This window comes from Engystomops pustulosus, chromosome 2 (genome assembly GCF_040894005.1).
Source record: "Engystomops pustulosus chromosome 2, aEngPut4.maternal, whole genome shotgun sequence".
Lineage (NCBI taxonomy): Eukaryota > Metazoa > Chordata > Amphibia > Anura > Leptodactylidae > Engystomops > Engystomops pustulosus.
In genome coordinates, this window is record NC_092412.1 from 16760265 (window position 1) to 16832353 (window position 72089).

Genomic DNA, 72089 nt, shown 5'->3' on the forward strand with positions numbered 1-72089 from the left:
TCTGCTGTCTCTGCCTTACATAATAAGTAATGGGATGGTAGTCACTGCCAGGGCTGTGGTCATTAGTCTGTCACCCCATCTGACACACTGCCCCCGACAGTAGCTTAGTCACATTAATGTCCTAGTAGCCAAGTCACAGTGCCCCCCAATAAATATGATTATTATTACTTAAAGGGGCTCTCTATTATAGGGGCATGTAGTCACAATTCCTCCACTGTATGAAATATAGTAAAAGGTCTACAGCAGTAGATAATATAGTCACAGTGCCCCCACAGTAGCCTATATGGTCACAGTGCTATACTTTAGCTAAAATAGATATACTGCCTGTCCCACAGTAGATAATTTAGTCACAGTACCCCACAGTAGCCAATAAAATTACTGTTCATGCCCCCACAATATGTGCACAGTAGCCATGTCACAATGCCCCCACAGTAGCTAAGTTATAGGGGCACATTTACTTACAAAGTCAGGTAGTTCACTAAAAGTGCAATGTCCGTGTATAATGCTGCGTGCGGCGATTCACTAACATCTTCAGAATGATGATAACACTCACAGCAGCACCCAGGTGTGTGACACCCAGCACCCAGTGACCTCCTCAGCAGGGGCTTCTCCTGGAGGGGATCCCCCAGTGCTGGTCTCCTGCTGCTCCCCTGTAATTCTGCACAGTATCCCCCTCAGACACACTGGTGATACTGTGCAGAATTACATGGGGGACACTGTAGTATCTGCAACGTTCTGCAAACTTCTCTCCTCTCTTGCTGTGAGCTGAGGATTCTGCAGAATGTTTTGTAAATAGAAGGTGATGAACTGTAAATAGAGTCTGCAGCTCCTGTCTGCAGAGTATCTAATGTCTGTATTATCTGTACTAGTGTCTGTAATGTATCTAATGTCTGTATTATATGTACTAGTGTCTGCAGAGTATCTAATGTCTGTATTATCTGTACTAGTAATGTCTGTATTATCTGTACTAGTGTCTGCAGTGTATGTAATGTCTGTATTATCTGTACTAGTGTCTGCAGTGTATGTAATGTCTGTATTATCTGTACTAGTGTCTGCAGTGTATGTAATGTCTGTATTATCTGTACTAGTGTCTGCAGTGTATCTCATGTCTGTATTATCTGTACTAGTGTCTGCAGTGTATGTAATGTCTGTATTATCTGTACTAGTGTCTGCAGTGTATCTCATGTCTGTATTATCTGTACTAGTGTCTGTAGTGTATGTAATGTCTGTATTATCTGTACTAGTGTCTGCAGTGTATGTAATGTCTGTATTATATGTTCTAGTGTCTGCAGTGTCTGTAATGTCTGTATTATCTGTACTAGTGTCTGCAGTGTATGTAATGTCTGTATTATATGTACTAGTGTCTGCAGTGTATGTAATGTCTGTATTATCTGTACTAGTGTCTGCAGTGTATGTAATGTCTGTATTATATGTACTAGTGTCTGCAGTGTATGTAATGTCTGTATTATCTGTACTAGTGTCTGCAGTGTATGTAATGTCTGTATTATCTGTACTAGTGTCTGTAGTGTATGTAATGTCTGTATTATATGTACTAGTGTCTGCAGTGTATGTAATGTCTGTATTATCTGTACTAGTGTCTGCAGTGTATGTAATGTCTGTATTATCTGTACTAGTGTCTGCAGTGTATCTACTGTCTGTATTATATGTACTAGTGTCTGCAGTGTATGTAATGTCTGTATTATCTGTACTAGTGTCTGCAGTGTATCTAATGTCTGTATTATATGTTCTAGTGTCTGGCTGAGCTCTGCTGCTAGAAATGAGGTGTTCTGCAAAGGGGCTCAGTGCTACTTTTCAGTTAATGCCACCTTCGGGCTGGAGTGTTTTTGCGCCTAAATGAAAACGTTGCAAGTGTTGAATATCATTAGGTGCTGCAAAACATCCGGATTGGTAAGATAGATGAGGGAAAGCTGGTTATTTTTGGTGCGAAAAACGGTGCGCCTGAATGAAAAGGCGCAAAAACAACAGAAAAAAAGAGTGAGACATGTGGCCCATTGTGTGTGATCTACATTATCTTATACAGCACCCATCCAGTAGCCAAGTCACAGTGCCCTTACAGTAGTCCCAGAGCTTTACCCCAAAGTATTCAATATTGTCCCAGTGCATGCTCCATCAGTAGCCAATAGTCACAGTGCCCCCACAGTAGCTGACAGCCAGATTCCCCCAACAAAACCATGTCATAAACCTTCAACAGTAGCCAAATCACTGCCCAACCATGAACCACAACTTCGAGTCCCAGTGACCCACAGTAGCACATATAGTAATGACCCCACAATAATCAATAGTCACAGTGACCCGCAGAAACAAAGCAACAGTGCCACCACAGTAGCGTATATGGTAACAACGCCCTGACAATAGCCAATAGTCTCAGTTCACTACAGAAGAAAAGTCACAATGCCCCCACAGTAGCCATGCCCAAGTACCCCACATTTGTCAAAGGGTTTACACAACAGATCGGACACTATGTATCTGTACTAACAATTATATTGTTCCATGTTATGCAATATTTGTTCATATCTTTGTGCACCATACGTGAGCTCAGTTTGCTGACAAGGGGTATTTAAATGTTTAACCAGATATAGGAAGCTAGGCCAAAATGGCCAAAATGTTCAAATGTCTGAAACGCGTAGGTAATTTTCCGATTTTATGAGCAACCTTGCATGATTCCCTTTTTTTGTATTTTTCTCATTGAAGAATATTGATTTTTATTAATAACGCAAGTGCTGGATTTGTGATACACCCCTTGTGGACAGAGGATTCCTGCTTTGGTCAGTCCATGAATATTCACCAATGTGTGGCTCTGATCATCAAACCTGCTTGTTTTAATGCTATGACACTACAACTACACAAATATTTAAGTTGCAAAAACCTCCTATTTTATTTTAAAAATATTTAATTTTAATTCCATGTTTTTTTTTATATTACGTTGCAGACCTGTGTATTATTTTAACATTAGATCTTGTAATTGTTGTGTTCATCGTCTTTATCTTTCCACCGGGGATTCTCTTCGTTGACGATCTCTAAGGATCAATTGCCCTTTTCTGCTGAAGTAGAGATCACAGATTTCCAAAGTGACATCCATTAATGAGTCCGTCATGTATAGACATCTCCGGAGAGTCTATTAGAAAGTTTACATGTGCTATGTATATACTGTATAACATTCTACCCCCGAAGGAGAGCTGCAGGTGGCTCAGTCTACCGGGGAGCGTAGAGGGATGATAGTCACTAACTAATGATGACAATAATTACTACTCATTAAAAACTCAACTTTACAAATTATGTAACTGGCAAAAAAAGAAAAGAAAATGTGTCTTTGTACAAACTATAGTAGATTAAAACTTTTTGTTTCATTAAAATTTTTTAACTAAAACATTTTTTTAAAAAATCAACAAATGTCTTTATCATGGAGGCTTCAGCATAGTCTACATTTTAATTCTAACCGTGGTGGATGCCTTGGTGTTAGGCTTAAACTTAAATATAAATTTGATTTTAAAAAATATATTCAAAGACTTTAAATTAAAAAACAGTTCAGAAGACTCTCTGGAAAGTTGCAGAATTTTTTAAATGTATGTTATATTTTTTATTTTTAATCTACAATTAGTTTCTTCTCCAGATGTCTTCATTTTAGGGGCTTCATCAAATTCTACATTTTATTTCGGGTAATGACGCATGACTAAAATATAAACGTAAATAGGATTTAAAAAATTTAATTTAAATACATGAAATAAAAAATAAACAAGGCAAGACTGGTAAAGTTGTTATTTTTTTATATAAGTGCTAATACTGTAAATAAAGTTTCTACATATAATTATAAAATAACAGAAAAAAATCATAAAAATTATTTTAAAAAACACCACAAGTTGGTAGCATTGCACCCTCTGTGTAAATGAAAGTTAAAATTCTAATAAAGGTGACAAAAAAGAAACCGTGAAAAATATCCATGGAAAAAATTTCAGGAGAGCAATTTCTGGGGGAAGGAAACTGGACAATTCCACAAAACCTGACTTAGGAAATCCTGAGCATTTTTACATTCATTTTTTAATTCCTGGAAAATGATGGATTGAAGTGTCTACTACGAACTATGAACACTGGCCCATGACATTTCCTGACTCATTATAGGACCGAGGTGGCAGAAAAAGCTGTAACCCATCTTGCTCTAGTTGATGCTGCCTGAGGCAAGTGGCTCAACCCGCCTCCTGGATGGTAAAACCCTGGTGCTGTGATGCAGTTTGATGACCGAGGCAGGCATGCCCATCTGTCCATTGCCAGGAGGGCAGAAATGATTTAATATTGAATAAAAAACTGGATTGTCTTCAAGAAATGGGAATTTACTGCATATGAGCTATGGACAGGTGGATGTACCTGCCTCGGAAAACAATATGTCTGATTGTTTCTCTGTTTGGATCTAAATAAAATTGATATTGTATTGTGATAGATCAGCTTTATTAGTGCATCTTGTCTTCTTGTTGGTTTGCGGAAAGCATCACGGCAACAGGGGTGCACTATCCAGGAGGCGTGTTGAGCCTCTTGCCTCAGGCGGCAGCAGGATGAGCGGCAGCATCAGGGGCACAGTAACCTTTCATAAAACAGGACCTAAACACCTAAAAATAGGGAGATACTGCAATACAAATAATCTGATGATACATATTATATGAGCTATATGGTGGTATAATATGAGCGCTATACGGTAGAAATAAATTGCCAATATGTGTTAGTATTATGTTTAGAAACTGTATAATTTCTAAGGAATCTAATGCAGCTTCATTTGGGGAAATTCATTAATTAATATTGAATAAAATATATATATATAAATTTAATATATAATTTTTAAAGTAATTTTTGTATAAATTAATAATTTTGTTTAATGATTTATTATGTTTTTAGATTCATATTTCTGGCCTGTGATCTATTCTCATTGCTGTGTAATGTATTACAGCATATTATATTAGTTGTATAAGTTCTATATTTACTATCTCTGAGCAGGACTCCCCGCGGAGCGTCTCTATGGGGAGCATGGGGGCATTTTCAGCTCATTTATTGCTCATATTTCGGCACAGCTCTATAATTGCTGAGTCATCGTCACTAACAAGGGCCTTCGTGTATTTGCATCTTCTGAGAGTCAATTAGATGGCACACAGTCACATTGCAGGATGACACTGTATGAGCCTGGCCCCTGGGGGCCCCGCAGGTGTCTCCATGTGTGATGGTGCACTGAGGTTTCTGTTTGTTTCATTCTTACAACTTACAGAGTTAATGACTTTAAACATCAATTAGTGGATAATTAGAGCATCAGACGTTGTCTATGATTAGAAATTGTGAAGAAATAATATTCTGATTTTGCTTGAGTCTTTTAATGGCTATTTCTTGATTTAATTTTGCACATTAAATAAATAGAGGATAAATTTCCAAATCTTTAATGATAGATGAAAATAAAAAGTATAATTATTAGAGATGAGCGAGCACTAAAATGCTCGGGTGCTCGTTACTCGAGCCGAACATTTCCAGATGCTCGAGTGCTCGTTTCGAGTAACGAGCCCCATTGAAGTCAATGGGAGACCCGAGCATTTTTCAAAGGGACCATGGTTCGGGAATAAAATGTGTTATTTAATTGAAAAATAATGTCTTCTGATAATTTGCAAACATCTGCGATCTATTCTTCACTGTTCCGCGCGTATATTATCTCCCGACAAGTTAGCAGATGTAAAGAACAGTGAAGAATAGAATAAAAACAGTGAACACAGTGAACACAGTGAACACAGGATCATTTAAGATAAAAACACAGTGCAGAACACAGTGCAGAATAGATTACAGATGTTCGGCACATCTGCTTACTTGTCGGGAGATACGCGCGGAACGGCGCGAACAAAATAGCATGTGAAGAACAATATATATGTGTGTGAAGAACACATTGCAGATGTTTAAATACATCTGCAATGTGTTCTTCACACATATATATTGTTCTTCACATGCTATTTTGTTCGCGCCGTTCCGCGCGTATCTCCCGACAAGTAAGCAGATGTGCCGAACATCTGTAATCTATTCTGCACTGTGTTCTGCACTGTGTTTTTATCTTAAATGATCCTGTGTTCACTGTTTTTATTCTATTCTTCATTGTTCTTCACTGTGTTTTTTTAATTAAATGCTCGATCTCGAGCAGGGGAAATACTCGTCCGAGCAACGAGCCGTCTCGAGTACCCTAATGCTCGACCGAGCATCAAGCTCGGACGAGCATGTTCGCTCATCTCTAATAATTATGTTCTAAACAGTCAATTACTTAGTAAAACTGGAGCTGAAGAAGACTTTGGGGGATTGGTGGATGGTAAAGGTAACTTTAGTGACCAGAGCCAGGCGGCTGCTGCTAAAGCAGAAAAAATTATGGGATGTATCAAGAGAGGAATAGATTCTCGTGATAAAGACATAGGGGGATATTTATCATACGCTGGCATTCATGCTGGGGCACATGTGGGGACCACTATATACTGCTGGGGGCAAATGTAGGGGCAACTATATACTGCTGGGGCACATGTGGGGGACACTATTTACTGCTGGGCACATGTGGGGTCTACCTGTATACTGCTGCGTCACATGTAGGGGCTACTATATAGTGCTGGGGCCCATGTAGAGGCTACTATATAGTGCTGGGGCCCATGTGGAGGCTACTGTATATGGCTGGGGAACATGTGGGGCCACTATATACTGCTGGGGCATGTTTAGGGGCTGCTATATACTGCTAGGCATGTATAGGACTACTATATACTTATTGGGCCCATGTGGGGGCTACCAGTATACTGCAGGACATGTGTGCAGGCTACTATTTAATGTTGGGCACATGTGGGGGCTACCGGTATACTACTGGGTACATGTGGGAACTACTATTTACTGCTGGGCATGTGTGGGGGCTACCTACATACTGAAGGGCATGTGCTGAGAGCCTGGGGCTACATATACTGTATATAGTGGGAGGGCATGTGCTGAGGCTACTTGCATACTGGGGGTGCTATGCTAAATTAATTAGGATATGCTGGCATTAAATATGAATCAATGAGGGGAAAGTATGCAATAGTATTGTTTTATTATATTATTATATATATTTTATAATATATTGTCAATTATCTGTATAAGAAGGGTGGACATTATTTTGACTGTGATTATTTTATGGAAGGAGTGTGGAGATATTCTCCAGAGGCCACAATCACCAGGGTGGCAAGTATGCTAGCACAGCTGAAAACAGTTTGGGTGATTAGAGAAGTTATAAAAGTGACCTTGCTGGTTGAGAATCAGGAGAATCACATTTGTTTGTTCTATGAAACTCTCACAATGGCCAGAAAAAGAGAACATTTAAGTGAAACTTGATCTATTCTTGCCAAGAAACTGAAGATTTCCTGTGTATTACTCCCTTCAGAAGAGAGCAAACAGGCTATAACTAGAGATGAGCGAGCACTAAAATGCTCGGGTACTCGTTATTCGAGACAAACTTTTCCCGATGCTCGAGTGCTCGTCTCGAATAACGAACCCCATTGAAGTCAATGGGAGACTCAAGCTTTTTTCAAGGGGACCAAGGCTCTGCACAGGGAAGCTTGGCCAAACACCTGGGAACCTCAGAAAAGGATGGAAACATCACGGAAATGGACAGGAAACAGCAGGGGCAGCATGCATGGATGCCTCTGAGGCTGCTTAATCGCACCATTATGCCAAAATTATGGGCAACAGCATGGCCATGACAGAGTGACAGAATGAAGCTAGATAGCATGTAAAACATCCAATAATTGACCCTGACACTATAGGGGACGGCATGCAGAGGCAGCGGCAGCAGTGGCAGGCTAGAGAGTCTCATGGCGACATACCCTAAATGGACTCAGGTTTCACCAAAGGAGGTGATATGATTTCCTATGTGAACAAAAGGTTGACGGTATATTTAGTCGATAACACAGCATGGTGGCGACATAGTGACCAAGTTCCATAACGTATCTGGTGAAACACCCGAAAAATGAGCCTGACACAGCTCTTTTGATAAGGGGACGACATGTGGAGGCAGCCATGGAGACGACTTCCATGATTAAGAGCGACAGTATGGGGAATTCATATTGCACTTCTATGATTGCAACTGCAGGTCTCCAGCATGGCGGCGACAGACGCGCCGAGTTCCACTATGTATCTGGTGAAACACCTGAAAATTCTGCCTGACACAGCTCGTTTGATAAGGGGACCATGTATGGAGGCAGTGAACTAGTAGTAGATTAAAGGTGCTGCAGTTAAAACTATGTTAGTTGGATCTTGGGATGGAGCTGGCGCTCCGCTGCCAAGCGAGCTTTCGCCAATCCAAGCCCCTGTCTCTAGGCTACTCCCCAAACAGCACTTCTAAGAACCTTTTGTATAAGATCAAGTGTAGTAGCGTTCTTATAAGTTTGGGATATGGCGGGTGAGGGGAATGTAAACAGATGCGCAAGAAGCGCTGAAATAATATCGGTAAATGATAAAAGTTTGCCAGTATATTTTGTGGATTACACAGCAGGGTGGCGACAAAGTTAACAAGTTTGATGTGGAATGCCCTGTAATAGCTCTTGGGCGGTGTGCCTTTTATCGCCTAGGCTCAGCAGTTTGAGCACCGCCTGCTGTCGCTTAGCGACGGCAGTGCTGCTGTGCCTAGAGCTACTGACTGATGGCGCCATGCCCACGGATGGTAATTCGGAGGAGGAGGAGGTGGAGGAGGGGTGGGAGGAGGAGGAGGTATAGTAGGCCTTTGAGACCTGGACCGAGGTAGGCCCCGCAATCCTCGGCGTCGGCAGTATATGACCAGCCCCAGGGTCAGACTCGGTCCCAGCCTCCACCAAGTTAAGTGTAGTAGCGTTCTTATAAGTTTGGGATATGGCGGGTGAGGGGAATGTAAACAGATGCGCAAGAAGCGCTGAAATAATATCGGTAAATGGTAAAAGTTTGGCAGTATATTTTGTGGATTACACAGCAGTGTAATCAACAGATGCGCAAGAAGCGCTGAAATAATATCGGTTAATCATAAAAGTTTGCCAGTATATTTTATGGATAACACAGCAGGGTGGCGACAAAGTTAACAACCCAAATTTCTGCCTGACACACCTCGTTTGATAAGGGGACGATGTATGGAGGCAGCTATATGGATGAATTTTGGAGGTAGCAATGGAGACAACGTGTGGAGGCTGCTATGGAGACAATTTAATTTGTATAGTGCCTGTATGTGGCAGTCCAAAAAAGTTTTCAAACCAGAGGAGCAGGTAGGTGGCCCTCCAGAAAAATGAAATAGATTGAGTGCCTGTATGTGGCAGTCCAAAAAAGTTTTCAAACCAGAGGAGCAGGTAGGTGGCCCACCAGAAAAATTGAATAGATTGAGTGCCTGTATGTGGCAGTCCCAAAAATTGTTTAAAACAGAGGACCGGGCAGGTGGCCCTCCAGAAAAATTAAATGCATAAAGTACTATAACTAGAGCCAGTGGGCCCTGTCAAAAAATAGCCAGTTTCCTCTGCTTTAGTGTACAAAGAGGAGGAGAAGGAGGAAAATGAGGAGGAGGAGTGCATAAATTATTCAGGTTGAGCTTCCTTCACCTGGTGGAGATTGGAAATTATGAGAAATCCAGGCTTTATTCATCTTAATAAGCGTCAGCCTGTCAGCGCTGTCAGTCGACAGGCGTGTACGCTTATCGGTGATGATGCCACCAGCTGCACTGAAAACCCGCTCGGACAAGACGCTAGCGGCAGGGCAGGCAAGAACCTCCAAGGCGTACAGCGCCAGTTCGTGCCACATGTCCAGCTTTGAAACCCAGTAGTTGTAGGGAGCTTTGTGATCATTTAGGACGATGGTATGGTCAGCTACGTACTCCCTCACCATCTTTCTGTAAAGATCAGCCCTACTCTGCCGAGACTGGGGACAGGTGACAGTGTCTTGCTGGGGTGACATAAAGCTGGCAAAAGCTTTGTAAAGCATACCCTTGCCAGTGCTCGACAAGCTGCCTGCTCGCCTATTCTCCCTCGCTACTTGTCCCGCAGAACTACGTACTCTGCCGCTAGCGCTGTCAGAAGGGAAATACTGTTTCAGCTTGTGCACCAGGGCCTGCTGGTATTCATGCATTCTCACACTCCTTTCCTCTCCAGGGATGAGAGTGGAAAGATTTTGCTTGTACCGTGGGTCCAGGAGAGTGAATACCCAGTAATCGGTGCTGGAATAAATTCTTTGAACGCGAGGGTCACGGGATAGGCAGCCTAGCATGAAATCTGCCATATGCGCCAGAGTACCAACGCGCAAGAATTCACTCCCCTCACTGGCCTGACTGTCCATTTCCTCCTCCTCCAACTCCTCCAACTCCTCTTCTTCTGCCCATACACGCTGAACAGTGAAGGACTGAACAATGGTCCCCTCTTGTGTCTCGCCAACATTCTCCTCCTCTTCCTCCTCATCCTCCTCCACCTCCTCCGATATGCGCTGAGAAACAGACCTGAGGGTGCTTTGGCTATCAACAAGGGAATCTTCTTCCCCCGTCTCTTGTGACGAGCGCAAAGCTTCCGACTTCATGCTGATCAGAGAGTTTTTCAACAGGCCAAGCAGCGGGATGGTGAGGCTGATGATGGCGGCATCGCCACTGACCATCTGTGTTGACTCCTCAAAGTTACTCAGCACCTGACAGATATCAGACATCCACGTCCACTCCTCATTGTAGACTTGAGGAAGCTGACTGACCTGACTACCAGTTCTGGTGGAAGTTGACATCTGGCAGTCTACAATCGCTCTGTGCTGCTGGTAAACTCTGGATAACATGGTTAATGTTGAATTCCACCTCGTGGGCACGTCGCACAACAGTCGGTGAGCGGGCAGTTGGAGGCGGCGCTGCGCTGCCCTGAGAGTGGCAGCATCTGTGCTGGACTTCCTGAAATGCGCACAGATGCGGCGCACCTTCGTGAGCAAATCAGACAGATTGGGGTATGTCTTGAGGAAACGCTGAACTATCAGATTTAACACATGGGCCAGGCATGGCACATGTGTCAGTCTGCCGAGTTGCAGAGCCGCCACCAGGTTACGGCCGTTGTCACACACAACCATGCCTGGCTTCAGGTTCAGCGGTGCCACCCACAGATCAGTCTGCGCCGTGATGCCCTGTAATAGTTCTTGGGTGGTGTGCCTTTTATCGCCTAGGCTCAGCAGTTTGAGCACCGCCTGCTGTCGCTTAGCGACGGCACTGCTGCTGTGCCTAGAGCTAGCGACTGATGGCGCCATGCCCACGGATGGTAGTTCGGAGGAGGAGGTGGAGGAGGGGTGGGAGGAGGAGGAGGCATAGTAGGCCTGAAAGACCTGAACCGAGGTAGGCCCCGCAATCCTCGGCGTCGGCAGTATATGACCAGCCGCAGGGTCAGACTCGGTCCCAGCCTCCACCAAGTTAACCCAATGTGCCGTCAGCGATATATAGTGGCCCTGCCCGGCAGCACTCGTCCACGTGTCCGTGGTCAGGGGGACCTTGTCAGAAACGGCGTTGGTCAGGGCATGGATGATGTTGTCTGACACGTGCTGGTGCAGGGCTGGGACGGCACATCGGGAAAAGTAGTGGCGGCTGGGGACCGAATACCGAGGGGCGGCCGCCGCCATGAGGTTGCGAAAGGCCTCGGTCTCTACCAGCCTATAGGGCAGCATCTCCAGGCTAAGCAATCTGGAGATGTGGACATTGAGGGCTTGGGCGTGCGGGTGGGTTGCACTATATTTCCTTTTCCGCTCCAGCGTCTGGGGTATGGAGAGCTGAACGCTGGTGGATGCTGTGGAGGATCGTGGAGGCGACGATGGGGTTTTTGGGCCAGGGTCCTGGGCAGGGGGCTGACTATCAGCTGACACAGGGGAAGGAGCAGTGGTGTGCACGGGGGTGAACGGGCTTGGTGCCACTGAGTGGGGTGTTTAGCATTCATATGCCTGCGCATACTGGTGGTAGTTAAGCTAGTAGTGGTGGAACCCCTGCTGATCCTGGTTTGGCAAAGGTTGCACACCACAGTCCGTCGGTCATCCGGTGTTTCCTTAAAGAACCTCCAGACTTCTGAAAATCTAGCCCTCGCCGCGGGAGCCCTCGCCACGGGAGCTTCACTACGTGACACATTTGGCGCTGATGCACCAGCTCTGGCCCTGCCTCTCAGTCTGGCCCCACCACTGCCTCTTCCAACCTGTTCTGGTCGAGGACTCTCCTCCGTCTCAGAAGCACTGTGTTCACCCGGCCTCTCAACCCAGCTTGGGTCTGTCACCTCATCATCCTCCGATCCCTCAGTCTGCTCCCCCCTCGGACTTCCTGCCCTGACAACAACTTCACCACTGTCTGACAACCGTGTCTCCTCATCGTCGGACACCTCTTTACACACTTCTTCCACTACGTCAAGAAGGTCATCATCACCCACAGACTGCAACTGGTGGAAAACCTGGGCATCGGAAAATTGCTCAGAAGCAACCGGACAAGTGGTTTGTGACTGTGGGAAGGGTCCAGAAAACAGTTCCTCAGAGTATGCCGGTTCAAATGCCAAATTTTCCTGGGAGGGGGCAGACTGGGGGGGAGGAGGCTGAGGTGCAGGAGCTGGAGGAGTGCCGATTTCGGTGACATGGGTGGACTGCGTGGAAGACTGACTGGTGGACAAATTGCTCGAAGCATTGTCGGCAATCCATGACATCACCTGTTTGCACTGTTCTGGCCTCAACAGTGCTCTACCACGAGTCCCAGTAACTTCAGACATGAACCTAGGGAGTGTAGCTCTGCGGCGTTCCCCTGCTCCCTCATCAGCAGGTGGTGTCTCACCCCGCCCAGGACCACGGCCTCTGACCCCTGCAGTAGTTGGACGCCCACGTCCCCGCCCTCGTCCTCTACCCCTAGCCCTCGGGTTAAACATTTTGAAAATGAAAGTTATAACTTTAATTTTTTTTTTACTTTTTTTTTGTGTTTTTTTTTTTGTGTTTTTTAGTTTTTAAAACCAAACAATGCTATCCTATTGCTATGGCTATTTTCTAGCCAAGTATGAAAGCACACTGCTATGCCAGATGAGATGACGCTGAGTTATGAAAAAATAAACGTAAAATAAAAAGTAAATGGCAGACTGTGCCTAATTTCAATCAAACCCCTAATAAATTGTCCCACTTTGGTGTTTGAGATGGATATGTGTGTCACTAAGTGCTAAACACAACGGTCCCAAGTCTCACTGCATATTCCTCACAATATGGTAGTAGATGCACTACAGCAAGGCCAGCCACCAGCAGATCAACCAAAAATCAACTATATAACGCTATTGTAGGCCTAAGTAAGCCGTTTGGATTCTCCTATGGCTATTTTCTAGCCAAGTATGAAAGCACACTGCTATGCCAGATGAGATGACGCTGAGTTATCAAAAAATAAACGTAAAATAAAAAGTAAATGGCAGACTGTGCCTAATTGAAATCAAACCCCTACTGAATTTTCCCACTTCGGTCTTTGCTATGGATATGTGTGCCACTAAGAGCTAAACACAACGGTAGCAAGTCCCCCTGCAAATTCCTCACAATATGGTACTAGCTGCAAATAAAAAAATAAATGTAAAACGTTATTGTAGCCCTAAGAAGGGCTGTTGGGTTCTTGTAGAATCACTCCTGCCTAACAGTAAGCTAATAGAACACCCTAACGCTTTCCCTGACCAGCAGCAGCTCTCTCCCTAGCGGCATCCAGACAGAGAATGATCCGAGCAGCGTGGGCAGGGGCTAGTCTATTTCAGGGTCACCTGATCTGGCCAGCCAACCACTGCTATCGACGTGTAAGGGTACCACGTCATGCTGGGTGGAGTGCAGAGTCTCCTGGCTTGTGATTGGCTCTGTTTCTTGCCGCCAAAAAGCAAAACGGCGGGAGATGCCATTTTCTCGAGCGGGCGAAGTATTCGTCCGAGCAACGAGCAGTTTCGAGTACGCTAATGTTCGCTCATCTCTAGCTAAAACCTATAGCAGAGTATCATAGTTTATCATAGTATCATAGTTTATCATAGTATCATAGTTTATACGTTGAAAAAAAAAAGAAAAAACTTTTTGGACCTACTGTCACGGCAGGGATATAGAAGTATACTTTAACTACCAATGCCACCTGCGGTAGCGCAAAAAAATGCCCATATCCGGACAGGAAAATATAAAACGTCACTTTTAATGATAGTTGAAATAAAAAGTGGTAGTGTAATAACTGTTAACTACTCCACTTGAGAAACTTCACGTTAAAAATACAGGTACCTATGGCTCTTAGGTGATCTGTAGAAGGCTATAGCGAACAAATGTAGGAAGGGAGATAAGCCTGTAGTCAGGAGAACATATACTCTCCACAATGTGTATCAGAGTACTGAGGGTAGCTGAAGTGGCTAAGGAGACTAATATAGTACGTTCCTCATGTAAAGGGTTATTGTATTTTAACCCAGTACAGCAGGTTCAGTAGTGGGGGGATCAGTTATGATCCCTTTACATACCGAACATAGCTACGTCCCTCTAGTATAATATCTCTGTGCTCACTCACTACAATGTGCCATGCACCTCTTAAAGTAGCTAATCCTGATGGAAGTCCAGGCATAGACTCTAGCTGGACCCTGTTAGTATGACCTATCCTATAAAGTCACTGATTAGAGCAAAAGTATACTGAAAAGAGCCTAGGTAATCCTGCTAATTAAAATAACAAAGAATTAGCCCCCCGACATGTTTCACCGGAGCACCGGCTTCATCAGGGGTCGGGCTAATAGTGTGTGTCGGCTCGGTAAAGCCGAGTTTATAAAGAGAGAGACCCTCCCACATTTGGGTTATGATCCAATCAACTGTGCGAACTGATGACCAGCCTCCGAGTGTTAATTGGTCCATACCGTATGCTGTGTGTCAGCCAGGTCCAATCAGCTGCTCGAGACTGTCAGGGGGAGTTGCCGAGTCCATTCATCCCAAGCGCGCATGTCAGATGACTCAGTATGTATGCGCATGTCAAAAGACTTAGTGTGTGCGCTGAAATTATCCATGTGTGCGCATGTCGTGGGACTTAGTGCGCACACCAGGTAAGTAGTATCGGCGCATGCCTGGCCACTTGGTAAAGAAACACACTGAGTCAAGAGCATGATGAGAGTCCCGCACGGTGATATAAGTATTTGCGCATGACAGGGAACTTAGTGTGCGCATAAAGATGTCAGTGTATGCGCATGTTTGTAGACTTAGTGCGCTTGCAAAGTTAGTGATATCTACGCATTCCCAGCTACTTAGTAAAAAGATATATATATTTATAAGGTCCAGGTTAGAGTACAGATAGGAGTCTTGCATCCTTGAGGAGTCCCATCATATGTAATCTGCAGTACATGGTCCAATAACTAAGGTGAGTATAACAGTTGTCATATCGATGACAGGTATTGGTGTATATGTCTTTACTGTGGCTGTCACCAGCCATACATAGTATAGTAACTAGAGTGAGTATTAAAATTAGCCTATCACAGACAGAGGTATTGGTATCTTTATTATGGCTGTCACCATGTTATATTTGACTTCAATAGAGACTAAAGAGCAAAGTAGGATGCGACTCGGATGAGCTGGGAGAGGGAGGCTGATTAATTGGACCTGTAAAAGTGGCAAGTGTCCCATGTCAGCCTTGATAAAATGTGTGACAAGGTAGAGGAACTAAAGTCTATGAAAGTAGACAGTGTTACTGTATATGAGGCTGATCATATAACACAGTAGACAGATATCACCAGGGAAGGGGTGTTTCTCAAAGTGAGAACATCTGGAAGTATATATGGCCTGTCGGCCAATGTCTATATGTAAGAAATGATTAATGATGCGCTAGTATGTATGCTTTTTAAAGATAGGCTGTAAAGGTAAAACCCTCGTTAAGGCCAGTGGGACTCAAAGACTTTAGGCGGTGTATCCACCTAGCTTCCAATTGTAAAAGTCTTCGATCAATGTTCCCCTGTCGGGGTCCAACTTGTATTTGGTCAATGGCCCAGAAACGGAGGGTTCTGACGTGTCTCGAGATGGGGGTATCCTTTCCTGTTGTAATTGCACTAATGTGGCTGGATATTCTCCTACGGAGTTGCTGGATAGTTTTTCCTACATAGAGTCGCGGACAGGAACACTGAGCCACATAGACCACAGCTGTGCTCTTACAGTTCATAAAACGTCTGGCTGTAAATTCTTTATTATCCACAGGGTTGACAAATGTTTTAGTTTTGGGCATAAATATACAGAATGAGCAAGTGCCACAGGGATAAGAGCCTGGAATCCGGTCTCTCAGTTTAATGATGGAGTCTGGGTGCCCAGTGAAATGACTATGTACTAAAAAGTTACGTAAATTAGGACCTCTGCGGTAGGTGATGTTCGGTCTATCCGTCAGTTTTTCTTTCAAATCAGGATCCGCAGTAAGGATTGGCCAGTATCGTGACATGATCCTCTTTATAGTATCAGCATAGGCATCAAATGTCCCAATGCACCTAATAATCTGTTTGGATGGTTCACAGTTTCTACTGGAGAACAGTGTTTCCCTGTCAGTTTTTTTAGCCCTTGCATATGCTCTATATAGGCATTTTTTTGGATAGCCTCGACTCCTAAATCTCTGGTATAAGTTGTCACATTCTTTCTTAAAGGAGATGTCATCAGAGCAGTTTCTACGTGCCCTCAGATATTGCCCAGTCGGTATACCTGATTTAAGGGGTTGTGGGTGCCAACTTTGCCATTGTAGGAAGTTGTTGGTAGATGTGGGCTTACGGTAGATGTCAGTTTTGAGACCTTTGGATGGATCCAGAGAAATTGTAAGATCCAGAAAGTTGATCTGGCTATTATTAATTTCGGATGTGAATCGCATTCCAATGCGATTGTCATTCAATTGGTCCACGAATTCCAAAAATAAATTGCGGCCACCCTCCCATAGTATCAGGACGTCGTCTATATATCTTCCCCAGTAAGATATATGTTGTGTATATTTGGTCATGCCTTCAGAGAAGACTATGGTGTCCTCCCACCATCCAAGAAAGAGGTTGGCATATGAGGGCGCACAAGTCGCCCCCATTGCCGTCCCTCTAACCTGGTGGTAGAAGGACCTGGCTGACACACAGCATACGGTATGGACCAATTAACACTCGGAGGCTGGTCATCAGTTCGCACAGTTAATTGGATCATAACCCAAATGTGGGAGGGTCTCTCTCTTTATAAACTCGGCTTTACCGAGCCGACACACACTATTAGCCCGACCCCTGATGAAGCCGGTGCTCCGGTGAAACATGTCGGGGGGCTAATTCTTTGTTATTTTAATTAGCAGGATTATCTAGGCTCTTTTCAGTATACTTTTGCTCTAATCAGTGACTATATAGGATAGGTCATACTAACAGGGTCCAGCTAGAGTCTATGCCTGGACTTCCGTCAGGATTAGCTACTTTAAGAGGTCCATGGCACATTGTAGTGAGTGAGCACAGAGATATTATACTAGAGGGACGTAGCTATGTTCGGTATGTAAAGGGATCATAACTGATCCCCCCACTACTGAACCTGCTGTACTGGGTTAAAATACAATAACCCTTTACACGAGGAACGTACTATATTAGTCTCCTTAGCCACTTCAGCTACCCTCAGTACTCTGATACACATTGTGGAGAGTATATGTTCTCCTGACTACAGGCTTATCTCCCTTCCTACATTTGTTCGCTATAGCCTTCTACAGATCACCTAAGAGCCATAGGTACCTGTATTTTTAACGTGAAGTTTCTCAAGTGGAGTAGTTAACAGTTATTACACTACCACTTTTTATTTCAACTATCATTAAAAGTGACGTTTTATATTTTCCTGTCCGGAAATGGGCATTGTTTTGCGCTACCGCAGGTGGCGTTGGTAGTTAAAGTATACATTGAAAAAAGATGCATGCCCATCAAGTTCAACCAAGGAAGGAAAGGGATTGGATGAGGAAGGGATTTAGGCGAAACAATTCTATAGAACATAACCATCAATGTTATTTAGGTGTAAAAAGTCATCTAGACCCTTCTTGAAGCTCTCTGCTGTCCCTGCTGTGACCAGCGCCTGAGGCAGGCTATTTCACAGATTGATAGTTCTCATAGTAAAGAAGCCCTGTCACCTCCGGTGATTAAACCTTGTTTTCTCCAGAAGGAGACAGTGCCCCCTCGTCTTTTGATTTGATTTAACCTGGAAAAACTTTCCACCATATTTTTTGTATGGACCAGCCATATATTTATATAAATTAATCATGTCCCCTCCTAGTCATCTCTTTTCCGGACTAAATAAATTTAGTTGTTTTAATCTTTCCTCATAACTGACACCCTCCATACCCCTTTTTTGTGGCTCTAAGTTTAACCCTCTCCAGCTCCAGGACCTCCTTTTTATGGACCAGAGACCAGAACTGGACAGCATATTCCAGGTGAGGCCGAACCAATGCCTTGTACAGTGGTAATATTAAATCCCTATCCCGAGAGTCCATACCACTTTTGATACATGACAAGATCTTGCTGCTTTTAGAGGCAGCTGATTGACATTGCATGCTGTTCATTTATGATTTACTAGTCACCCAGGTCCTTCAGTCTCTCCCAGATTTACTTTGTAGTAGAAAAAGAAGTGGGAGGTCCCGCTGCACAACTAAGCAACAAGACAAGTACATTAGAGTCTTTAGTTTGAGAAACCGAAGCCTCACGAGTCCTCAACTGACAGCTTCATTAAATAGTACCTGCCAGACGCCAGTGCCAAATTCTACAGTGAAATGGTGACTCCAAGATGTGGCCTTCAGAACAGAGTGGCAAATAAAAAGTCATATCTGAGATTAGCTAATAATTAATATGGGCAAAAGAACACAGACATTAGGATTGGAAAAAAGTGTTATGGGCAGACAAATCTAAGTTTGGAGGTGTTTGGATCACCCAGAAGAACATTTGTGAGACGTAGAACATCTGAAAAGATGCTGGAAGATGCCTGACACCATCTTTCACATGGTGGAGGTTATGTGATGGTCTGGGGGTAAAGTGGGAAATTTGTAAAAGATGAAAGGGACTTGCACTCCATTTTGCAACGCCTTGCCATACCCTGTGTACAGTGCTTGATTGGAGCCAATTTCATCCTACAACAGGACAATGACCCGAAGCTCCTCCAAATTATGCAGAACTATTTAGGGAAGAAGCAGTAGCTGGTATCTATCTGTAATGGAGCGGCCACCCAGTCATCTGATCCCAACCCCATTGATATGTTTTGGGAGGAGCTTGATCTTATGGTACACAAAAAGTGCCCATCAAGCCAATCCAACTTGTGGGAGGCGCTTCTGGAAGCACGGGGTGAAATTTCTCCAGCTTAAGTCAACAAATTAACAGCCAGAAGCGAAGGTCTGCAATGCAGGAAGTGCAGCAGATGGAGGATTCTCTGAAATCTGAAGGAGAAAATTATTATTTCAAATGAAAAAAAGGATTTCAAAGCTTGTGTATAGGAGTATAGGAGTAAATTAGAAATTTTAGTAGGAATACAGATCTGATATCATCAAGGTGTGGTCAGAGCGATAGGAAGAAAACCAGGAGGGTCTTGGGTCCTTCCGGCCAATGGAGTGAACCATTCTGAGGAGGAGCCACATTATCAAACACTGCCGAGTGACCAAGGAGAATGGGAAGAGAATAGTGCCCTTTGGTTTTAGCTGTGAGGAGATCATTGGAGACTTTAGAAAGAGCAGTTTCAGTGGAGGGCATAGAGCGGAAACCAGATTGTAGGGGGTCAAGGAGGGAGTTAGCTGAGAGATAGCGGGTTAGTCGAGAATAGACCAGGTATTCCAGGAGTTTGGAGATGAAGGAGAGATTGGAGACTGGTCTGTAGTTATCAGCTTTCTTTAGTAATGGGATGACAACAGCATGCTCGAAGTAAGAGGGCTAGACACCAAGAGAGAGAGAATTTTCTATGACTAGCTCAACGGAAGAGAACCAACAGGGTGTAGTAACAGAGGGAAGGGGATTCATGGAGTTAGTGTATTGGGATATTATTTCTTGGCAAATGCACTCAATTTTATCTTTAAAGTAGGTGGCCAGATGTTCAGCCCCGAGGTAAGTAACAGTTAGCATAACCTCTGGCGTTAGTAAGGCTTGAAGAGTATTGAAGAGCGTTTTATGATTGTTAGAGAGAAAGGATATTGGATTAGTTTGGCGAGATGGAGGTCAGTGTTATTAGTTCTAAACATGAATTTGAAGTGCAGAAAGTCTGCAGATGTGCGTGGTTTTCTCCGATGTTTGGCACTACTGGAGCACTGCCCAATGAAATGGGTTTGGGGCATGTGCCAAGGTTGCCGAAGGTTGCATTGAAATGTTCGGACTGAGGGAGGTGCCACCCCATCCAGGGCACTTTTGTGGTTGTGATTAAAATGGTTAATAGCAAGGAAAGGATAGGAGAGAGAGGAAATGGGGGACAGTGATAACCGCCAAATTTCTGTGAGACGATATGAGGGGTATGTGGATTCCGATAAGTGCGATAGGTGGGCAGGTTCTGTTAAGGACAGGGACCCCTTTAATGAAGCTTTCTCAGCGTATCTTCTTACAAAGTTGGTTTCTCCAAAGAGAAAAAAATTCTGCATAAAAAGTTCATGTGGGGCATTTATTATAAATTTTTTCATGTTACACCAGTTTCTTGGCTCTGCGATTTGGTCGGTGTTCTGTAGGGCACATTGTTATGATAAATTTAGAACCAAATGTTTGGAATTTTTCACTCAGTTTTGTGAAACTCACATGTTTGTTGGGTTCTCTAATGTGACCCTGGGAGTGGAGACCTTTTTCAGCAAAATTTTATATTTTTTGCACAATTTTATTAAGTTGCAATTGATAACTAGGTCAAAATACTGCTTAAGTAACTACTGCTTACTACTTAACTAAGTACTACTTAGATAAAACATTTTCAGATTTTTCACAAATCTATTTCACAAACCAATCACAAATTAGGTGGACAATGTAGAAAATCATAATAATTGAAACAATCACAAGTATCTCATGGTCTTCCTTGTTTCTTCTGTAGATACAGAGTTGTGATCAATTTTGTCCCTGAAAATTATGAAAACACTTTTTGTAAATTATGGATCAGTTTTAGTTTTAAAGCTTCTGTCCTCATCCCATAGACAATGGGATTAACAATGACGGAAGAAATAAGTCCAGTGATGGAAAGGATGACATGAGCTGCCACTGAAATAGTCCCAACATTCAGCCTGTATCTTAGAAAAATGAAAAGAGAAGCCATCAGAAAAATTGAATAGGCAATCACATGGGTGAGCAAGGTGCGGGCAGCCTTGAGAGACCCTGACTTGTAGGTCTTCAGACAAATTAGTAGAGTCCTTATGTAACAATACTCAACAAACAGTACAGTGCTTCCAAGGAAGAGCAATGTTTCAACAAGGCCGAAGAGATGATTGACCGTAGTGTTCCCACAAGCCAGTCTGACCAGAGACATGTTCTCACAGAAGATATTATTAATACTGAACCCACAAAAGCTGAGGTTTGCTGTCATTATCACTGGAATCACAACAAGTATGAAGACAAGAGCCCATATCATATAAATAGAGTTCAAAGCCTTGGTGTTTGTCATGATGGAGGAATATCTCAGAGGGTTCCCCACCGCCAAATATCGATCATAAGCCATGGTTGTAAAAGTTAAAGCTTCTGCTGTAGAAAAGCTTTGTACACAGAAGGTCTGAATGAGGCATGCTGGGAAAGATATGGCTGACGATCCTGATAATAAGCCGACAATGACCTGAGGAAAAACAGTAACATTTCCAAAAACACCATTGAGTAGAAGATTAGAAATGAAGAAGTACATAGGTTCATGGAGACTCTCTTCAATCCATATAATGTAGATAATAAGACAACACAACAATGTGCTTACAATAAACAGAACAAGGGCTACGATGGCATAAGGAATCCGGTATTTTTCCATCTCCAAGAGCCCTAGGAATACAAAGTAACTTCCAACCTTGGACACGTTCTCCATCTTTGATGTTGATCCATATTGTATTATTGTCATGAAATACATCAGGATGATAGTTCTATCTTGTGTGTCCTCTCTTTTCCACTACTGTACATTACAACGTGATAGGCCTCTCCTTATAAACCCTGTTGTTTCCTCAGAGGAAACTTTGGCTCTGAGGATTTAGTCTCTTAAGAGTTCTTACACATGCAAGAAAAACTCATCTATTTTTGTCAAGTTGCAAAATGAAAGAAAATCAATAATCAAGAAGGTATATAATAATAGAGGCGTCATTCATGTTGTATGTATTTGTCACAATTTTTTTAATTTATTGGATATTAGGTGGACTATATACTTCATATTCCTTAAAATCTTCCATACAAGGTCTATAGAGATATGGGAGGTCAATTACTAAGGGCCCGATTTGCGTTTTCCCGACGTGTTACCCAAATATTTCCGATTTGCGCCCATTTTCCCTGTATTGCCCCGGGATTTTGGCGCACGCGATTGGATTGTGGCGCATCGGCGCTGGTATGCACACAACGGAAATCGGGGGGCGTGGCCGAACGAAAACCCGACGGATTCGGAAAAACCGCCGCATTTAAAAAAAAAGTGTTGCGGAGCTTGCAATTACCTTCACTAGGAATAGGCCGGTGTACTTGAGTGCGCTCCGATGCTCCGATGCTCCGATGGTGGACGTCGGAGGAACTGCCTTAATGAATCCCGGCCGGACCCGAATTCACCGCAGAGAACGCGCCGCTGGATCGCGAATGGACCGGGTAAGTAAATCTGCCCCATGATCTTCAGTACATATCCTGTAGGAGTTGGACCAACCCATTAATTAATAGTTTTACGTGCTGTGTGTTTGCTGTAATTGTATACATTTATCAGACCCTATATCAGCTGGAATTTGGTTTAAGGGGTTTTCCAGTTTCCATTACAAGAAGGCCCTGTTGGACCCTGGACAGGGAGATGGTATGAGATAAATATCTACCTAGTCTTGCTCCACGAGAGTTCCAACATTTTCCTGTAGGTATTTTTGTGACCACTAAGGCTTCTAATTGCCCACATTGGTCACACTATTGATACTTGTGGCCTAGCCAGAGGTGCAAACATGGAGCCAAGGAAAGCCAACAGGAAGAATAATTAAGCTAAGCATATTTTAGCTATTTTACCTTGCCCAAACACCTCAGGAACCTATCCAATATGCTAACACAACAATCCAGAACCCAACCTTTTGAATAACCAATATTTATTACATTGTAATATATATTTACTACCATATATAATCGAGTATAAGTCGAGTTTTTCAGCCAAAAAAATGAGCTAGAAAAAATAAACTCGATTCAATAAAAAAATAAAATAAATACTCACCTTTTCAATGCCCCCTGCAGGTCCTCTTTTGCTTTCTGTCAGCGGCCGGTGAGTGGCACAGGTCCATGGTGCACACACAGACATCAGCTGCTTGCTGACATCATAGCCCTGGGTGCTGGCTGTGGACCTGTGCAAGTACTGGGCATCGACTGGAAGCAAGAAAAGGACTTGCGGGAGGGGGAGGGGGGGCGTCGGAAAGGTGAGTACAAAGGGTTTTTTTATATGCTGAGAAGGGTACTGAAGGCAGGCTATACACTGAGGGCTTGCTGGCTATGTAAAGCAGGCAGGCTATATACTGGGCGGCAGCAGGCTGGCTATAAACTGGTGGCAGGAGGCAGGCTATATACTGGGGGAAGGAGGCAGGTAATATACTGGGGCAGGAGGCATGCTTCATACTGGGGGCTGGCTGACTATATACTGGGGGACAGGGGGCTTGCAGGCTATATACTGGGCGCTGGCAGGCTATATTCTGAGGGGCACGGGACTGGCGAGCTATATACTGTGTGGAGGCTTGACCAATGCTTTTCCTACCCTAGGCTTATAATCGAGTCAATTTATACAACAAAAAAGCCAAAAATACCCCAACATATTATGGCACAGCCAAGCAACTCCCAAGCTACAGCAACCAGAAACACCAAAAGAAAGAGCTGCCAAATAAGTAATAAAAGAAAGTATATCCTTTATTAACATTCCATACAAATCTATACAAACATATATCCCACAATGGGGAAATCAATTGACATGTATGCTATCAAAATATTTGCACAATGGGCGTTCATTTTTACACGTATCCCCACTCTTAGGAAATGGGTTTTTGCTTCCACTTTTTCAGGTTTTTATCTGCTGTAAAGTGTGGTTGATTTTTGGAGTGTTTTTGTTTTGTAGTGTTTCACTATTTCATTGATATATTCTTTATACTTTATATTCTTATATATTGATATATTCTTATATCCATTTATTTGCACGATATATTTCAGTGAATGGCACTTGCACTTTATAATATATTGGGGGACATTATTATAGGAGGGCTAGGGTTATTTATGTATACATAATTTGGGGTAACTTGGATAATGTTTGCACATTTCGCACTTTAATATATATTTTTATATATATTTTTCACTTTTGCAAGTATTGCAATGTTTTTAAAGGGTTATAGGAGTGTGTGGGTGGACATGTATGGGCATTTATGTATGGAGTGACATATGTATATTCCATGTTTCATTTATGAAAGGGGTTGATAGGAGTTTATTGTATTGATGGATGCAATTTTATTGGGCATTAGGGTTACCTTTAATAGATAATAAATAATAAATTGTTATGCATAAAACAACTATGGACGTACCTTGGTAGTGTGGAATTATTGTGTATATTTGGTCATTATATTATTAAATTTGTCCATTTTTGTCCACATCAAAATATCGGGGGTCATTTACTAAGGGCCCGATTCGCGTTTTCCCGACGTGTTACCCGAATATTTCCGATTTGCGCCGATTTTCCCTAAATTGCCCCGGTATTTTGCCGCACGCGACCGGATTGTGGCGCACTGGCGCGGGCATGCACGCGACGGAAATCGGGGGGCGTGGCCAAACAAAATTTCGACGGATTCGGAAAAACCGCTGCATTTTTTTAAAAAAAAGTGTTGCGGGACTCGCGCTTACCTTCACCAGGTATAGGCCGATGAACTTCAGTGCATTCCGGGGAACTTCAGCGCAGCAGCGCCATCTGGTGGACGTCGGAGATACTCCCTTAGTGAATCCCGGCCGGACCAGAATCCACCGGAGAGAACGTGCCGCTGGATCGCGAGTGGACCGGGTAAGTAAATCTGCCCCATTGTATATCAATTTACTCTGTTTAAGAGAAAACTGTGTGCATCAATTTGGCTCATCAGGTAGACATTTAACAGAAGTGGTTGATTTTATCTTATTCCTTTTGTTATTCTAATTGGTCTCTGTACCAATTTTTAAGTTGTATTATATATGTACCTATTATTCCACACTGCGGCGTTCTGCTGGCGTGCCTATGCGCGTGCGCCACGCTCGCGCATGGGGGAGTGCACGATGTCGGGACGCGTCTCCACGCGTCGATCATGTGATTTGGGCAGGCGCACTTTTGGTGATGCGTTTCCGGTGTGCGACCTCAGTCTGCGGGTGTGTCACATGCTAGGCTAGGGGGGTTATAAGTACTCTTTGGATGTCCCATTTTTCATCTGGGACTATTTGTATCCCCTATGTCAATTGATTTCCCCATTGTGGGATATACCGTATATACTCGAGTATAAGCCGACCCAAGTATAAGCCGAGACCCTTAATTTAAAAAAAAAAAAACGAGAAAACGTATTGACTCAAGTGTAAGCCGAGGGTGGGAAATGCATTGGTCACAGCCTCCCAGTATATAGCCAGCAAGACCCCTGTAGTATATAGCCTGCCAGACCTTGTAGTGTATAGCCTTCCCAGCCCCTGTAGTATATAGCCTGCCCAGTCTGTCTCAGATGCTCCGGTGCTGCCTCAGGTCCTTCGGTCCTCTTCGGATTCTTCCGCTCCTCTTTGGGTCTTCGCACTCGGCACACAGAATTACGTCAGCTGCTTGCCGACATCATTATTTATGAGCTGCCGGCATCTCGAGGGGACCCAAAGATTATCCAAAGGCCCTGTGGCGGCACTGGAGCATCGAAACAAGCATAGGACCTACGGGTGACGTCGGAAAGGTGAGTTTTGACTATTTGTTTTCTTGACTCGAGTATAAGCCGAGTTAGGGTTTTTGAGAACAAATTTTGTGTTGAAAAACTAGGCTTATACTCGTTTATATATGTTTGTATAGATTTGTATGTAATGTTAATAAAGGATATACTTTCTTTTATTACTTATTTGGCAGCTCTTTCTTTTTTTATTTTTATACTCAAGTCAATGGGTTTTTCCAAGGTTTTTTGTGTTCAAATTCGTAGTATTTAATAATTTTTTGTTTCAATTAAAATAGAAGCAGACGGGCATAGGAAATGATGATATATAAGAACAAAAAATTTTATATGAAATAAAAAATATTTGCATTACAGATTAGTAACAGTATATCTAGTATAACATGGTGAATAAACTTAAAAATGTCAATAAAATCTCATTTTATTAAAAGAAAACTTAAGGGTGAACTTTTAAGAGGAAGGGGGTGGGACAATTACACACAACCTTAAAGCGATAAAAAAAAAAAGTTGCTGTCAAAAAATAGTGTTCGCACAAATGGAGAGAACCTTTGACAACAATTATACCAATGATAACTGTATCATGCTGCTGGCTTATATCTCTCAGCATTTTTTATAAAATCATATCCAGCTATTCCTGAAGTCGGCAGCACTTCCTGGTTTTGACATCAGCTAAGTGCATTGAGACCAGAGCACTTAGGGCATTCATATGAATCAGCATGTTTGTAATTGGACGATCTGATGCATGTGATTAGTCACATGCTTGTGACATCACTCCAAGTCCTATTTTCTTGTACTCCTCTATAATAGCCCCTCCCTACAAGCCTCCCATTGTCCCTAGCTGTTCTACACGGTTTCCCATGGTTGCCAGAAAGCATGACAAAATGAGAGTAGTCTGGGGGGACAAGGTTAAACATCTGCTAGCAGCTAAACACCTGCAGATAGTTTATTAGAGTAAATTAGAGAATTGCTTATTTTTGCTTAGTGCAGAGTCGGGCAAAATTTTTAATACTTATAGTCATACTTTAAGGATAGGGACAATAAGAGGCACAATGCACATTATTTTTCCATGCAGAATCGGCATGATAAACCAGATCATTTACCCCATAGTGACCCAGACCAATAATTTACGTGATTTACTATGAGGTAACAATAAGTTTCATTGGGGGAGATTCATCATATGCTGTAGCTACGCCGGCGGCCATACGCCATCTATGTCCACATGGCATGAAAGTGGTGAAGTCACGAGAATAATCATAATTTCACGAAATGCTCTCGCCCCCCCCCCCCTCTATAATAGCCCCTCCCTACAAGCCTCCCATTGTCCCTAGCTGTTCTACACGGTTTCCCATGGTTGCCAGAAAGCATGACAAAATGAGAGTAGTCTGGGGGGACAAGGTTAAACATCTGCTAGCAGCTAAACACCTGCAGATAGTTTATTAGAGTAAATTAGAGAATTGCTTATTTTTGCTTAGTGCAGAGTCGGGCAAAATTTTTAATACTTATAGTCATACTTTAAGGATAGGGACAATAAGAGGCACAATGCACATTATTTTTCCATGCAGAATCGGCATGATAAACCAGATCATTTACCCCATAGTGACCCAGACCAATAATTTACGTGATTTACTATGAGGTAACAATAAGTTTCATTGGGGGAGATTCATCATATGCTGTAGCTACGCCGACGGCCATACGCCATCTATGTCCACATGGCATGGAAGTGGTGAAGTCACGAGAATAATCATAATTTCACGAAATGCTCTCGCCCCCCCCCCCTCTATAATAGCCCCTCCCTACAAGCCTCCCATTGTCCCTAGCTGTTCTACACGGTTTCCCATGGTTGCCAGAAAGCATGACAAAATGAGAGTAGTCTGGGGGGACAAGGTTAAACATCTGCTAGCAGCTAAACACCTGCAGATAGTTTATTAGAGTAAATTAGAGAATTGCTTATTTTTGCTTAGTGCAGAGTCGGGCAAAATTTTTAATACTTATAGTCATACTTTAAGGATAGGGACAATAAGAGGCACAATGCACATTATTTTTCCATGCAGAATCGGCATGATAAACCAGATCATTTACCCCATAGTGACCCAGACCAATAATTTACGTGATTTACTATGAGGTAACAATAAGTTTCATTGGGGGAGATTCATCATATGCTGTAGCTACGCCGGCGGCCATACGCCATCTATGTCCACATGGCATGGAAGTGGTGAAGTCACGAGAATAATCATAATTTCACGAAATGCTCTCGCCCCCCCCCTCTATAATAGCCCCTCCCTACAAGCCTCCCATTGTCCCTAGCTGTTCTACACGGTTTCCCATGGTTGCCAGAAAGCATGACAAAATGAGAGTAGTCTGGGGGGACGAGGTTAAACATCTGCTAGCAGCTAAACACCTGCAGATAGTTTATTAGAGTAAATTAGAGAATCGCTTATTTTTGCTTAGTGCGGAGTCGGGCAAAATTTTTAATACTTATAGTCATACTTTAAGGATAGGGACAATAAGAGGCACAATGCACATTATTTTTCCATGCAGAATCGGCATGATAAACCAGATCATTTACCCCATAGTGACCCAGACCAATAATTTACGTGATTTACTATGAGGTAACAATAAGTTTCATTGGGGGAGATTCATCATATGCTGGCGCTACGCCGGCGGCCATACGCCATCTATGTCCACATGGCATGGAAGTGGTGAAGTCACAAGAATAATCATAATTTCACGAAATTCTCTAGCCCCCCCTCCCCCCCCACCATGGACAGCAAATCTCCAAAAATAACTTCCAATATGGCCCTGGCTTCTTACTTTGATACTGGACAACGTATGGTTACTTTGTGGTGGTATTAGGTGGGTTACATATGACTGTTTTGCTGGCTATATGTTAAGGGTATTAGATGGGTTGAAACTATGATGACAAATTGCAGAACGTAGCCGTCTCTTTCTTCTTACTAGAATCTATATAATTTAATACAGCTCTAGTTTTCTGAAATGTATTAAAATCTAGCAAAATCTATTATATATATTGATTATATTAGTATTTCTGATACCCCAGTCATGTTTATTATTTGTAATATGTTAGTTACAGTATGTAGATGTATCTTCTATATTTGCTATCTCTGAGCAGGACTCCCCGCGGAGCATCTCTATGGGGAGCATGGGAGCATTTTCAGCTCATTTATTGCTCATATTTCGGCACACCTCTATAATTGCTGAGTCATCATCACTAACAAAGGCCTCTGTGTATTTGTATCATCTGAGAGACAATTAGACGGCACATGGTCCCGCTGCAGGATGACACTTATGAGCCTGGCCCCCGGGGGCCCCGCAGGTGTCTTTATGCTCTGAGAATAATATTTTGCTTACGCTTGGAATTCATGGAGTTAATGACTTAGTGAATAATTAGAGAATAAGACATGGTGAAAATTATGTATTATTTCTTCATTTGGCTTAAAGTCATGGTGAGTCCTAAGGGGCTGTTTCCAAATTCAATTTTCTGCAAGATTAAGTTATAGGGGGAGATTTAGCAGAAGTGTTTGAGGTCAAACTGTTCTAGTTGCCCATGGCAACCAATCAGAGCTCAGCTTTCATATTCCCACAGCTGTTTCTATGACAACAGTATATAGGCCTGCATAGCCAAATTGTAGATACAATACAAAACAATGGACAACCCAAGGCATATGTATGGGGGATGGCTGGTGATCAATTTTATCTAGTTTATGACCTTCTTTGCTGATGGTTATATATATTGTGTGTCAGGAGGTCAGTTATGCCCAAACTAAGTGGACTATGACTGGGGGGCCTGACACTTTGCACCTCCATCCACTTGTTGTGTGAAAACTATGTACTATAGGCCCAGTCATAAAAAATTATACCAAATAAAAGAGAAGTTGAGAATTTGATGCAGATTTCATTGGGAAATCGACACTGAAATCTTGGTTGGATCAACTTATCCCAAGTAGTGATTGGTGTCTTCAGAATTCCAACAAATTAAGTGAAAATAATTTGTGGAGATTGTGTTAATACTTAACCCTTTCAGGACCTGGCCCTTTTTTGTTTTTTCATTTTCGTTTTTCACTCCCCATGATCAAAAATCCATAACTTTTTTATTTTTCCATGTCCAGAGCTGTGTGACAACTTGTTTTCTGCGTAACAAATTACACTTCATAGGGATGGTATTTATTATTCCGTGTACTGGGAAGCGGGAAAACAAATTCCAAATGCAGTGAAATTGGTAAAAAAACGCATTTTTATACTTTGGTGTACAGAGCTGTGGGTGGTGTTGTTTTTTTGCGGATTTTTTTTTTTTTTTTTTATATAACAATTTTTATTGAAAATTTTTAACACTACAGGCAATATCATTGGTACAATTGTTCATTCATACAAAGGTAATGCTTGTTATACATGACAGAACAATTATGCGAGCTGCATCCCTCGTTGCTTAATGCAGAAGTTCTACATCATAGTATAATAGGTGGTAGTGGTGCTGTGTTTCAGACAATTCCTTCTTATTACGGCATTGTGGTCTTTTTTTTCTTTTTAGAAATAGTCCATGTGTGATTCTCTTCTGAACTTGTCTAGTGAGTCGGATAGGGAGCATAAATCTTTTAAATAAGCCTGTCTTAACCATAGTTGTGACTTTATTCGTCACTTAGTATAACATATACAACAACAATATCAAATAACAATGTTTAATCAAGAAACTCGACCTGTGAGATTTACAGTGACTATTATTAGTGCTTTATCAGTAGGTTAGTCATGGAAATAGGTGCTCTTTTCCCAGGGTTCCCACACCTTCCGGTATTTTTCTATTTTTAGTTCTTGATACGCTAGTGCTTTTTCATAAGTACAAATAGTGTTTATTTGTTTAATTACTTCCCCTATGTGGGGACATGTTGTTTCTTTCCAGTACCTTGTAATTACTAGTTTGGTAGACATTAGTATGCTAACTGCTAATGGATGTAGTTTAGCTGGGATTACCTCTAGATTGATAAGTAAGAGAGCGTTTTCTGGTGCCAAGTGAATCTGTGTCCCTAAAAGTTTCGTTATTATTTCAGAGGTACTATCCCATATGGGTCTGATCACTGGGCATTGCCATAAGGTGTGTAAGAGTGTTCCTTTATTTCCACAGTTCCTCCAGCACAGGGGTGAGGAAGTTGGGAATATTTTGTGGATTCTTGATGGGGTGAAGTACCAACGCATGTGTGATTTCGTAATAGCCTCTTTGTGGTTTGCGCATCTTAGATGCAAGTTAGCTAGTTGGTAAGCTTTCTTCCACTGTTCTTCAGTGAAGGTTGTCTTTAGATCCTGCTCCCACCTAATCATGTATGGGAGTTTTGTGAAGTTGTTTTTCCCCTTTATCATATTATATAAGTTTGAGATGCCTTTGTTCATAGGCCTACCTATTTTATATAAATCTAACAATTTTTTGTTAGCTTTGGGTGTTGGGGTTTTGGCCTGTTGCATAAAACTTCTAATTCGTAAGAAAGTATAGAAGTCCTGAGGGAGGAAGGTGTATTTCCTTTTTAATATCTCGAATGAGGATAAATCTTTCCCTGACATGATGTCCTGTATGGATTGTACTCCTTTGTATCTCCAATTGGTTACGTTTAGGTTTTTTATAACATACCCCATCAGTTCAATTGGAATAAGTTGTAGGGGTATATCCTCTCCAGGATTTGAGAGCTGCATAAATTTTTGCCAGGCAAGGTCTGAGGCTTGTATGGTGATAAGTTTTGGTTGTGGGGGATGAGCTTGCCACATGTAGGATAATAATCTAAATTTCAAGGGGTGGTTGTTTTGGTGTGTCCTCTCTATGTCGCACCAGGATTTCTCTGTGGAGTCCAACCACCAATACTGGGATTGGTCTATAATTGAGGCAAGATAGTAATCCTGTAAGTCAGGCATACCCAATCCTCCCACTGTTTTATTTTTAGAAAGTGTTCCAAAGGCTACACGTGGGCGCTTATTTTGCCATATGAACTTGTTGAGTTGCGCTCTAGTGGTGCTAAAAAATGTGTTTGGAATTGGTATTGGGAGAGTGCGGAAAAGATATAAGTATTTTGGCAATATTAGCATTTTATATGCTGCTATCCTGCCGAACCACGACAGCAGCGTTTTTGAGTAGGATGCTAGTTCATCGTCTATTGTTTTAATCATTGGAAGAAAATTGTGAGTATATAGCTTAGAGACCGGGTAGGTTAAATGAGTACCTAGGTATGTGATTTTAGTATCTTGCCAGTCTAATTTAAATAATTGCTTTAGGTGAATTAATTGTATTTTTGTGACATTCACTGGTAGGACTTGTGACTTTGCTTTATTAACCTTGTAATACGATAGGTTTCCAAACTGTCCCATTATTTGAAGGCTATTGTTTAGGGACTTTTCTATGTCTGTAAGTGTTAATATTATGTCATCCGCAAACAATGCAAGTTTATGCTCCGTGTCACCAATTGTGATTCCTTTTATGTCAGCGTTTGAACGGATGGCTACAGCTAACGGCTCAATCGATAGAATGAAAATTATAGGCGACAGGGGGCAACCTTGACGCGTTCCATTGGTAAGGGTAAACTCTTTTGATCTTACTCCATTTATAAAAACAGTAGCGGATGGATGGGAGTATAAGGCTTTGATTGCCAAGAGGATGTGACCTTCCAAGCCCATATTTTTTAGTACAGAAAAGGCATATTCCCAGTTAATTCTGTCGAACGCCTTTTCGGCGTCGACAGTTACGAATGTGGCAGTCGTTTTACTCAGTTCGCAGTGGTGCAATAGATTGATTATTCTCCTGGTGTTGTCATATGCCTGTCTATTAGGGGTGAATCCTGTTTGATCATTTGTTATTAGTTGTGGTAGTACACTTTTAAGCCTATTGGAGAGTATCTTGGCATATATTTTGACATCGTTATTTAATAACGAAATGGGGCGGAAGTTGGCTGGGTGATCAGGGGGTTTCCCTGGTTTAGGGAGAGTAATAATGATAGCATCCAACATTTCCTTCGGGAATTCCCCTTTGTTGGCTGCTAATGAAAAAACCTTAAGTAAAAAGGGAATTAGTGTTGTTGCAAATTTCTTGTAGAAGGATGTTGGTAAGCCATCAGGTCCTGGCGACTTGTTATGTGGGAGGGACTTGATTGTTTTAAGAATTTCTTCTCCTGATATAGGGGCATTTAATAGATGGAGTTGCTGGTCATTGACCTTTGGGAGAGATAATTTTTGTAAAAATTTTTGTATTATGTCTGGTGAAGGCTCTACATTTGTATTATCTCCAGCAAGATTGTATAGGTTGGAGTAATATGACATGAATGCATCTGCTATTCCTCTAGGAGTCATAATCTTTTCTCCCGAAGTGGGATGGTAAACGTATGGAATTTTAGCTTTTTGAGCTCTTTGTTTGAGTCGTCTAGCTAATAGCGCTCCTGCCTTATGATCTTGGGAGTAATGTTTGATATTTAGTTTTTGCAGTGCTCTCATATAGTTATGAAGTAATAGGTTCCTTAATTGTAGCCTTTTCTCATTTAGAGCTGCCGTTGTGTCTGTATTTATGTGCTGTTTGTTTTGCCTTTCTAGAAATTGAATATGTAGTCGTGTCGCTGCTATTTCCCTCTCTCTTTCTCTTCTCCTTTTGCTCTCTAGCTTTACCCATTCTTCTTTAACAAATAATTTATGAATATGCCATACTGAAAAGGGGTTTGCCTCCCCATTATCATTAATTGTCAAAAATTCCTTGATCTTATTTTCCATGTTCTGGAAATTGTTATCGTATTGCATTACTGACATGTCAGCTTTCCATATAAAGTCCCTGTGTATTGAGAACTCATCAGAGAAAGTTGCTTCAATCGGGGCATGGTCTGACCATTGTATTGTACCGATTGAGGTGGATTGGATTTTATCCAACATCTGTTTGTCTACTATTATTGAATCAATACGGGAGTAGGAATTATGGCGGGGGGAAAAATAAGTATAATCTCGCTCGGATACGTGTTGCACTCTCCATGCATCCCACAGGTCATTTTCCCACAACCAGGGGTTTAATGTGAATCTCCTATGTGTCGCCTTAGATGTTGTGTCCCAGTCTTGGTGCCCTATCGTATTGAAGTCCCCACATAGCAATAAAGCTCCTCTTTTGGCTTCCTTTACTTTTTTAAAAAGCTTCCTCAAGAACCCACCTTGTTTGCTGTTTGGGGCATAGAGGTTCACAATTGTATAATCTTCATTGTTTATTGAGCACACTATAATTATGTACCGGCTCTGAGGGTCGATTATTGTGCTTGATATATTTACTGCAAGTGAATTCCTAAAAGCTACTAATACTCCTTGTTTCTTTTTGTAGAAAGATGAGTGTATGATATGTGGAAAACTATGGTGGGATAATTTAGGTGGATTTTTGGAGCAAATGTGCGTCTCCTGGGCGCATATGATGTCACCTTTACTTTTCACTGCTTCTTTCCACAACATAGCCCTTTTGAACGGACTATTAAGTCCCTTCGTATTTAATGACACTATTTTAACCCCCATCGCTAGCAAAGTTGGGTTCTCCAGGTATGGCAAGATACATTTTAAATCTAGACAGGGCTATGCATTTTCTCCTACTGTATTTAGTTGAAAGCATATTTAATACTCTCAGGTCACAACGAACAAAGAAAGTTAACCAGCTATGAATATACATGAAAACTTTCAAATATAAAGGTAATACAAACGTAATGGTACTAAATCTGAATTGATTAGTACTTATCCGGGGTGTAATACAATTCTGTGGATGCGTGAGAGCATCGTCCACACTACGGCCGCCACTGCGATAAAAACATTCAGGAGGGATTAGGCTTACGTGAGTTGCGCCACTCCGGCTCCATTCTTTTCAGGTTTCTTGGGTTTGCTCTAACCACTTGGATTTCCCCTTTGGGGACTCCCCATGTGTCCAAGAACTCGAAGCCTTCTTCCAGGGTTTTGATGGTAATTATAGAATTCTGTTGTTTCAGGAGAAGCTTGGTGGGGAAACCCCAGCGATATGCAATTTCGTGTTTCCTTAATAGGGTGGTTATTGGGATAAAGTCTCTCCTGGCTTGTAGTGTTGCAGCTGACAAATCCACAAATAACTGAATTGCTTCATAGGGCGCAGGTAAGGCTTTTAACTTCCTCGATTGTGTCAGCAACTGCTCTTTCACGTGATAAAAAGAGAAGCGTGCTAGGACATCTCTTGGGATAGTCTCTGGCAGGTTGCTGGGCTTGGGGACCCTGTGTACCCGGTCAATGCATAACTCGTATTCCGCCAAGTCAGGTAAGATAGCCTTAGTCATCTGCTGCACATACGTTTTCAGGTGTATATTGGAAACCGTTTCCAAAATACCTCTTATCTTTAGGTTATTACGGCGGTCTCTATCCTCTGAGTCTATCAATTTGGCTTGTATTGCTGTTATAGTCTCATCCATTGCATTATGGGAATCCGCTAGCTCGTTGAACGAATTGGCGTACCCCGCCATTTTGTTTTCTACATGGGACACCCTGTCCCCTAAATCATCTATTTCAGCTTGCAGGGGTTTGATCAATGAAGACATATCCTTTTGTAAGGAGGATCTCAGTGCCTCCAGCATTGCCTTAAGCGTGTGCTCAGACACATTTTTTTCAGTGGCCTGAAATGAGGCAAAGCAATCTGCTTCTTGCTGCTGTTGTGCAGAAATAACCAGACGTTCTCCTACCTCTGTGCTAGAAGCGGTGTCTTGTCTTTTTGCTCTCTGCTTTTCAGGACTATTGGTTTCTGACCTTGCACCACCAGATCCGTTAGAGGTAGATGATTCTGATGCCTCGGGACTACTCTGCATCTGAAGCCTTATCGGCGGCATGCTGTATTCATCTTCTATATCTGCAGGGGACAAGCCATGTGGGGATTGTCGGGAGCCAGTACTCCATCTCCCTGGTATTTCAAATGTTGGTGGAGTATCCCTATTGTCAGTGGGGAGCCGCTGGTCTATACGGCCGCTCTTTTGTGGTGTTGCGGCCGCATGTTTAGTTTGCCCGCGAACTCCGGCGGCGGCGCCATCTTTATTCCGTCCGGGCTCTGCACAGAAAAAGTGCCGTATCGGCTTCTCCGCGCTGATTTTAGTGCCTTTTTTCTTCCCTTGCTGCCCCCCTGCTATTACCGGGAGTCTGCTAGGCATTTTTCCTCCTTTGTGCTGGTTCTGATTGCCTCTTTAGCGGTCCGTGCGGCGGAGCTCAACTCTCACGCGGCCATCCTGCTCTGCGGCCAAGCCACGCCCCCCTTTTTTTTTGCGGATTTTGATGACGTTTACAATGTTATCAATTTTAGGACTGTGATCACTTTTTATAGAATTAAATTTTTTTTTAAAAAAGTGCCGTTTTCGACTTTGGGCGCGATTTTCCGCTACAGGATGAATTGTAGTGAAAAGCCATTATCATATTTTGATATATCGGGCATTTTCAGACGCGGCGATATCTAATGTGTTTATGATTTTTACTGTTTATTTATATTTTAACAGTTCTAGGGAAAGGGGGGTGATTTGAGTTTTTAGGGTTTTTTATTATAATTTTTTTTAAAAACTTTTTTTATTTTTATTTTTACTATTTTCAGACTCCCTAGGGTACTTTAACCCTAGGGTGTCTGTACGATCCTATCATATACTGCCATACTACAGTATGGCAGTATATGGGGATTTTACTACTCATACATTACAATGTGCTGATAGCACATTGCAATGCATGGGTTAACCCGAAGTAGCCTCGGGTCTTTGTGAGACCCGAGGCTACCATGGCGACGGATCGCCGCTCCCCAATGACGTCACGGGGATCCTCGAAAAGATGGCGGCGCCCATGTGCCCAAGATCAGCGGAAAAACACCCGCGATCGGTGCTGGCACCGATCGCGAGTATTACCGGTAAGCCTTTGCTGCAATATGCAGCAAAGACTTACCGGCTATGGAGAGGGCTCAGCACGTGAGCCCTCTCCATGCACCCGCGGCCGACCCATGACATGCTATTACGTCACGGGTCGTGAACGGGTTAAATAGGACCTGTCATCCATATTAAAGGCACTAGGAGCTGCTTACTAAAATAAGTGCTACAACATATGCAGCAGTATTACACTGTTAGCGTTATCGGAAAACTCTGATAATGCCACGCTGTAGAATAGAAACGCTGGACCATGCTGTAAACGGTCGAGTGTATTCATGAGGTCCTTCTCCCCGGAACCACCGATCCTACTCCATAGGCCGGCGGTGACTGCTGAGTTCATGCGGCAGTCTCCGCCCCTTAATCCCGCCCCCTCATGCCACCATAAATCCTCAAAATTAAGAGGTTTGCCTGAACTCTACTGAGGACCATCTCTTCTGCTGTCCACCCACCACTGCCATATGGTTCACAACTGTGGTCTATACAACTTTGTAATAAAGATTTTTCTTAATACTTTATTGCTCTGTTGAAATGTACATAGGCAGTGACCAGACGTAATACAAATAAAAAGAAGATTTCTTGGTCCGATATTATTCTGGGGGTTTCATGACACATTTGATACTTTTACCTTTGCATATCGTACTATTGCTTTTTTGGTATTGGTAGTAGGTGTAATGTCTTTATATACTAAAGAATTTCCCCAAAAAAGGTGAAAGAAATAAACAAATAAGATTTCTTGTAAATAAAAGGGAAATCTTGGCTTCCAATGCCATTCCAGAAGTCTTCTGACTTTGGATGGAGCCAAAACAGTCTAGTCTACAGGCAGCTGCTGTTTCGGAGTGTTTGCTCCTCATTGGTGCAGAGCAGGAAACTCGTTAGGATAGACAGGAGGCAAAATGAGGCCAGGAGTAAATAATTGCGAAACAGCGGATGACTACAGATGGGATTGGTTTAATTTGATACCAAGTCATTTTGTGAAAAGGTGTTGACTTCATGAAGTCACCTTCTTTAGGGTGGCGTTAGATACAAAGTTTTCTTTTATCCATCCAAGATTATATATTTACATCAATCCCGAATAATTAGTGAGTACCGTATTTTTCTGGTGATAAGGTGCACCGGACTATAAGGCGCAGGGTCCGGGGGCATGGAGGAGGTCCGGGTGCGTGGCTTGAAAACCGAGCGGAGAGGTCGCAACCAGCGGCTCTCCACAGACCCGGCTATAGGTGAGCGGTCTCCTCAGGGAGATGGGGAAGGGGGTCCGTTCAGGTGGAGGAGGGCAGCGGACCCTACTTACATAGGTCCCCGCTACCGGAGATCTGCTGTCTCCGGTAGCGGGGACCTATGTAAGTAGGGTTCGCTGCCCTCCTACAGTCACTACCCTCCTCCATACATAGGGCGCACCGGACTATAAGGTGCACTTTGGATTTCTAAGGAAATCTTAGGTTTTTATGTGCGCCTTATAGTCCGGAAAATACGGTAATTTTGTAATTAAAACTTTTGGGTCTCCCCAAGGAGACACAGCTCTCTTCCTGGCCAAATTACTAACTCTCAAATAAGTTATATTTGTGAAGATCTCATGGAACTTCTCAAGTCCTCTCCAAATATAGAAGTTGTAGTTAATTTAGCTGAGGAAACTTTTTAAATACATTTTGTAAATTATGGATCAATTTTAATTTTAAAGCTTCTGTCCTTATCCCATAGACAACAGGATTAACAATGACTGAAGTAAGAAGTCCAGTGATGGAAAGTAGGACGTGAACTGTCAGTGATATAGTCCCACCATTCAGTCTGTATCTTAGAAAAACAAAGAGTGTTGCTGTCATAAAAATGGAAAAGGTGATGATATGGGTGATCAGGGTATGGATGGCCTTGAGGGATGTTGACTTGGTGGTCTTCAGACAAATCAATAATGTCCTAATGTAACAATACACAACAATTAATAGAGTGCTGACAATGACGAGCAACACTTCAACAAGACCGAAGAGGTTATTGACCGTAGTGTTACCACATGCCAGTCTGACCAGAGACATGTTCTCACAGAAGATATTATTGATATTGACTCCACAAAAGCTGAGGTTTGCTGTCATAGTCACGGGAACCACAACTAGTATAAAGGTAAGAGCCCATATGATATAGATGTACTGCACAGACTTGGTGTTGGTCATGATGGAAGAATATCTCAGAGGGTTCCCCACTGCTAAATAGCGATCGTAAGCCATGGTCGTAAAAGTTAATATTTCTACTGTAGAAAAGCTTTGTACACAGAAGGTCTGAGTGAGGCATTCTGGGAAAGATATGGCTGACAACCCTGATAGTAAACGTACAATGATCTGAGGGAAGATAACAGTGTTTCCAAAAACACCATTGAGTAGAAGATTAAAAATGAAGAAGTACATGGGTTCATGGAGACTCTTCTCAATCCAGATAATGTAGATAATCAGACAACACAACAATGTAGTTATAATGTAGAGAAATATGGCTACGGTAGAATAAGGAATCCGGTAGGTGTCCATCTCCAAGAGTCCTAGGAACACAAAGTAACTTCCGACTCTGGACACGTTCTCCATCTTAGAGGTTTCCCCATTTTGTAGTACTGTCATGACTGGAGATGCATCATGTTGACTATGCTACACTGTAAGTCATCTCTGTTTCACTACTATTCAGTACTGTATGTCAGGCTTCTCTTTATAAACCTTTTCACACAGGGATTTCAAGCTCAGAGGATTTCGTCTCTGGAGGTTCTACTTATTCATTTTCATTGAGTTTGCTACATGAAAAGAAAGAAAAATATTACATAATGGAAGATGGTCATATATAATTTATTATTGGTTATTATCTTTTTATTATTTTATGGTATTTTGCCTGGAATATAAAGTTGGTAATAATTATACAGATCTGTGGGCATTATACACATTGGGGCACATTTACTTACCCGGTCCATTCGCGTTCCAGCGGCGGCTTCTCTGAAGAGCGTTCAGGTCTTCCGGCGATTCATCAAGGTCCTGCGCCCGATGTCCACCAGGTGGCGCTGCTGCACCAATGTCCGCCGAGATGCCCGGGAGTTCATCGTCTTCATCGTGGTGCATGTGAGTATGGCCCGTGCGACCATTTTTTTTTTTTCAGAATCCGTCGGTTACCGTTCGGCCACGCCCCCCGATTTCCGTCGCGTGCATGCCAGCGCCGATGTGCCACAATCCGATCGCGTGCGCCAAAATCCCGGGGCAATTCCGGGAAAATCGTGCAAATCGGAAATATTCGGGTAACACGTCGGGAAAACGCGAATCGGGCCCTTAGTAAATGACCCCCATTGTCAATAGTATGGGGAACTTCCCTTTAATTGGTGGTTTCAGGTTTTCATTGAGCATTTTATTAGGATATTATAGCATTCTTCATCACAGAAACCGGACAATCCCTTTAAGAAATCTATTCAATATAGTATGATAACAATTCAGAACCCAGCCTTTGAATAACCCATGGCCAACCTAAGCCATAAACAGACGATAATCTCTGGCCCAATTAGTGATTGGACACATCTGTAATATAACTCACAGTTGGTGCAAAAGGTAACCAAAAGGTTCGGCACTTGGAAGAAGCCACCAGGATAAATAAAACGTAGTTTCTCTTTCTTTCCGTCTCAGGAACATAAACGCTTTAGTGCATCCATTCAACGCGTTTCGAAGCAGCTCATGATCATGACTAAGACGTGCTGCGTCGAAATGCGTTGATCGTATGCACTTAGCTTTTGCATTGCATGGATCCTATGGTGTGGATGTGGTAGCGTGCACCGAGGCCGAGACCAGGGAAGCTGGGATTGTCTCCTTTTGGGGGAGCTGGACTTTTCACCCTCGGGTGTTCTTCTCATGTAGCTCACAGTTGGTGGTACACACTTTATGGTTACCCTTTGAAGGGTTGCAGTTGCAGGGTACTGTTACCAGCCAACTGTTTTACATTATTTGATGTACTCTTTCTCTTAAGTCAACTACAAACTGGTGAGTGTCCTTTACCTGGTACCTTGCACTATGTCTTGTGCTCATAGATTTATCCAATTTAGCAGAACTGTTCTAGTTATGTCATGGCAATCAATCAGATCTCAGCCTTCATTATCCACTACTGTTTATAAAATTAAAGCTGAACTCTGATTGGTTTCCATGGGCAACTAGAACAGTGTTACCGTAGACACTTCTACTAAATCTCCCTCATAGTAGTTTTGTGTAATGTCCATATTATAAATGGCACATAATGGGGCAGATTTACTTACCCGGTCCATTTGTGATCCAGCGGCGCGTTCTCTGCAGTGGATTCGGGTCCGGCCGGGATCTACTAAGGTAGTTCCTCCGACGTCCACCAGGTGGCGCTGCTGTGCTGAACTTCCCCGAGGCCCGCCGGATTGCACTGAAGTACACCGGCCTATTCCTAGTGAAGGTAAGCGCGAGTCCCGCGACACTTTTTTTTTTAACTGCGGCGGTTTTTCCGAATCCGTCAGGTTTTTGTTCGGCCACGCCCCCCCCCCCCATTTCCGTCACGTGCATGCCAGCGCCGATGTGCCACAATTCGATCGCGTGCGCCAAAATCCCAGGGCAAAACAGGGAAAATCGGCACAAATCGGAAATAATCGGATAACACGTCGGGGAAAACACGAATTGGGCCCTTAGTAATTGACCCCCAAAAGGTCTGCATCCTATTAAAGATTTGGCCCTGATTTGGTTCCTATGAGCTTACTTGTACAGGCTCCACTACTGAGTCCTGGCTGTATCGGGTGAAGAGGTCATAGATATTTAGTGCCCATTAATCCAGTCGATCAAAATCTTTGGTGGCCCTTTTGAGTACATCTTAGTTGTAGTGGTTCTTTGTCTTTGTCCTCGATATCGACTATCAAGAATGAAGTGTTTACCGATGACCCAAATGTATGGATGGTCACAGGACACAAGGGAGCCTCAGTGGACTTCGGTGGCCAGAATGGATCTTGTAAGTGACAACATTTCCAACACCTCACAATTGCACGTCAGTCAGTATGTAATGCGTATTAGGCATAGTCCCACATTGGGACCAAATAGGGGTTATCCCTGCCTAAATAGAGTGCTCTAGAATGGTAATAGATCTAAAAGATTTCTTATACAGCTTCCTTTAAGCTTCAAGCCCCATTCAGTAATGTAATTGAGCTCCACAGTCATCTTACTATATCTGTTATGTCCCTTTTATGTTGCCACATACTAATTATGTCCATCATTGACCCCACTACAAAGTAATAATGCTCTTCATTGTCACCCATGACGGCAAACATGGGCATTAGAAAATGCCCCTTTTATGCAGTCAAAAACAACCACAATGCCAAATAGCAACCATTACAGTAAAGGACCCATCTTTGTGGTAATTATCCCCGGTTTTGTGTCTTCAATTTTTTTTAGCTTCGCTAATTTTATAGTACAGGACACAAAGGGGGTTGCTATTACTGTTTTGAGGCAAATACATCTTAAAGGTTAAAGGGGTATTCTCGTCTGGTCACTCACATTCAGTTTTATTCACATTTATAATTTCTCATAAATGTAATGATATGGTCCCTTAGAAACGAGATGGCTTCCTTGGATACGGCCACCTCTGCTGGAGGGATTGCACAAAGAAACAAAAGGTTATTGTATATAAAATGTCCGGGAGTTACTACATGTTGCACAGCCGTCCTGTGGTAATGATTGCTGAATCCTGGTGGTCCGGCAACGCTCAATAGCGCAAGTCTGGCCACTGCTGCCAGAGGGTGACGTGGTCGTATCCGAGGAAGCCATCTGGTTTCTAAGGGACAACATGACTACATTTATGAGAAATTATCTTCACACAGGAACATTTTTTTTATTAACATCCAATTGAAGAAATGTTTACATATGGCAAATGAATTTAATTAAATGTAAATGCCCAGATGGGAATACCCCTTTAAGGGAAATTATAGTTGAAAATTTGGATCCCCAGACTTTACCCCGTTTTGCCACATTAATACCAGCTCTGACTTGGATTAGTAAGGAAACCCTCCTCCGGCACACTGCAGAAGGCTTTTGGTCTTATGTGTGTAACGGTGCAATAAGTCTGTGCTGTATGTTGAAGAACTTGTCTACATTTTTTTTCATTCTTGCATCCGTAATGTCACGGGTGATCCTGCGACCCATATCGCGGGTCGAGGCCTCACCCGTGGGTCTATTCCCGCACATCTTACCTGTACCGGCTTATGCTATGTCTTCATCGGCGGTGCTCCTAGGGCGCATACGCTGGCTTCAAAAGATTTAAAGGCCCAGTGCAGCACTCATTGGCGCTAGCCATTTTCAGGAAATCTATTTAAGCCTGCCTCTTCCTGCAGTATTCCCTTGCTCCTGTGTGTTCCTGCATTCTTACTCCTGTGTTCCTGTGTTCCCGTTCCCATCTGCCTGGACCTCCCATTGCTGACCCCGGATTGGACTTGACCTTGCATCTCTGCCACCTGCCCTGACCCTGTGCCTGAACCTGACCACAAGACTGTCTCCTGCTAAGGTACCTCAACCTCAGCTGCCACCGAGGGCTAGTCACACCTGTGGAACGACCTGGTGGTACCCCGCCGCAGCAAGACCATCCTGCTTTGCAGCGGGCTCTGGTGGAGACCAAGTGCCACTTAGATTCCGGTCCCAGATGTTGGCTAGTACCATCTCCCGAGGTGATCCAGAGGATCCACTGATCCCAAATTCTGGCAATGGAAGTACATAATGGGGGTCATTTACTAAGGGCCCGATTCGCGTTTCCCCGACGTGTTAACCGAATATTTCCGATTTGCACCGATTTTCCCTGTATTGCCCCGGGATTTTGGCGCATGCGATCAGATTGTGGCGCATCGGCGCTGGCATGCACGTGACGGAAATCGGCGGGCGATGCCAAACGAAAACCTGACGGATTCGGAAAAAAAAATGTGTCGTGAAACTTCACTAGGAATAGGCCGGTGAACTTGAGTGCATTTCGGCGGACTTCAGCGCAGCAGCGCCACCTGGTGGACGTCGGAGGAACTACCTTAGTGAATGCCGGCCGAACCCGAATCCACTGCAGAGAACGCTCCGCTGGATCGCGAATGGACCGGGTAAGTAAATCTGCCCCAATGTGACTGGCTTCGTCAAGTACAGAACTTCATGGTGACCTCTCCCATCTGTGACGTATTCCTGTTCTATTCATCCCCAGCATGTAGCGCAAAATGTTAGAAATAAAATACAATATACATGAAACAAGCTCCGACACCTCCTTGATGGAAAATTACAAAAATAAAACCTTATAATTTTCAGAATCTTGTGAATCAAAAACATTGTTCTACCTATACATGAGCAGAACCAAACTTTAGGTTCGGCTTCCTCCATTAGGCAGCTCCAAGTAACCCGGACATGTTCTGTGATGGGCTGCAGAACAGCCAATCAGGCAGCTTTACGCCGATAGCAACAAGGATGGGCTGTTGATTGGCCAAGTGTGTCCCCCAGGTGTCCACCTGGCCAATCATAGCCATGTCTAGTTGCTAGGGGCATAAAGCACCTGAAGCAATATGTCCGGGTTATGCGAGGATGCCGAACCTTAAGGTCTTCCATGGGAAAACTTTTTTAAGCTCCTGAGGCATAGTTATTTTGGCATGGGTACATTTTTTTCACTCTAGCTTGGTAGAGGTCCAACACCCAGCTCCCCCACAGATCAGCCGTTCTAAGAACTGGATAGACAGAGAATGGAAGAAAAAAGATTCTCTTATGTATCTTTTTTTTTTTGCTTACTTTTGCAACTTTTTAGGCGCAAATCTGCACCTGGTCCAGGGTAGGTGCAGAGGAAAGTTTTTATTTAAGAACGCTGTTTTAACATTTTAAATTGGAATTATTTCACAAGTTTCAAATGTTTAAAATTTTCCACATAAAGCTGCTGGGTACTGAACATTTAGGCAGTTTTTTTTATTATTTATGTTTGCATTCACATTTTATTGAATTGCATTGGTTACTTGTAAGGGTGCGGTCACTTGTGATGAGATTTGAAAAGCATTGAAGAAACGCACGTGCTTTACATGTTACTGTATATGTGGTTGGTGAGAAAGCGTTTTTTTCTTTGTTGCTGAAAGTGTAAGCAGCTGTAAAAATGATAACACAGGTGCTTGCACTTCCAACAATGAAGAGGAACACTTTCAAACCAACCAAACGCATAGTAAAATGTAAAGCATGCATGTTTCTGCGATGTTCTCTCCTGCATATAACCACTCACATGGCTTATGTCCTCTCCTGTATATAATCCCTCACATGGCTTGTGTCCTCTCCTGTATATAACCCCTCACATGGCTTATGTCCTCTCCTGCATATAACCCCCTCACGTGGCTTGTATCCTCTCCTGTATATAACCTCCTCACATGGCTTGTATCCTCTCCTGTATATAACCCCCTCATGTGGCTTGTATCCTCTCCTGTATATAACCCCCTCACATGACTTGTATCCTCTCCTGTATATAACCACTCACATGGCTTATGTCCTCTCCTGTATATAACCCCTCACGTGGCTTGTATCCTCTCCTGTATATTACCCCCTCATGTGGCTTGCATCCTCTCCTGTATATAACCCCCTAACGTGGCTTGTATTCTCTCCTGTATATTACCCCCTCATGTGGCTTGCATCCTCTCCTGTATATAACCCCCTCATATGGCTTATGTGCTCCCCTGTATATAACCCCTCACATGGCTTGTGTCCTTTCCTGTATATAACCCCCTCACATGACTTGTGTCCTCTCCTGTATATAACCCCTCACGTGGCTTGTGTTCTCTCCTGTATATAACCCCCTCACATGGCTTGTGTGCTCCCCTGTATATAACCCCTCACGTGGCTTGTGTCCTCTCCTGTATATAACCCCCTCACATGACTTGTGTCCTCTCCTGTATATAATACCTCACATGGCTTGTGTTCTCTACTGTATATAACCCCTCACGTGGCTTGTGTCCTCTCCTGTATATAACCCCCTCATGCGGCTTGTGTTCTCTCCTGCATATAACCACTTACATGGCTTATGTCCTCTCCTGTATATAACCCTCTCACATGGCTTGTATCCTCTCCTGTATATAATCCCATCACATGGCTTGTGTCCTCTCCTGTATATAACCCCCTCCCATGGCTTGTATCCTCTCCTGTATATAACCCCTCACATGGCTTGTATCCTCTCCTGTATATTACCTCATGTGGCTTGTGTCCTATCCTGTATATAACCCCCTCACATGGCTTGTATCCTCTCCTGTATATAACCCCATCACATGGCTTGTGTCCTCTCCTCTATATAACCCCATCATGCAGCTTGTGTAATCTCCTGCATTTAACCACTCACATGGCTTATGTCCTCTACTGTATATAACCCCCTCACATGGCTTGTATCTTCACCTGTATATAACCACTCACATGGCTTATGTACTCTCCTGTATATAACCCCCTCATGCGGCTTGTGTCCTCTCCTGTATATAACCCCATCACATGGCTTGTGTCCTCTTCTGTATATAACCGCCTCATGCGGCTTGTGTCCTCTCCTGCATATGTCCACTTACATGGCTTGTGTCCTCTCCTGTATATAACCTCCTCACGTGGCTTGTATCCTCTCCTGTATCTAACCCGCTCATGTGGCTTGTATCCTCTCCTGTATATATCCCCCTCACGTGGCTTGCATCCTCTTCTGCATATAACCCCCTCACATGACTTGTATCCTCTCCTGTATATAACCACTCACATGGCTTATGTACTCTCCTGTATATAACCCCCTCATGCGGCTTGTATCCTCTCCTGTATATAACCCCCTCACATGGCTTGTATCCTCTCCTGTATATAACCCTCTCACGTGGCTTGTATCCTCTCCTGTATATAACCTCTTCACATAGCTTGTATCCTCTCCTGTATATAACCCCCTCACATGGCTTGTATCCTCTCCTGTATATAACCCCCTCCCATGGCTTGTATCCTCTCCTGTATATAACCCCTCACATGGCTTGTATCCTCTCCTGTATATAACCCCTCACATGGCTTGTGTCCTCTCCTGTATATAACCCCCTCACATGGCTTGTATTCTCTCCTGTATATAACCCTCTCACATGGCTTGTATCCTCTCCTGTATATAACCCCTCACATGGCTTGTGTCCTCTCCTGTATATAACCCCCTCACATGGCTTGTATCCTCTCCTGTATATAACCCTCTCACATGGCTTGTATCCTCTCCTTTATATAACCTCCTCATGTGGCTTGTGTACATGTATATTTAAGGCATTTGCAAGGAAAAGTCTGAAAAAAGCCAAAAGTGGCACCTGCAGGAAAAACTAAACATATATCACAATCAAAAAGACAGGATCATACATAAGGCACAAAAAATACCTTCCAAATGTCTCAATTATACACCAAAGAAAAAAAAAACATGTCCCCCTGTGTGTTTTAAATTAAAGGGGTTGTCCCAGGCTGTAAAAAAACATATTGACCGGGAGGGGGCTGCTTAAAAAAATAAACATTTACTTACCTCCCTGCGCCCTCCAGGCGTACCGGGCTGCCATCTCTCCAGTCCGTACCCCGTGTAAACAAACAGGGGCACAGGAGCCACGCTGTGTTCAACCTCTGGCCAGCCTAGATGGACGGTCATGTCCCCCCACCCTATTCCCGTCCACCTCGGCTGGCTGGAAGCTGAACGCAATGGAGCTTCCGCACCCCTCTTTGTTTACAAGGGGTATGGACCAGAAAGATGGCACCACAGGATGCCAGGAGGACGCAGGGAGGGTAAGTAAATGCAGAATCATATCTTGGTTAATCCCTGTGCTTAGTGGTTTTGCTGATAAAACAATTATAAAATTATGATAATGAAGCTCTGACAGTTCTATGGCTGCCCCAGCTCTTCTCCTAGCTTATTAGTTATTCACTGCAGGAGAGGATGATGTAATTCCTGGGTTGTGCCTGAAGGCAAAATAATCAATTGCTGCACCATCCCCCAGCTGCAGTGTATGAGTAATCCAGCTCAGGTTTATTAGTCCAGTCTTGACTAACCTCCATGTCTCCATGTCTAATGAAAAGCTCTGTGTTTATGTAGGCAGCCAGTCTTACACAGCTTTCCCAAGGTCCTGAATCTTATAATTGTTTTTTCAGCAAAACCACTCAACTCAGGGATTAACCAAGATATGATCCTGCATCAGTTTAGCTACTGCATTCTCAAGGTATGTTTGCTTCATAATGCACCAAACCAAATGGTAGGTTTCCTTTACGCAACCCCCTCTAGGCTACCAAGGTTTTTTTTTACAGTCTCGGACAAGCACTTTAAGTCATTCACAGGGGCACATGTATCATAAATCCGGCTTTGTCCGTTTGTGTTTGGGACTGTCATGGCTTTTCTGCTGGTCAGATGTGTCTTAGCGGTTTATTGATACAGGCGGTCCCCTACTTAACCCCTTCCCGGGTCCTGGTGCATGGAGAGGGCTCGCGGGCCGAGCCCTCTCCATAGCCGGTAAGTCTTTGCTGCATATTGCATCAAAGGCTTACCGGTAACACCCGCAATCGGTGCAATGCTGCCGGCGGCTTCAAAGAGATGGCGCCGCATGGGCGCCGCCATCTTGTTGTGGATCGCTGCTCCCCGATGACGTCACGGGGAGCGGCGATCCGTCGCCATGGTAACCTCGGGTGTTCCGAATACCCGAGGCTACTTCGTTTTAACCCATGCATTACAATGTGCTAATTGCACATTGTAATGCATGGGGAGTAAAATCCACATATACTGCCATACTGTAGTATGGCAGTATATGATAGGATCGATCAGACTACCTAGGGTTAGAGTACCCTAGGGAGCCTGAAAAATAGTAAAAGTAAAAATAAAAAAAAGTTAAAAAAAAAAAAAATTATAATAAAAAAACCTAAAAATTCAAATCACCCCCCTTTCCCTAGAACTGATATAAAAATAAATAAACAGTAAAAATCATAAACACATTAGATATCGCCGCGTCCGAAAATGCCCGATCTATCAAAATATGATAATGTTTTTTCACTACGTTTAACCCCGTAACGGAAAATAGCGTCCAAAGTCGAAAATGGCATTTTTTTGCCATTTTGAAAAATATAAAAAAATTAATAAAAAGTGATCAAAAGGTCGCACAGTCCCAAAAATTATAGTATTGAAAACGCCATCATGACACTATCCACAGCTCCGTACACCAAAGTATGAAAAAGTTATTGGCCCCAGAAGATGGCAAAATAAAAAAAAAATATTTTGTACAGGAGGTTTTAATTTTTTTAAATGTATGAAAACATTATAAAACCTATACAAATTTGGTATCCACGTGATCGTACCGACCCAAAGAATAAAGTAGACATGTCATTTGGGACGCAGAGTGAAAGCTGTAAAATCCAAGCTCACAAGAAAACGTCACAAATGTGGTTTTTCACCATTTTCACTGCATTTGGAATTTTTTTCCCGCTTCCCAGTACACGCCATGGAATATTAAATACTGTCACTATGAAGTGCAATTTGTTACGCAGAGAATAAGCCATAACAGAGCTCTTTATGTGGAAAAATAAAAAAGTTATAGATTTTTGAAGTTGGTGAGTGAAAAATGGAAGTGAAAAAACTAAAAAAGGCCAAGTCGTTAAGGGGTTAAGGACACCCGACTTACAGACAACCCATAGTTACAGACAGACCCCTCTGACCTCTGGTGAAGCTTTCTAAATGTTTTACTATAGTCCCAGACTGCAATGATCAGCTGTAAGGTGTCTGTAATGAAGCTTTATTGATAATCCTTGGTCCCATTACAGCAAAAAATGTTTAAACTCCAATTGTCATTGGGGCCAAATTTTTTTTTGTCAGGATCTACAATTATAAAATATACAGTTTTGACTTACATACAAATTCAACTTAAGAACAAACCTCTGGACCCTACCTTGTATGTAACCCGGGGACTGCCTGTATAGCAACAGTAGGCCCATTTGCAGTGAACTCACATGGCGGCATTAAAAATTCAGAAACTAAAACATCCTGTTCCCTAAAATATTTCCTCAACCCCATGGATTCCTTATGTTCAGCCTTATGTGGGCCCCCAGCACTTGCCCAGATTTGCCCATGGGCTGGTGCCGGCCCTGTACAGTCTGATATTCATAGTTTTGGGGGGTTTTTTTATTTTCCATTTAACACAATGGGGCACATTTACTAAGGGTCCGAATCGCGCATTTTCGTCGCGTTTCCCGAATGTTTCCGTTTTGCGACAAATTGCCCCGGGATTTTTGCGCACGCGATCAGATTGTGGGGCAGCGGCGCCGGCTTTCACGCGACAGAAATCGGGGGGTGTGGTCATTGGAAAACCCGGCAGATTCGGAAAAACCGCAGAATTTAAAAAAAAATTGTGTCGCAAGAATAGCACTCACATACACCAAGACGGAGAAGGTGAACTCCGGCGGAGTTCAGCGCAGCAGCGACACCTAGTGGACATCGGGTGCACTACCTTAGTGAATCCCGGCAGATCCCGAATCAGCGTTGGAGAATGCGCCGCTGGATTGCGACTGGACCGGGTAAGTAAATCTGCCCCACTATTGTAATATAGCCTGTCCCCTACTTAAGAATACCCGAGTTACAAACGACCCGTACTTACAAATGGCCCTCTGGATGTTGGTAATTTACTGTACTTTAGCCCTAAGCTACAATAAACAGCTATAAAAGTTATCAAAGGCGTCTACAAAGAAGCTTTTTTAAAATCCAATTGTCACCGAAGCTTTTTTAAAATCCAATTGTTACCCTATTTGACTGGGGTTACAATTCTAAATTATATAGTTCCGACTTACATACAAATTCAACTTAAGAACAAACCTACAGAACCTATCTTGTACGTAACCCGGGGACTGGCTGTATAGTGATTTGCTTGTATTATTTTTATAGTTTTTATATTATTTTTTCTTTTTTTTTAAGCATACTCCTGACTATAGTCTCTGGCAAGATCAAATTGCTCAATCTGAAAGGACCTTTAGTAGATGAGATGTTGCCATTACAACCCATCGGGGGTCATTTACTAAGGGCCCGAATCGCGTTTTCCCGACGTGTTACCTGAATATTTCCGATTTGCGCTGATTGTACCTGAATTGCCCCGGGATTGTGGCGCACGGACTGTGGCGATCGGATTGTGGCGCATCGGCGCCGGCACGCGCGCGACGGAAATCTGGGGGCGTGGCCGAACGAAGACCCGACGTATTCGGAAAAACCGCCGCATTTAAAAACCGAAAAAGTGTCGCTTGGGGAGCGCTTACCTTCACCTGGTCCGAGGTGGTGCATTCCGGCGCGTTGAGATGCTATTCAGCGCAGCAGCGCCACCTGGTGGACGGCGGAGGAACTGCCTTCATAAATCCCGGCCGGACCTGAATCCAGAGCAGAGAACGCGCCGCTGGATCGCGAATGGGCCGGGTAAGTAAATCTGCCCCATCTTACAGGTTCTGATGCACAGACATATGTTAATTCAGCCACTTTGATGTAGTTGTCGCATTTGACCAAGGCATCATAGGTGTTAAACTTGTAATATACATCAAACACCTTGTTCCAAGTGTATTGGGTTAGCTCCTAAGCCAATACCATCATAGTACGTCAGGTTGGGTTAATAATTAACCTACTTTTACAGCAGATATGTTATCAATACAGGCGGTCCCTGAGTTAAGGACACCTGACTTACAGACCACTCCTAGTTACAGACGGACCTCTGGTGAAGCTCTCTGGATGTTACTTTAGTCTCAGGCTGCAATGATCAACTGTAAGGTGTCTGTAATAAAGTTTTATTGACAATCATTGGTCCTGTGACAGCACAAAATTTAAAAAATATAATTTTCACTGAAACAAAGAAAAATTTGTCTCAAAATTTTTTTTTTGTCTCAATTGTAAAATATACATGTTCCAACGTATAAGTTTAACTTAAGAACAGGCCTAAAGAACTTATCTTGTGCGTAACTCGGGGATGGCCTGTACATATCTACAGTGTTTATAAAGTAGACAACTAGACAATAAGGCCAACCATGATCTCCACAGACCACCGACTAGAGGAGAAAACAGGGAAGATTGGAGTTAGACAGAACCAGTAAATTGTGAGAACAATCAACTGATGGCTTCAGACTCTGATACCAAATAGAATCCCAAAAATGCAGCTGACGAAAACCCTATTGAAAGAGGAGCCAGATACTTACACTGAAATTTGACTATTATGGGGCAGTTCACAAATGATGTGAAAAGCCTTTATGATGATTTGCCAAGTGTGTACAAAGATGACATTGCAATTTTGGGAGAAATGCATGACCCTTCTGCACCCTTTGTGTTTTCAATGTGAGTAAATAATTTTAAAAGGATTTGCCCAAATTTTGACCCTTCATTTTTCGGAATTTCTGTAAGATCTTGATCTTAAGAGCTTCAGTTCTTATCCCATAGATAATAGGATTTACTGTAATTGGAGTCATCAGCCCAATGATTGTGATCAACACATGGGCAGCGAGAGAGATTGATCCACTGTTTATTCTGTACCGTAATAATATGAAGAAACTCGCAATCATAAAAGTGGAGAACGCCAGGAGGTGGGTGACCAGGGTGCGGATGGCCTTTTGACAAGCTTCTTTAGAAATCCTCAAACAGATGATGAATGTTCTGATGTAGCAGTAGATGATGACCAGCAGGCAGCTAATGTCTATCAGAAAAGCCTCCACAGCCCCAAAAATATTATTAACTGAGGCATCACCACAAGCCAGCTTAATGAGGGACATGTTTTCACAAAACACATTGTTGAGGTTCTCCCCACAGAGGGGCAGATATGCAGTCATTGTGACAGGTATGAAGACCACTATGAAGGCAGTAACCCAGTTTACCGTTATTAATTTTAGGGCCCTGCTATTTGTCATCAAGATTGGATATCTCAACGGCTGACCAACAGCTAGATACCGGTCATGGGCCATGACGGTGAAGGTAAATACTTCAACAGCAGCAAAACTATGGAGGAAGAATGACTGGACAAGGCATCCAGAAAATGTGATAGTCCGAAACCCAAAAAGCAAATCAATGACAAGCTTTGGGAGGAAAGTTGAGCTTCCAAACATCCCATTGAAGACAAGATTACTTATAAAGATGTACATGGGTTCATGGAGAGTTTCTTCAGTCCAGACAACAAACACAATTAGACAACATATAAACATGGTGATGATGTAGACAAAGACAGCAATGGTGGAGTACAAGTATCTGAACCTCTCCATCTCCACAACTCCAAGAAGAACAAAACTGGTGGTGACTCGAGACATGTTTTCCATCTTTCTTCTTCTCTACCAACCTCCTGCAGAAAACTTGGTTACATACAAAGCTGAAGGTCTTTAATTACGTCTATGGATTAAGCTACAGGACACTAAACAGCACAAGGTTAGAGGTAATAACTATGGCACTAATCACTCGAGCTACAAGGAAATATTTATAATTTGTATCGGATCCTCAGAGACAGCTCAATGTTTACCAAGACCCAAATATCGAGGGACAAAACTTCACTAATTGGCTTATCACCTGAGGCCTTTACATAGCAGAGGCTTAAGGATAATTAAGGATAAATGGGCACATCATTTCTAGCACTGGCCATAGGTATAGTTCGTGGTTAAAAATATGTGTACAACTTAGAAAAATACCTAAATTAACTTCTTGTTCATTTCAAAAATATAGCTGGTAATGTGGACATAGGCCTTTTGTGGACATAAAAGCCTCCACTTTTCTGAAAAGATAAGTATCTATGGGAATTTGTGGATTTTTATTAAAGGTAAGCACTGGTGTAGAGTACAAGGTCAAGTGAAAAAGTTCCAGTTCATCCTATTGGCAATTAATGGTCCAGATCTCACTTGATTTCCTACAGTTCAAACTCATTGGGGGTCATTTACTAAGGGCCCGATTCGCGTTTTCCCGACGTGTTACCCGAATATTTCCGATTTGCGCCGATTGTGCCTGAATTGCCCCAGGATTTTGGCACACGCGATCGGATTGTGGCATCGGCACCGGCATGCGCGCAACGGGGGGCGTGGCTGAACGAAAACCCGACGTATTCGGAAAAACCGCCGCATTTAAAAACCGAAAAAGTGTCGCTTGGGAAGCGCTTACCTTCACCTGGTCCAGCTCGGTGCATTCCGGCGCGTTCAGATGATTTTCAGCGCAGCAGCGCCACCTGGTGGACGGCGGAGGAACTGCCTTCATAAATCCCGTCCGGACCCGAATCCTGTGCAGAGAACGCGCCGCTGGTTCGCGAATGGGCCGGGTAAGTAAATCTGCCCCATTGTGGCAATGGTGGTCCGTAATACCAAAAATGTTTGTATGAACAAATTAGAAAGCTGTTTCTTTAATTCTCTTTCTAAAACTGAAAAGATAGCTAAAAGAAAGAGGTGAGGTGCCTGTGTCTGGCAAAACTGATAGCTTCTGTGCCAGCACGGCAATAGTTGCCGACCTCCTTCCAAATGCAGTTTAAATTATTACCCTTCATCCATAAAGCTCTGCATAACACTACACCCCCTATTTCAATCTATAACCCATCCCATGCTCTTCAATCTGCTAGTGATCTTAGATTCTTCTCTTCCTTATTTTGAACCACCCACTCCCATCTCCAGGACTTCTCCCGAGCTGCACCAATTTTCTGGAATGCCCTTCCCCAGTCTATTAGACCAATACCTAACCCCCAAAGCTTCAAGCGTGCTCTTAAAACCCATTTATTTAGGCAAGACAATCACACTCGCTAACTGCATGCAACTTTAACTCTGTCTTTATTAACCAATTCTGGGCACTCTCTGCAGTCCCAGTGACTTTGGCCTTTGTATATAAGATGCGGCTGATGGCTGGTTCAAGCAGCAAGATTTTTATTTATTAAATTATTTTTATTCCATTCCCTTTATACAAGCTCCAATGACTCTTGTGTCACCCCCTCATCCTCATAGACTGTAAGCTCTTGTGTCACCCCATTCATCCTCATAGACTGTAAGCTCTTGTGTCACCCCTCATCCTCATAAACTGTAAGCTCTTGTACCAACCCCTCATCCTCATAGACTATAAGCTCAGGTGTCACCCCCTCATCCTCATAGACTGTAACCTCTTGTGTCACCCCATTCATCCTCATAGACTGCAAGCTCTTGTGTCACCCCTCATCCTCATAAACTGTAAGCTCCTGTACCAACCCCTCATCCTCATAGACTATAAGCTCAGGTGTCACCCCCTCATCCTCATAGACTATAAGCTCAGGTGTCACCCCCTCATCCTCATAGACTGTAAGCTCTTGTGTCACCCCCTTATCCTTATAGACTGTTAGTTCTTGTGTCATCCCCTCATCCACATAGACTGTAAGCTCTTGTGTCACCTCCTCATCCTCATAGACTGTAAGCTCTTGTGTCACCCCCTCATCCTCATAGACTGTAAGCTCTTGTGTCACTCCCTTATCCTCATAGACTGTAAGCTCTTGTGTCACCCCTCATCCTCATAGACTGTTAGCTCTTGTGTCACCTCCTCATCCTCATAGACTGTAAGCTCTTGTGTCACTCCCTTATCCTCATAGACTGTTAGCTCTTGTGTCACACCCTTATCCTCATAGACTGTTAGCTCTTGTGTCACCTCCTCATCCTCATAGACTGTAAGCTCTTGTGTCACCTCCTCATCCTCATAGACTGTAAGCTCTTGTGTCACTCCCTTATCCTCATAGACTGTTAGCTCTTGTGTCACACCCTCATCCTCATAGACTGTAAGCTCTTGTGTCACCTCCTCATCCTCATAGACTGTAAGCTCTTGTGTCACCTCCTCATCCTCATAGACTGTAAGCTCTTGTGTCACTCCCTTATCCTCATAGACTGTTAGCTCTTGTGTCACACCCTCATCCTCATAGACTGTAAGCTCTTGTGTCACCTCCTCATCCTCATAGACTGTAAGCTCTTGTGTCACCCCCTCATCCTCATAGACTGTAAGCTCTTGTGTCACTCCCTTATCCTCATAGACTGTTAGCTCTTGTGTCACCTCCTCATCCTCATAGACTGTAAGCTCTTGTGTGCCCCCCCTCATCCTCTTAGACTGTAAGCTCTTGTGTCACCCCCTCATCCTCATAGACTGTAAGCTCTTGTGTGCCCCCCCTCATCCTCATAGACTGTTAACTCTTGTGTCACGCCCTCATCCTCATAGACTGTAAGCTCTTGTGTCACCCCCTCATCCTCATAGACTGTTAGCTCTTGTGTCACCCCCTCATCCTCATAGACTGTAAGCTCTTGTGTCACCTCCTCATCCTCATAGACTGTAAGCTCTTGTGTCAACCGCTCATCCTCATAGACTGTAAGCTCTTGTGTCACCCCCTCATCCTCATAGACTGTAAGCTCTTGTGTCACCCCCCTCATCCTCATAGACTGTAAGCTCTTGTGTGCCCCCCCTCATCCTCATAGACTGTTAACTCTTGTGTCACCCCCTTATCCTCATAGACTGTTAGCTCTTGTGTCACACCCTCTTCCTCATAGACTGTTAGCTCTTGTGTCACCCCCTCATCCTCATAGACTGTAAGCTCTTGTGTCACCCCTCATCCTTAAAGACTGTAAGCTCTTGTGTCACCCCCTCATCCTCATAGACTGTAAGCTCTTGTGTCACCTCCTCATGCTCATAGACTGTAAGCTCTTGTGTCACACCCTCATAGACTGTACGCTCTTGTGTCACCCCCTCATCCTCATAGACTGTAAGCTCTTGTGTCACCTCCTCATGCTCATAGACTGTAAGCTCTTGTGTCACCCCCTCATCCTCATAGACGGTAAGCTCTTGTGTCAGCCCCTCATCCTCATAGACTGTAAGATCTTGTGTCACCCCCTCATCCTCATAGACTGTAAGCTCTTGTGTCACCCCCTCATCCTCATAGACTGTAAGCTCTTGTGTTACCTCCTCATCCTCATAGACTGTAAGCTCTTGTGTCAACCGCTCATCCTCATAGACTGTAAGCTCTTGTGTCACCCCCTCATCCTCATAGACTGTAAGCTCTTGTGTCACCCCCTCATCCTCATAGACTGTAAGCTCTTGTGTCAACCCCTCATCCTCATAAACTGTAAGCTCTTGTGTGCCCCCCCTCATCCTCATAGACTGTTAACTCTTGTGTGCCCCCCTCATCCTCATAGACTTTAAGCTCTTGTGTCACCCCGTCATCCTCATAGACTGTAAGCTCTTGTGTCACACCCTCATCCTCATAGACTGTTAGCTCTTGTGTCACCCCCTCATCCTCATAGACTGTAAGCTCTTGTGTCACCCCCTCATCCTCATAGACTGTTAGCTCTTGTGTCACCCCCCTCATCCTCATAGACTGTAAGCTCTTGTGTCACACCCTCATCCTCATAGACTGTAAGCTCTTGTGTCACCCCCTCATCCTCATAGACTGTAAGCTCTTGTGTCACCCCCTCATCCTCATAGACTATAAGCTCTTGTGTCACCCCCTTATCCTCATAGACTGTTAGCTCTTGTGTCACACCCTCATCCTCATAGACTGTTAGCTCTTGTGTCACCCCCTCATCCTCATAGACTGTAAGCTCTTGTGTGCCCCCCCCTTCATCCTTAAAGACTGTAAGCTCTTGTGTCACCCCCTCATCCTCATAGACTGTAAGCTCTTGTGTCACCTCCTCATGCTCATAGACTGTAAGCTCTTGTGTCACCCCCTCATCCTCATAGACTGTAAGCTCTTGTGTCACCCCCTCATCCTCATAGACTGTAAGCTCTTGTGTCACCTCCTCATGCTCAAAGACTGTAAGCTCTTGTGTCAACCCCTCATCCTCATAGACTGTAAGCTCTTGTGTCACCCCCTCATCCTCATAGACTGTAATCTCTTGTGTCACCCCCTCATTCTCATAGACTGTAAGCTCTTGTGTCACCCCTCATCCTCATAGACTGTAAGCTCTTGTGTCACCCCTTCACCCTCATAGACTGTAAGCTCTGGTGTGCCCCTCCTCATCCTCATAGACTGTAAGCTCTTGTGTCACTCCCTCATCCTCATAGACTGTAAGCTCTTGTGTCCCCCCTCATCCTCATAGACTGTAAGCTCTTGTGTCACCTCCTCATCCTCATAGACTGTAAGCTCTTGTGTCACCTCCTCATCCTCATAGAATGTAAGCTCTTGTGTCACCCCTCATCCTCATAGACTGTTAGCTCTTGTGTCACCCCCTCATCCTCATAGACTGTAAGCTCTTGTGTCACCCCCTCATCCTCATAGACTGTAAGCCCTTGTGTCACCCCTCATCCTCATAGACTGTAAGCTCTTGTGTCACACCCTCATCCTCATAGACTGTAAGCTCTTGTGTCACCCCCTCATCCTCATAGACTATAAGCTCTTGTGTCACCCCCTTATCCTCATAGACTGTTAGCTCTTGTGTCACACCCTCATCCTCATAGACTGTTAGCTCTTGTGTCACCCCCTCATCCTCATAGACTGTAAGCTCTTGTGTCACACCCTTTCATCCTTAAAGACTGTAAGCTCTTGTGTCACCCCCTCATCCTCATAGACTGTAAGCTCTTGTGTCACCTCCTCATCCTCATAGACTGTAAGCTCTTGTGTCACCCCCTCATCCTCATAGACTGTAAGCTCTTGTGTCACCTCCTCATGCTCAAAGACTGTAAGCTCTTGTGTCAACCCCTCATCCTCATAGACTGTAAGCTCTTGTGTCACCCCCTCATCCTCATAGACTGTAATCTCTTGTGTCACCCCCTCATTCTCATAGACTGTAAGCTCTTGTGTCACCCCTCATCCTCATAGACTGTAAGCTCTTGTGTCACCCCTTCACCCTCATAGACTGTAAGCTCTGGTGTGCCCCTCCTCATCCTCATAGACTGTAAGCTCTTGTGTCACTCCCTCATCCTCATAGACTGTAAGCTCTTGTGTCCCCCCTCATCCTCATAGACTGTAAGCTCTTGTGTCACCTCCTCATCCTCATAGACTGTAAGCTCTTGTGTCACCTCCTCATCCTCATAGACTGTAAGCTCTTGTGTCCCCCCTCATCCTCATAGACTGTAAGCTCTTGTGTCCCCCCTCATCCTCATAGACTGTAAGCTCTTGTGTCACCCCCTCCTCCTCATAGACTGTAAGCTCTTGTGTCCCCCCCTCATCCTCATAGAATGTAAGCTCTTGTGTCACCCCTCATCCTCATAGACTGTAAGCTCTTGTGTCACCCCCTCATCCTCATAGACTGTAAGCACTTGTGTCACCCCCTCACCCTCATAGACTGTAAGCTCTGGTGTCACCCTCTCATCCTCATAGACTGTTAGCTCTTCTTAGCAGGGCCCTCTCTCCTATTGTTTCATATGACTGTTATTAATCTGTAATGTCTTATTTTATTTGTAGAATTTGGGTAAGCTATGGAGCAGCACTGTGTTATAAGAAATGTCGGGTGCAGGTCTCTAAACAAGTCAGACTAAACCAACAGCGATCTTCAAACAAACGCTAGAGAAGAAGTGCTCCGTGGTACAAAAGTGTCGTTTCTAAATCCCACCAATAATAAGCGACGTTTCGCCTTCGTGAAGCCATTATCAAGCATCATTATTAGCATTATTATTAGCATTATTATTAGCATTATTATTAGCATTATTATTAGCATTATTATTAGCATCATTATTAGCATTATTATTAGCATCATTATTAGCATTATTATTAGCATTATTATTAGCATTATTATTGTATTTGCATATGTTCACCAGAATCTGTGAAGCGCTACGGAATTTGATGTCGCTATATAAAGTTTATTATTATCAATATTAACCCTGTATAGATAGTGCTCATAGGCTGAGCCCTTTCCATAAAGAGAGGCGTGCTGTATTAAATGGTAGACACTCACCGTTGACACCATGTTGGCACCAATCGCCACCACTGTGTCGTCATCGCCGGTGCAAATCAGGGTCATGATAGACATGAAATAACACAACATCTAAATACACATTAGGTATTTACATGTGTAAAAATGTCTGATCTATCAAAATATAAAAGGAAAAAACTTCTTGATGAAGTCAAGATCAGTGGTAGTGGACCCGCTGTACCACCGTGGACAATGACGTAAACCTGGGAGCGGAGTCTAAGTGGTACCCAGTTTTTACCAGAGCCCACCCAAAGCAGGTTGGAATTGCTGCGGCGTGGTTCCACCAGGTCGCTCCACAGGCGCCACTTTGTCCGCGGTGGTGGCCAAGGCGAGGTACAGAATCGTGTCGGGGAGCCAAGGACAGGCAGCATCGGAGCAAAGTCAAGAACGGAATCAAGGTGACAACGGAAAATCACTATAAATGCACAGGACATAGGTAGAAGCTTTTTCTAAGGCACAAGGATCAAATATCAGGCAGGGGACACAGGAAGGGGTTGGCAATTTATCAGGACAGGAAGCCGGCCAGCGCCAATTATCAAGATGGGGACTAGGAGAATGGGATGCGCAAGCTGGAGTGTGGTGACCGCAAAGACCATCACTGGAGGCAGGGAAGGTGAGTGAGGCTGCAGAGTGGCTCAGGGGGCACAGGGAAGCACACGGGTACACCTGTGACCCTGGATATGGGTTGCAGGAGCACCCGTGACAAAGGACCCATTCACAGTTTTGCCTTTCCATATACATTTTGAATAAAAAGTGATCATAGGTCAATAAAAACCTCAGTCTCTCGCACAAAAAATACAACACTGCTCACAGCTCCGTGCTGTAAATTATGGGAAAAGATATGTATTTCAGTATTTTGTAATAAAAAAAAAGATGGAGGTTAATGGAGGTTATGCAAGGGATCATGTTTTTTTTTTTATTTTAAAATTCTTTATTTTTCTTATAACAACATGGAAAAACATCATGAGATAATATTACCATACATCTTATAACAATAATCATTCTTCTGATCGATTCCAATTTATAACACAACACTGCCCCATCTGGAATTTCAGATTTTTCCCCAAACTTTAAAGCACATCTACCACCACATTTAGGGGTGGTAGACTGTCCCCAAACGTATGCTTGTTACTTTAGGGGTGACGGGTGACTGCTGCTAAAAATAGCAAAAACAGGAAACTTTTTACTGGACAGTCTAAACAAAAAGCGTCATAGATCCATCAATAAATCCCAGAGGGTCATCGGGGGGCGAGGCTAGAGAGCAGGGGCATGGCTAGAGTGCAGGGGATGGGGCTAGAGTGCAGGGGATGGGGCTAGAGTGCAGGGGGCGGGGCTAGAGTGCAGGGGATGGGGCTAGAGAGAAGGGGATGGGGCTATAGTGCAGGGGATGGGGCTAAAGTGCAGGGGATGGGGCTAGAGTGCAGGGGATGGGGCTAGAGTGCAGGGGGCGGGGCTAGAGTGCAGGGGATGGGGCTAGAGAGAAGGGGATGGGGCTATAGTGCAGGGGATGGGGCTAAAGTGCAGGGGATGGGGCTAGAGTGCAGGGGATGGGGCTAGAGTGCAGGGGGCGGGGCTAGAGTGCAGGGGATGGGGCTAGAGAGCAGGGGATTTGGCTAGGGAGCAGGGGCGGGGCTAGAGTGCAGGGGATGGGGCTAGAGTGCAGGGGATGGGGCTAGAGTGCAGGGGATGGATCTAGAGGGCAGGGGACGGGGCTAGAGTGCAGGGGATGGGGCTAGAGAGCAGGGGATGGGGCTACAGTGCAGGGGATGGGGCTAGAGTGCAGAGGATGGGGCTAGAGTGCAGGGGATGGGGCTATAGTGCAGGGGGCGGGGCTAGAGTGCAGGGGATGGGGCTAGAGAGCAGGGGATGGGGCTAGAGTGCAGGGGGCGGGGCTAGAGTGCAGGGGATGGGGCTAGAGAGCAGGGGATTTGGCTAGGGAGCAGGGGCGAGGCTAGAGTGCAGGGGATGGGGCTAGAGAGCAGGGAGCAGAGAGACAGAGAAACTCATCCCCCTGCCCATCACACAGAAATCAAAGATGGCTTCCCCGACCCTAATTCAGAAGTTACAGGGTTGTGTCTAGGGGCAACTGAAATGATTTACACCAGAACTGATAGAGACAGGTTGGGCTTATATCTGTAAATTGCTGTATTTTTGTTAATAACAGTGAATTAAAGAATGTATTATTTTGTTATCCTGAGTACATTTTAGAAACTTACATTTGAGGGAGTAATACCCCTTTAAGCATCCATACTGGAGGGCATGAATTACCATCACTTGTCCCAGTTACACTTAGGCCACCATTGGTGCTAAATGAGGGGATTGTTCTGCTTGGTAAGTGTGGTAAAGTATACGCTCTATGTATCACAAATGACACAAAGGATGTTTGTGGTGATGGCCTCTATGCAGTATTTACTCCAATTTCCAACCACATCTACTGCAATAGGAAAGCCAAGATGATAGTGTATGAGTAAGTCTCTATAAGACTCCCTTAAAGAATAAAATTTCAGATTAATTTCAGAGTATCCTGTTCCTTCCTCAGTGGCTCTATGCCCGTGGCTTATATAATAAATGGGAAATCCCAAATGTAAGACTGGATTATACTAGAAAATTCTAAATCCCCAAAATAGGCCTCGATTTACCTCAGGAACTAGATGGACTAACCTGATTCACTTGCCCAATAAAATGTGTAAATGATACTGTGAGACAGTGAAGGGGTTAACTGTGGATGGGCAGTATGTTTCCCCTAGGTTTTGCTATTATGCAAGGCCTGAGTGCTGAGGTTGTGTTGTCCAGCACCTTGATAGTATTTACAAATTTGCCACTGGCACCAGCGCCTTGGACACTTGTGATGGGAGCAGCCTAATCAGTCTGCATAAAGTGGCTGAGCAGAGCTGAGAGTGTTGTCTCTCTGAAAGGAGGCTGGAGAGCACACAGCCCTGACCTCTGTGCCTGGAGCAGCGACTTATTTTATGTACTAGTGGTGAGTTAGAGAAACTCTGTTTAGTTAGCACCTTGACGGGTAGGATTTTGTTTATTTAATGCCTGAATGTAAAGGCTGTTTTATTTTGCTGCTGCAATAAACGCAGGCTAGACCTGTTTTGGACTGTACCTTGGTGTCACTGTCTTGAACTGCATCACAGCACCCCGCTACCACGGTCTCTACTGGGCCAAATCTCCCACATATGGTGCTTCGGATTGCGGGCAGTTCAAAAGACACACACCTGAAAGGCTCGCTACATCCTGCAACATTGCATGGCCTGGGTGAAAGCAGCAGGCAAATTGCAGGATAAAGCCAAGATGGAGGACTTTATTAAAGCCATGCTCCAGCAGCAGGAGGAGAGATCCCGCCAGCAGCAAGCCATGCTCCAGCAGCAGAAGGAGAGATCCCGCCAGCAGCAAGCCATGCTCCAGCAACAGGAGGAGAGGTCCCGCCAGCAGCAAGCCATGCTCCAGCAGCAGGAGGAGAGGTCCCGCCAGCAGCAGGGAGAGTCCCAGGCTAATCGGCAGCTGCAGCAAGCCATGTTCCGGCAGCAGGAGGAGAGGTCCCGCCAGCAGCAGGAAGAGTCCCGAGCCATGTTCCAGCTGATGATGGAAAAGTTTTCTGGCATTATGGCAGCACCGCAAGCAACGGCTACTGAGGGGTCCCATACTGGTTTGCAAGGGTACCCGGTTGTCCAGCGTTCCGCACGGGCTGCAGTACAAAAGGCTTTACAAAAGATGACGGCGACGGACGACGTGGAGGAGTATCTCACTGTGTTCGAGCGAGTAGCAGAGCGAGAGGAGTTACCGGCTGAGCAGTGGGCAGATGTCCTGGCACCGTTCCTGACAGGCGAATCGCAGAAGGCCTACTTCGACTTGAGTGAAACAGAAGCCCGTGAGTACCCCCAGCTAAAGGCAGAGATTCTGGCTCGTCTTGGGGTCACCATACAAGTTCGTTCCAGACGGGTCCACCAGTGGGCATACTCAGAAAAACTACCCCCGTGCTCCCAAATGCATGACCTGATCCATCTTGTCCGGAAGTGGCTACAACCAGAGGACTGCACCCCAGCACAGATGGTAGAGAGAGTGGTTCTTGACAAGTTCACCCGTTCTCTGCCCTCTCGGCTCCAGCGATGGGTTGGAAGGCCGGTCCCACAAATGCTGAGGAACTCGTGTCCCTAGTAGAGAGATATCGGGCTACAGAGGATCTTCTACTTATCTCTCCCACACGAAGCAGTGCCAGTGACAAGGCCACTAAACCATCTGGTAAGACTGCTACTGCAGAAAAGGGGAAACAGGTCAGGTTGGGAGGGGGTTCATTGGGGGGCGTGGATACCCAGAAACCCAGTGAGGCTCATGACAGAGGTCATAGCCGTATCCAGTGCTGGCGATGCCATGAAATGGGCCATATTGCTGCCAACTTTCCCCTGTCAGTGGAGCCAATGGACTGCAACCAGACCCGGCGAGTGTCACTGTTTGCCCGGCCGGTTCTGGCAGCCGAGTCAGTCACGGATGCAGAACCCCAAGTGTGTATGGTCACAATCGGTGGTCACACGGTGGAAGCCTTGCTAGACTCAGGCAGTCTGGTCACCCTGGTGCGGGGAACTTTGGTTGATCCTGGACTGTACAGTAGGCGTAAAGTGGGAGTGCTATGTGTACATGGGGACACTCGCGAATATCCCACTGCCGTCATCAACCTACATACACCTTGTGGTACTGTCACCCATGAAGTGGGGGTGGTGGGGACCCTGTTTCATGAGGCTATTATCGGCAGAGACTTACCGGTGTTTTGGGACCTCTGGATACGAAGACCCACCTCAGGTGCTGTTGCAGATAATGGACATCAGGTGTGTCCGGCCTTGGCCCCTGAACCCTTTGAGGCCAATGTACCCACACCAGCAATAGGGGTGACCCCATGTGATGAATTCTCTCCCCTAGAGGTCCTAGCTGGTGAGGTCGAGGGCCACGAGGAGGTGGCCGACATGCCGGACCTTGAGATTTCCCGTGAAAATTTTGGGGCTGCACAGCTACAGGACCCTATCTTATTTAAAGCACGGGAGAATGTTAAGGTGATAAATGGGGTACTCCAAATACCAGGGGCTGACAAAATATACCCCCGAATGGTGATTGTTGGGGAACTGTTGTACAGGGTTGACCAGGTACGGGGTGAGGAGGTTGAGCAACTTGTAGTACCCCAAACTCACCGTAGGCTGGTGCTAGATTTGGCACATAAACATGTGCTGGGAGGGCACTTAGGTGCTGAGAAGACCCGAGAGAGGATCCTGCTGAGATTTTTCTGGCCCGGGGTGTGGGAGGAGGTAAACCGGTATTGTAGCTCCTGCCCTGAGTGCCAACTTACTGCCCCGGTGTCCCACTTCAGGAGTCCTCTGGTACCGTTACCAATCATAGAGGTGCCGTTTGAACGGGTTGCAATGGATTTGGTTGGCCCCATAGTCAAGTCCACAAGGGGGCACCAGTACATCCTGGTTATCCTGGACTACGCTACGCGGTATCCAGAGGCAATCCCGTTAAGGAACACCTCCTCCAAAAACATTGCTAGGGAGCTGTTCCAGGTGTTCTCCCGTACAGGCCTCCCCAAGGAAATCTTGACTGATCAGGGAACCCCATTCATGTCTAGAGTAATGAAGGAGATGTGTAAATTACTCCAGGTTAAACAGCTCCGCACCTCTGTATATCATCCTCAGACAGATGGCCTGGTCGAGAGGTTTAACAAGACCTTGAAGAGGATGCTAAAGAGGGTGGTCAGCAAAGATGGGAAGGACTGGGATTGTTTGTTGCCTTATTTGATGTTTGCCATACGTGAAGTTCCCCAGTCCTCCACGGGTTTCTCACCCTTTGAGCTGTTATATGGCCGTTCCCCATGTGGGCTTTTGGATGTAGCTAAGGAGACCTGGGAACAGGAGAGGACCCCCCACCGTAGTGTGATTGAACACGTCTCCCTTATGCAGGACCGCATAGCGGCGGTAATGCCCCTTGTAAAGGAGCACATGACAAGGGCACAAGAGGCCCAGTCTAGGGTCTACAATAGATCAGCCAGACTCAGGACCTTTAACCCAAGCGACAGAGTGCTAGTTCTGGTGCCCACCGTTGAGAGTAAGTTCTTGGCAAAATGGCAAGGTCCATATGAGGTCATGGAGAAAGTGGGGGAGGTAAACTACAAGGTATCTCAGCCGGGGAGGAGGAAACCCGAACAGATATACCACGTGAACCTCCTAAAGCCATGGAGGGAAAGAGAGTCCCTGATGGCCGTGGGAGTAGAAAAAGCGTCTGTCCCCAAGAAGGTGACACCGGAGGTAGGTGTACCCGATGCCAAGGTGCCTGAAGTACGGATCTCGGAGTCCCTCTCCAGGGCCCAGATTCAGGAAGCGAAGGAGTTTGTGCTCCGAAACGTTGATGTGTTCTCTAAGTTACCAGGACGTACTTCAGTCATCAAGCATGACATCATAACCGAACCCCACATCCGGGTACACCAAAAACCCTACGGGGTCCCTGAAGCGCGCCAGCTTGCCATATCCGAAGAAGTCAGGCAGATGTTAGACCTGGGGGTTATCGAGGAGTCTAAAAGTGACTGGTCGAGTCCTATTGTGTTGATTCCAAAACCTGATGGTTCCCTACGGTTCTGCAATGACTTTAGGAAGTTGAACGAGGTGTCCAAATTTGATTCTTATCCCATGCCCAGGGTTGACGAGTTGATAGAACGACTTGGACAGGCTAGGTTCTTCTCCACCCTTGACCTGACGAAAGGCTATTGGCAGGTACCCCTTACTGACAGGGCCAAAGAGAAGACCGCTTTTGTTACTCCTGATGGGCTTTTTCAGTATGTGGTACTCCCCTTTGGGCTACATGGGGCTCCCGCCACATTCCAGAGGTTAATGGATCTCGTGCTAAAACCTCACCGGAGATATGCCTCGGCCTACCTGGATGACATTATAGTCTATAGTAACGATTGGGAGAGTCATCTAGCCAAGGTACAAGCAGTGGTAGACTCTCTGAGGGCAGCAGGGTTGACAGCGAACCCCAAAAATGTGCACTTGGTCTGGAAGAGGCCCGTTACCTGGGGTACCGTATTGGGCGAGGTGTCATCAAACCCCGAGTAAATAAAGTGGAGGCGATACAGCAGTGGCCACGACCTATGAGCAAGAAGCAAGTGAGGGCTTTCCTAGGCATAGTGGGCTATTATCGCCGATTTATTCCCGATTTTGCAACTATAGCGGCACCCCTGACTGACCTGACCAAGGGTAGCAGGTCGGTAATGGTAAAGTGGAGTGAGGAGGCTGAGGGGGCGTTTCAGCAACTTAAGACGGTTTTGTGCGAGGGACCGGTACTGATCACCCCTAACTTCGCCAAGACCTTTATTGTACAGACTGACGCTTCTGACATGGGTTTAGGGGCTGTCCTGTCCCAAGTACTGGAGGGTGAGGAACATCCCGTGACATTCCTGAGCCGCAAGCTCACACCCCCTGAGAAGAACTATAGCATAGTTGAGAGGGAGTGCTTGGCGATTAAATGGGCTCTGGAATCCCTGAGGTATTACTTGATAGGGCGACAGTTTACACTAGTGACCGATCACTCTCCCCTCACCTGGATGAGTCAGGCTAAAGAGAGGAACGCCAGGGTCACAAGGTGGTTCCTAATGTTGCAGAATTTCAAGTTTATGGTAGAACATCGAGCAGGAAAGCTGCATGGGAATGCCGATGCCCTGTCTGATGGCCAAAAGTGTTCGCCCCCACAGGGTCAAACAGAGGGGGAGGGTATGTGAGACACTGAAGGGGTTAACTGTGGATGGGCGGTATGTTTCCCCTAGGTTTTGCTATTATGCAAGGCCTGAGTGCTGAGGTTGTGTTGTCCAGCACCTTGGACACAGGTGATTGGAGCAGCCTAATCAGTCTGCATAAAGTGGCTGAGCAGAGCTGAGAGTGTTGTCTCTCTGAAAAGAGGCTGGAGAGCACACAGCCCTGACCTCTGTGCCTGGAGCAGCGACTTATTTTATGTACTAGTGGTGAGTTAAACAAAATCCTACCCGTCAAGGTGCTAACTAAACAGAGTTTCTCTATTTAATGCCTGAATGTAAAGGCTGTTTTATTTTGCTGCTGCAATAAACGCAGGCGAGACCTGTTTTGGACTGTACCTTGGTGTCACTGTCTTGAACTGCATCACGGCACCCCGCTACCACGGTCTCTACTGGGCCAAATCTCCCACAATACATAAAAAGTGATATACAGGCGGTCCCCTACTTAAGAACACCCGACTTACAGACGACCCCTAGTTACAAACGGACCTCTGGTAATTGGTACTTTAGTCCCAGGCTATAATAATCAGCTGTAACAGTTATCACAGGCGTCTGTAATGAAGCTTTAGTGTTAATCCTGGTTCTTATGACAATCCAACATTTTTAACCCCTTATCGCTCTGCGCCGTAGTTCTACGGCGCAGAGGTATAAGGGATGTATGAAGAGAGCTCACGGGCTGAGTCCTCTTCATACAAAGGTGGGGGTTTTTGCATTTTGCAGAAAACCCCCACCGCTAATAACTATGCCATTGCCGCCGGCAAAGTCGCCGGCGGCGTTCAAAAAACTGTGGCGCACGGGCGCCGCCATTTTTAATGCGATCGCCGCGCCCCCAAACGTCATCGGGGGCCGGCGATCGGTTGCCATGGTAGCCTCGGGTCTTCTCTTGACACAAGGCTACATGGCTTCTGCAGATTCGTTACAATGAGCCAGTGGCTCATTGTAATGAATGTGCTGCAAAAATGCCATATATTGCAATACAGAAGTATTGCAGTATATGGTAGGAGCGATCTGACCATCTAGGGTTAATGTACCCTAGATGGTCTAAAAAATAGTGAAAAAAAAAAGAAAAAAAGTTTAAAAAATAAAAAAAATTTATAAAATATTAAAAATTCAAATCACCCCCCTTTCCCTAGAACGGATATAAAACATAATAAACAGTAAAAATCACAAACATATTAGGTATCGCCGCGTCCCAAAATGCCCGATCTATCAAAATATAAAAACGGTTACGGGCAGCGGTGACCTCCGAGGCGGCAAATGGCGCCCAAATGTCCGAAATGCGACTTTTACACCTTTTTACATAACATAAAAAATGAAATAAAAAATGATCAAAATGTCGCACAGACCTCAAAATGGTAGCAATGAAAACATCGCCTCATTTCGCAAAAAATGACCCCTCACACATCTCCGTGCACCAAAGTATGAAAAAGTTATTAGTTTTTGTACACATTCGTTTAATTTTTGAAAATGTATTAAAACACAATAAAACCTGTATAAAAATGGTATCACCGCGATCGCACCGAACCAAAGAATAAAGCTGAGGTGTTATTTGGAGTGCACAGTCAAAGTCGAAAAAACTGAGCCCACAAGAACGTGACGTATTTTTTTTCAATTTTTCCAAATTTGATTTTTTTTTCAGCTTCGCAGTACACGGCATGTTAAAATAAATAACATTACGGGAAAGTAAAATTTGTTACGCACAAAATAAGCCCTCACACAGGTCTGTACACGGAAAAATGAAAAAGTTATGGATTTTTGAAGTTGGAGAGCGAGAAATGAGCCGAAAAACCCTGCGTCCTTAAGGGGTTAAAATCCAATTGTCACAGAGATCAAAAAAAAATTGTCTGTGGTTACAATTATAAAATATACAGTTCTGACTTACAAACATATTTAACTAAAGAACAAACCTAAAGAACCTGTCTTGTATGCAATCCGGGGACTGCCTGTAGATTAAAACACTACAAACAAGAAAAACATAAGTAAAAATAAACAAAAACTGAAAATATATCATTATAAAACATAAATCAATTAATAATAATAAAATATGGAACATACCAAAGCTAAAAATATAAATAATAAAATCTAGAATCAGTACAAATATTCAGATCCAATGGGAGTCATTTACTAAGGGCCCGATTTGCGTTTTTGCGACGTGTTACCCGAATATTTCCGATTTGCACCGGTTTTCCCTGTATTGCCCCGGGATTTCGGCGCACGCGATTGGATTGTGGCGCATCGGCGCCGGCATGCACGCGACGGAAATCGGGGGGCGTGGCCGTAAAAAAAACCTGACGGATTCGGGAAAAACGCCACTTTTTTTTAAAAAAAGTGTCGCTTGACTTGCGCTTCCCTTCACCAGGTATAGGCCGGTGAACTTTAGTGCATTCCGATGGTCTTCAGCGCAGCAGCGCCACCTGGTGGACGTTGGAGGAACTACCTTAGTGAATCCCGGCCGGACCCAAATCCAATGCAGAGAAGGCGCCGCTGGATCGCGAATGGACCAAGTAAGTAAATCTGCCCCAATGTGTTTATAACGATGATGAACATTTGCGTTTAATGGGCCAAAAATATTGATGACCTTTCTTCGGGACCTACTTTAGAGATAATTTATTTCAGATTAGTTTAACGCCCAGCACCTCCAAAAATCATATATTCTCAGGAAGTAATAAACAGTAAATGGAACTGAAAGCAGACAGCGCCATTCTCTGTGTAGTGGCGGAACCAAATCACTGCAGCTTAGTCCGTACTTATTACAATGGGAGCTAATCTGCAGTAACCCCATCTGTCCCCTATACAGAGAACAGTGGTACTTGGTCCATTCTCCATGTACCAGTGGGGCTGTTAAAACTTAATAATAGAAAAACCAGCTCACCCACGCTCTTTCAACGGGATGTCCTCGTGGCACAGAAAGCCCCAATGCTGGGGCCAAAGGCACAAACCTAAAAGAGTCATTTTCAGCCGGGAGCTGTCAGGTGTGGCTAAACTTAATTGAAGCATCAAGCCAAAGATCCAGGTTACAAAAGCTTTAGTCCACGCGTTTCAGGCTAAAAGCTGTCCTTATCATGACTAATGTACCCGTGGGGAGGGTTTAAAATATGGATCCAAAGATCAAAAAATAGCAAAAAGTTCTCCATCCCAGGAATTTTTCATAGTGGGAGTCCAATCTTAATTTGAACGGTGCTCGGAATCCAAGGAGAGACCGTGGTGACTTTGAAGAAAGCTAAGCGAAAAATTAAATCTTGTCCAGCACTCATTCTTAAAAAATTAATTTCTTCAATATTTTCATTTAAAAATAGTGTGCAGGCTTGTATTACATAAGAAAAAACTTTTTTAGTGTCAGACCTACGCTTCTTAGTCTTTATTCATGTTCCTGGTTTTCAGGCTAAATACCTAGTCACATATGAAGTGATGGGACACACCCCCTGTGGAAGGTGTTCAAAGCAGTAATGTACCTAAAATAACATTCCTACCACTATGCTTCAAAAGGCTCATATCAATATATATACATGACATCGGTGCGTTTATTTAGTCCCTGTGGTTGTCTTGTATCTCCAAACCATTCGCCTTGCAGAAGGGAACGTGTCCTCTCTCGCTCGTATTATTCAATATCACATTGAAGCCCCTAGCGAGACTACTGGCAGAGTCTTCGTCATTCAAAGGCATCAAGGTAGAGGGACTTACATCGGACTATCTTTATGCACTGAATTATCCGCCACTCTTTGCCAAAATAGCCAGGGAATTTAAACTGTGGCACAATCAACCCTTATTATTGCTGGGGAGGAACCAGCTAGTGAAAATGATGAGCTTTTCTAAATTACTCTTTCCCATGCAAACCATGCTCCTGCTAATAAAACACAAGGATGTTATGTCACTACATAAGGAAGTGAGGCACTTCCTGTGGAGAGGAAAACGCCCATGAATAGGCCTATGTAAATTGATGGTCCCTAAGGACAAAGGCTGCATGGGCTTGCCGGACTAATGCTACTATACCCTAGCATATTATGGACTGGTTGAAACACGTACAGTGTAAGCGAAAAGGAAAAACCAGCTCACCTCCCGTTTAGGACATGCCGAGCGAGGCATGGGCCTCCCCTCTGCTGGGGTGAAGTATCCAAGATAAACAAAATGACGCCTCAGCCAGGCTCCAGGCAATGCATTTAAGGTCCTTTATTCATGCAACATTGGTGCAACATCCACAATGTGGGGAAACAGCAACAGCTTACGCATTTCGGGCGGGTTAACCGTCCTTAATCATAGCTGAATCATAACCCGCCCGAAACGCGTAAGCTGTTGCTGTTTCCCCACATTGTGGATGTTGCACCAATGTTGCATGAATAAAGGACCTTAAATGCATTGCCTGGAGCCTGGCTGAGCCGTCATTTTGTTTATACTGGTTGAAACACACCAATTATCATTCTGATAAGAATGTACAGTTGGAATATTGTTACCTCTGGGATTCCCGATCACTTCTACATGTGGCAATTGGCAGACTTCTTATGCCGATTAAATAATCGGCGACGTTAAGGGACACTATTGTGGCCTCGAAAGCGATACCCAAG

General features: G+C 44.1%; 3 protein-coding genes across 3 annotated transcripts; all 3 read right to left on the reverse strand.

Annotated features, from left to right (window-relative positions):
- Positions 1-21033: 21033 nt before the first annotated feature.
- On the reverse strand, positions 21034-21966 carry LOC140116986 (olfactory receptor 52L1-like). Its single transcript, XM_072133414.1, has one exon. The coding sequence runs from the start codon at positions 21964-21966 to the stop codon at positions 21034-21036; it is 933 nt and encodes a 310-aa protein (XP_071989515.1).
- A 16562-nt stretch (positions 21967-38528) lies between these two features.
- LOC140116987 (olfactory receptor 52E8-like) lies at positions 38529-39479 on the reverse strand. Its single transcript, XM_072133415.1, has one exon. It carries the CDS (start codon positions 39477-39479, stop codon positions 38529-38531), a length of 951 nt encoding a protein of 316 aa, XP_071989516.1.
- A 12750-nt stretch (positions 39480-52229) lies between these two features.
- LOC140116988 (olfactory receptor 4D5-like) lies at positions 52230-59789 on the reverse strand. Its single transcript, XM_072133418.1, has 2 exons — positions 59724-59789; positions 52230-53195 (listed from the first exon to the last, which is right to left on the reverse strand). The coding sequence occupies exons 1-2, from the start codon at positions 59787-59789 to the stop codon at positions 52230-52232; spliced, it is 1032 nt and encodes a 343-aa protein (XP_071989519.1).
- Between the last annotated feature and the right edge of the window lie 12300 nt (positions 59790-72089).

Bases quoted from the DNA above. Each gene is read 5' to 3' on its own strand.
- LOC140116988 (XM_072133418.1), bottom strand. From the start codon at position 59,789: ATGACCCTGATTTGCACCGGCGATGACGACACAGTGGTGGCGATTGGT. The intron at 53,196-59,723 runs GTGAGTGTCTAC...GGAGGTTGGTAG, and splicing joins GTGCCAACATGGTGTCAACG to AGAAGAAGAAAGATGGAAAA.
- LOC140116986 (XM_072133414.1), bottom strand. From the start codon at position 21,966: ATGGAGAACGTGTCCAAGGTTGGAAGTTACTTTGTATTCCTAGGGCTC.
- LOC140116987 (XM_072133415.1), bottom strand. From the start codon at position 39,479: ATGGAGAACGTGTCCAGAGTCGGAAGTTACTTTGTGTTCCTAGGACTC.